The 72,089-nt window shown below is 43.7% G+C and overlaps 1 protein-coding gene across 1 annotated transcript; it reads left to right on the forward strand.

Annotated features, from left to right (window-relative positions):
- The first annotated feature begins 21,619 nt into the window (after positions 1-21,619).
- PSMB2 (proteasome 20S subunit beta 2) lies at positions 21,620-57,779 on the forward strand. The gene is made up of 6 exons (XM_077481726.1): positions 21,620-21,839; positions 29,224-29,346; positions 37,627-37,697; positions 50,782-50,944; positions 55,922-55,971; positions 57,493-57,779. Exons 1-6 carry the CDS (start codon positions 21,749-21,751, stop codon positions 57,592-57,594), a joined length of 600 nt encoding a protein of 199 aa, XP_077337852.1. The 5' UTR covers positions 21,620-21,748; the 3' UTR covers positions 57,595-57,779.
- Positions 57,780-72,089: the final 14,310 nt, after the last annotated feature.

The following is a 72,089-nucleotide window of genomic DNA, read 5'->3' on the forward strand; positions in this document are numbered from 1 at the left end:
ATGAGCCATGGTGAACCAGTGAGGCTGAACGTAGCCGGCTGTTCAGAATTAAAACTTACAGGAAGAGAATAGGGCAGGAACCAAGTAAACCTTTTCTCTGCAAGAGGCCTTTCCCATCTCTATAGCAAATTTAAGGAAATATATAGTCTTTTCAGTTTCGTTTAGATGCTTGTAAAAGAGATCTACTCAAAGTAGATCTTCACTCTCTCAATCAACATTGACTATTTTTAGTCCTTATGCTGCATTAGTAGATAGATAGAAAAGTATATCATATTTACTTGTTTTGAACTTTTTTTTTTTTTTTTACATTTCTTCAGTTGTTTCCTGGTTTCTTGCCTAGGCAAATTATACCATACATCCCAAGAATCTTAAGGTAGGGTTTTTTTCTCGTGCCCTCCTGCCTGCATGCCTGAGCTAAAGGCATATGGATCCCAGGAAGTAAATTCTACATGAATCATCTGCCCTTACTCAAGATGGCCTCAGCCAGAAATGCTAGGAGGTGGTTTTTCAAATGAATTTCTCAGCAAAATAAAGCATGGACATATGGATGAATGTGGGAGATTGAATATTAAAAATTTATTAAAATTAATTAAATAGTGTATTTGGTTTGTGGTGCTCGGATGCAGTATAGTTGCGCTTTAATGTAAATGATTATACCAATATGTGTTTGTGTTTTTCCATAATTAGGGGTGGCAACATTGGCTTATGACATATACAGTACATATTCTGCTTCTTGTTCTGCAGTTCTATACAATTGTTGATTTCCTAAGAGCTCCCTCTAATGGATGATCAAAAAATATCTTTATTTAAATAAATAACAAAAACATGGAAGACCAAGCTTGTCTAAAGGTCACATAAAATTACTTTAAGGTCAATTTGTGCTTTGTCCATTTAGGGTGAAGCCAATTATTCACTCTACAGATGCACCTTTCTTTCATTCCCCTGTCAATCAGTTCAGATGCCAAAAGTAAAAGCTATGCCATATACTCCTCTATAATAGCACTGATTGGTAGATTGCTATCACATGATGTGATTTGCACATAAGTACCAGGTGCTCTCTTTTTCTCGAAGTGCTAAAGAGAGCAATAAAGGAGAAAAGAAATGATGGTAGTCATACTGTATACGGGGGGGGGGGGGTGATGGAGTTTAAAGCTAATTTGTCATATTGTCCTGAATAGGCAATAACATTAAATATGTATCTAAAAGAGAAGTTTGGGATTTAAAAAAAAAAAGAATTATACTCACCTAGGTTGTTGCAGCATCAATCCAATGCTGCCTCTGTCTCCCACCACCTTTCCAGTGGGAACTGAGCGATCAAACACTGCTGATTGCTCAGGTCTCCCCCTACGCTCTGAGCAGAGAGCCATGACTTTAAGTCAGCGGCTCTCTGCTCTCCTCTCCAGCGCTCATTGGAGAGATGGGCTGTGGAGTGGGTGGGAGGGAGTGGCTCCAGCTCTCATTAGATCACTAAGAAGCTGAGCCAGGTGCCAGGGTGCCAAGCCTGGGTGAATCCTGGCCGTATGGTGGGGATCTTTCCCCGAACCTGGACCTAAGTGACGTCAGCCGACAGCGGGCTCTAGCCTGCTGTCTGCTGAAAACCTGTCACAGGAGTGAAAAAGGAACTGTATTCCTGTGATCCATAGAAGTATGGCCAAAAAAGTTTTGGTCATACTTCTGTTTTAAGGTTTAGACATTTTTCAAAAACATTTTTCTGAAAGTTTCCCTACCTATTATGCCATCTGAGACTGAGCTGATCTAATTATAGAACCCTTTCAACAATTGTAAAAGAAAAAAATGGGAAAAATAAAATAATAAAAATAAAAACTACTGACACCATCCACTAGTCTACTGACACACGTCTTTGCCCTCATGACAATATCCGCTGTTTTACTGACATCGTCAGTATACTGTATATACACATGCACACACATATGTGTTTGAGCTTTGGGGTGCACACCCTAATGCAATAAGCTGTGCACACCTATGCATTTGGTTATTAAGTTATGTGCAGCCTGCGTCCCCATGTGTATCAGAAAAGCACACTAGTAGTTTTTCATTATGATTCCCATTCCAATACATTCCCAATGTATTTGCTACAACTTTTTTTTTTTTTTACTCTAAGTCACCTTAATTAGTGTGAATTAAAGCCCTGCTTATAGTGTTTAGATTTGCATTGTTATTATGAGTACAGACCCTATTGGGAATTTGCAAAGGCATGGCCAATTCACTCCAGGACGCACTGCATCGCAACACAACACATGCATTTTTATGTGTTGAGGCACATTACATTAGGAATCCCATTCAAACTGAATGGGCTGTAACACACAAAAAATTAGGTCCCGTTGTACTTTTTTTGCAGCTCAGTGCGCTTCAAAACACATCATTGAATGGCATCTCAAAGCAATAGTGTGTGAACAGCGCGCTAGTGTGCACTGCAGTAATGCAGGGTTACTACAACAGAAGTAGTGTGAGCAAGCCTTCAAATCAGTTACGCTAAGGCAATCCAAAAGTAGACAAATAGTTAAATTATATACAGTAGATAAAAAGGTAATAACAGGTAGTAACAGGGCTTACCTGTCCTTGAGAAAATGTGGCTCCAAATTCCCTTAAGTGCTGATTATATACTTCCCCATAAGATCCCGGGTGAAGAAGAAGATCAGATTGGATGATGCCACCTTCTATCAGATATCCCTCCATATGTTGAGTGAAAAATGCCCCCTGGGAGCAATAGGTATTTTATTTGTGCAAATCTGCTAATAAATGACCAAAGTATAAATTCCAGCTGATGACCAAATTTGTCATTAAATGTGGTCAAGGTATGACATTCTGTTTCCTTCCTTCAATTAAAATGTTTATCAGCATCAATTGACAAATACTAGTCCACCTAAACATAGGTTCTAGCAGAAAGATTTTCTGGCCAATCTTACACAGTGCCATATGGTAAGACCTGATTACTACTACTAACAGCACAGATCCCACTGCTGTACACATAACATGATATACAACTGGGGTCTCCAAACTGCAACTTGCGGGCCAGATGTGGCCCTTTGCTTGACTTCACCTGGCTCTTGAAGCACTATTCCTTCCACTGATACCAGCGATGGGGAACTAATTCTCCCACTGACACCAATGATGAGGCACTATTCCTACTTCCGTCTACGAGGTCCCATATAATCGCATACAAATAGGGAGAACATACAATATAACTTTCAAAATGTTCTAATACCTTCTATTTAGTGTGGATATCTCCATTGGTCACGGCCTCACTGTTCTGGCCTCAGGCTACTATTGCACTTCAAAATCCCTGCACACACTTTTTCTGCATGCTAACCAATGACGGCCCATCCTCACGAGCGCAGGGGCGCCACCCCCCTAATCCATGTGTCCGGCCCCCTAATCTACATGCGGGGCACCATAAGTGGGTTTTTTTTTTTAGAAGCATGTTATTAGAGCCAGTGGCTCCAATAGGCTTCAAAAGGGGGTGGACTCAGGGTGCAGAGCATTGCGCCCTGAGCCCACCCAGTTGTGTGACAATAGCAAATTAATATTTGCTATTGTCTTCCTGATTCTCCTCCCAGCCAATCAGGAAGCCCAATTGGCCAAAAGGAGAAGTGATCCTATTGGCCGCCCAGGAGGAGGGAGGAGATGCAGGGGAAGCCACTGTGAAGCACCAGCAGGAGGAGACGCAGGGTGAAGCCACCGCTCAGGGGAAGTGATGCCTGCAACCTAGATGGGGTAAGTGCGGGACTGGTGACCGACTGATGGACTGATGAACCCGACCGGTTGGCATTAGGTGGATTGTTCACCCCCCCAAAAAAATATACCACCTGCCACCACTGATGCTAACCTTACATAATAGAGTGTTATTTTAAAGAAAAAGCAACTGGGTCTCTCATGGTTCCTGTGTAGTCCACTTCTTCCTGCTCATCTCCCTACTAGTCTATTTGTCTACACCCTACTTCTTATTATAAGAGATATAAAGTCTGTGAACACAACACTCTACAAGTGGGTACATTAAACGTTTCTGTGTAGCTATGTCTTAAACATAGTGGCGGATATTATTAAAACTCAAACAAGATGGTAATAATCAATCAGGAGTTTACTGAATTTCATAAACATACTTGACTTTTAGTCTTTAGAACTTTTTGTGGTTAACTCCTCACAGTATCCTCAAAATTTACAGTATTATCAATTATGATTTTGTTTTTATTTGTACACATTTACTTTCACAATATAACTATAGAAAGAGGTATTGCAAATTAGAATTACAGTCCTCGAAAAAACTTTTCTTTCTTTGGAACTCTGTTTTCCTCTGAAAGTAGAACTGAAGGCCAAACTTTTTTTTCTTCTTTTTTTTAATAAGTAAGGGAGGGTATAAATCCCTGTGAGGGGTATCTGTGTACCATCAATGAGAATTCCCTTCACTTCCTACCCTGTAGCGACAACAGGAAGTGAGTGAAAATCTATCCCAAATGAGGAAAATTTCTTACGGCCGAGTCCCGCTGTGTGTCAATGGACGCAGCTAGGGTGCAAGCATGCACGAGTCATGCACTGGACAGAGGAGAGGAGCCAGGAACGATGGTGGGGGGACCCGAAAAGAGGAGGTTCGTGGCTACTCAGTGCAATTCCATTGCAGGTAAGTATAGATATGTTTGCTTTTTTTATTATTACTTTAAAGCCCCGTACACACGAGCGGACTTTTCAACATCCAAAGTCCGTCAGACCGAGTCCGTCAGACTATCGTGTGTGGGCTGCAACGGACTTTAGCTCCGCAAAAGTCTGACGGACTTTAGAAATGAAGCATGCTTCAAATTTTCCCGACGGAACTCCGCCGGACCCGGTCCCCTTCGAAAACTCCGCTCGTGTGTATGCTACTCCGACGGACTAAAACCGACGCTAGGGCAGCTATTGGCTACTGGCTATGAACTTCCTTATTCGAGTCGGGTCGTACGTCATCACGTTCGAATCCGTCGGAGTTTAGTGTGATCGTGTGTGGCCAAGTCCGTTCGGCCGAAAAGTCTGTCAGAACTCCGGCGGAACTCCGGCGGAACTCCTTTGGAAGTCTGTCGGACATAAGTCCTCTCGTGTGTACCTTTTGGAAGATTTCCCCTCCATTCCTGTTCTGGGGACCACTAAAAATGTTGGATTTTTTTTCACTTTCATATTCGGTGATCATGGTCACAAGGACATATAGAGAGGGTGAATCTCATAAGGGACACAGACAGCAATATAAAATTAACAATTGAATTTAGAGCTGCTTATTGAAAGGTAGTCACTAGAAGGCAGTGTCTCGCAATAGATTATTCTAATACAAAGACACGCTAATGATATCATTTATAAAGACTCTTGTCTTTATTTGGAACCTGTACAAGCATCAGATAATATTACTATGTCATCCAGGTATCACTATACTCAACCATATCACTATTTAGGGCAATGGCCAAATCTCAGTTAATCAAGAGAACTGTTGGTCAATACAGCAAAGTCAATTACTAGTAAAGCAGAATTGCAACCAAAAAAATAATAAGATAAGAACAAATATCCCCAAAAAAGATAAAAATAACAAACTAGATTTTTCTACAATTTTCACCTTCAGTCCAGAGATTTCTGCATAGTACTCTTTTCTGAAAATTAGTGTCCTCAGCCTTATAGCCAGCATCATTCAACCCACTTTCTCTGGACACATCTCAGCTTGTGAAAGGAGAAGCAGCATTGAGAAGAAACCTTCTCTCTGTCACTATGAAATCAACACTTTTCCAAATGGCTGATCCAAAGGACCAGGGCGGTCGTACTACATACTGTGATGACATTGTTAATCTGAAGCTTTGCTGACCATTTATGTATTTATATACTGAGTCATTTATTATCATGTACTCTTTCTTCACTAGGAACCAACAGTTGACCAGAAGCATTTAAGAGATGAGATGAACATTTCAATTTACAGCTTTGAGTACAAGACGGGACATAACATTGCAAACCATTTTTCTTCAGAGTCCTTATCTACACACCTGGGAATTTTTGGAAATTGTAATTGTAATTTTAATTCTTGAGATTGTGGGCAGAGCTAATCATGGTGTAACATGCTGAATTATTGGTAAAGCCAAATGGCACATTAAAAATGTGAAGGGCTTTCTATCTCACTAGTAAGGTCTACAGACTGGTGGAGGTACTGTGGGGTGAATTTACTAAAGGAAAATAGACTGTGCACTTTACAAAGTGCAGTTGCACTCTGCAAGTTCAGTTGCTCCAGAGCTTAGTAAATGAGCAGAAGCCCTCCTGACTTCTATCATCCAATCATGTGCAAGCAAAATTTCTGTTTTTTACATTTTCCTTGCATGTGATTTGATACTCTTTGCAAAGTGAAGATTTACCTAATTTAATAAGCTCTGGAGCAACTGAACTTGCAAAGGGCACTGTCTATTTGCTTTTAGTAAATCAAGCACCTGATTGTCACCTGTGTTGCCAACCTACCAGACTGCTACACCTCCACCAGACCCGTCCTCCACCAGTGCTTCAACACACTGTAGCAGACACTTGGATGGTTACGGCCAGCTCCTGACTGGAACTGTGCATGTGCAGTTCTGAGCCGAGCGTCACAGCCATATTTTTAACTGGCAAACTTTTCCTTTCGCTGGCATTTAATGGCAAGAGAAAAGTGCCCAGTTTCTACTTGCTGCCAGTAAAAATACTGACAGCTGGCAACACTAGCTGCCACTGGCACACCATTCCAGTGAGACTGATGATCCACCTGGTTCCCACTTGTCCACCATTAGAGTGACACTGGTAGTGCACCAGGCTGTCACCTACTGTACATACCATTCAAGTGACACTGAGGGGGTTGATTTAATAAAGGCAAATAGACTGCTCACTCTGCAAGTGCAGTTGCTCCAGAACTTAGTAAATTAGTAGAAGTTCTGCTGACTTCCATCATCCAATACTGTGCAAACCAAAATGCTGTTTTTTCATTTTCCTTGCATGTGATCGGGTGTTCTTTGCAAAGTGAAGCTTTATCTAATATACTAAGCTCTGGAGTGGCTGCAGTTTGCAAAGTGCACAGTCTATTTGCCTTTAGTAAATCAACCCCGACAGTGTTATGCGTGGGTGGCAACCAGGTGCAATGTTATGCCGCGTACACACAACTGGACTTTCCAGCAGAAAAGGTCCGGCGGTCTTCCTGACGGACTTTCGATGGACTGGACCTCCAAACGAATGGACTTGCCCACACACAAATGGACTAAAGTCCGTTCGTTTTGAACGTGATGACGTACAACGGGACTAGAAAAGGAAGTTCAATAGCCAGCAGTCAATATGTTCTATTTCTAGGCCCGTCTGAATTTTTAAAAGAAAATCGATCGGATTATCCCAGACACAATCAAAAATTATTCCGTCTGACCTATTCTGCCGGAAAGTCCTGTCATGTGTACGCGGCATATGTGTCACTGCAATGGTGGATAGGTGGTCACACCATTCCAGTAGCAACTGACTGACACCTACCTAGCCCCCAGAGGTAAGTGACCCTTACCATACTTGCACAATACAATTACCCACTGGGCTACTGCAGCCCTCCCTCACCTGCTGAGCTCTCACCTTGCTTCTGTCTGTGCCCCTGCTCACCCCAATGTGAAGGGTTTGCTCCAAGAAACCTCAGGTTGCTCAGTCCTCTACAAAACTCCTCCACAATGCTCACCTCTCTCCTTCTAATCAGCCAGTGAGTGCAGAGTACAGCTATGTGACTCGCACGATTGGCGCCATACAAGCTGCCTGTATGTTACAAACATTACAGGCAGGGGTCAAGTCCTGGGGAAAAAAGTGTGGGAACTCCCACCCAAGATTCCCACCAAAAAAAATTAAAATTATACGCTTATATGCACGAACACTTCAAAAGTGGTATTTTTCATCCAATTTTTGTATTGTGTCTATGAAGCTTAACTGTTAGTACATAAAAAAAAAAACAATCCTCAATAAACATAAATACGGTAATTCTCTGAATAATCAGCATTCATTCAATTGTGCTTCCATGCAAATGTGAACATGTTCTGATCTTTATTGGGGAATGTTATTTTGTATATAGAGTGTTTATGTGGTGAGTTTACACTTTTCATTGAACAGAGTTTGGATAACACAGGGTTAAACTAAAAGGTCATAAATGAACTGCACATTATCTGGACAGAATGCCTGGGGAGATAGTGATGTGTTCCTGCTTAGGAGATGTATGTTAGCTTGGGGGGCTTCAAACTCTGCAGGGCTCCAACACACACTCGCTGTTATTCCAACCCTTCACATATTTCCACATAAACTTCCCTCCTGGCATTAAACTTTGCCAGGTATTGTACTCAGCTTACCACCCCAAACTGATGTTCCTCCCTCAGCTCACCTCTCTCCCTGCATGTCCTGTGAGCAGAATAGCTGTGCTCCTCCTCTGGGTTCTCTCATCATATGGCATTGAAGATAGAGGAGGGGGGATTCAGCAGGACACAGAGAGCAAGTATGCAGGAGACTGGGGGGGGGGGATGAGGAGACAGAAAATCAGGAGGGGCCGGCGGGGAGGAGCGCATCACAAGTGGTCTGACTAAATACAATCTCTTAGCAGCAGAGACCTGATCTACTCATCAGCTAGCTGTGATTGACAGGTAGATCGAAGAAGAAGCTTTCATGGGGCCCCCTACTGGCAATGCCTGAATGGTCAGTCCACCCCTGGCGTGCGGCACTTACTATTGCGAGCTGTGTCGGCGACTGCTGGTGTAGCACCTGCCACACACCTCGCATACTTCAAAGTCTTGCAGGACACGGCTGCTAATGGGAACTGTGTTCCTGTTGTTGAAAAAGTACAGGAACTCCGTTCCCATGCGTTCCCGCAGGACTTGAGCCCTGATTACAGGGCTCTGGAGAAATTGTTGATCCTGGTAATGACTCGGCAATCATTTCAAAACTCAAGTCATTACCAGTAAGTCCCGAGGTATGATTATCCATCCTTAAAATATATCTAAAGCCATTTTTTTTTAAATATGGTTAGCGACTGACAAGTGCTAAAATTGATGTCAGGTTTGTAATACCGCTGGGAAGATTCATCCTCTCTGTTTGACCTGGTGACCACTGTCAAAGAGACAAAAGGTAAAAGGAAATCTAATGCAATTATCACTAGAGCACAATTTTTTTTTCCTTTAAAGGACAATGCATATCTTTCAGGGCACACACGCTGCTAAAACACATTTTCTAATGCAAGATGAAAGTTATTACAGCTGTTGCCTTAAAGTGTTAAGATGTAAAAATAGGACTATAGTATTTGATCACTAGTTCATTTAAAATGTATTTTAGAGTGATGCAAACTACTGCTCCTGAAACTGCAAAAAAAAAGGCCATAATACTCAGAAAATGTCAATTTAGTAGAAAAGACATACCGGTACTTCATCTCTGGGAGCTGCTTCCACATGTTGGCCAATGGTATCTACATATATGTGTGGCATGTACCATGTGCTGTGACCTTCACAATACTGGAAGAGGAGATCTTCTGCTGCAGGGCCCATACTGTCACCAAAATGTCTCTGTCTCAATCATTTTAGGCTTACTGACAGTGGACAGAGAATTGTGCTGGAAAGGGATGCGCTGAAAAGAAAAAATCTGTCATAAGGAATATGCTTCAAGTCTGCACTTCGGTGCCCATACTGGGTCATCTCTACCACCTGACACCCACACTCATCTAAGTATTCTACACAGGGCTTTACATTATATCAAATATGCATTCTCTAAATTCTCTAAATTCTCTCTGGGTCAATATGCAAACACCGCCAAAATATTATATAGGTAATCGGACTGTAACCTGAAGTTTTTTAAGCAGGTGCAAAGTTAAACGCAATAATGCAACACAGGTTCAGGATGATACAAACCACTACATACACTGCAGAGTCTGAATATGAAAGCTGCACAAAACATGGAACTATGCAGAAACATGGACTCTTGAAAGCAATGTCACTGTGACTCAGTTAGAATAATATGGCTGCATAGCATAGGGGGTTATTTACGAAAGGCAAATCCACTTTGCACTACAAGTACACTTGGAAGTTCAGTCGCTGTAGATCTGAGGGGGGCATGCAAGGAGAACAAAAAACAGCATTTTAGCTTGCACATGATTGGATGATAAAATCAGCAGAGCTTCCACTTATTTCAGATCTTCCCCTCAGGTCTACAGCCACTGCACTTCCAAATGCACTCATAGTGCAAAGTGGATTTGCCTTTCGTAAATAACCCCCATAGTCTCTTTAAGATTTGATTCTAACAGAAAATCAAGCCGAGAATCACAACTTCAGTTCAGCACACAGATACTTACAATTATCCTAATAAACAATGTCCCTTACAGGGAAGTCTATGGCAGCAGTAGCAGGGTCTTTTGGAAAAGCTACACGCTATTAGACTGTAACTTGCCTGTCCATGCCAGTTCGCACAGTGGAGGGCCTCTCACCTGGCTGCAGTTTACTTCCCCAGCTACCTCTCTGATATGCTGAGGGAGGAAAGCTGAATAATTAATACTCCCTGGGCTTGTCCAGAAACCCAGGGAATTTGGGGAAATTGTTAAAGGGGCCCTTTGCCAGCGTCTGACCTTGGTGAGATATATATATATATATATATATATACAGTGGGGCAAAAAAGTATTTAGTCAGCCACCAATTGTGCGAGTTCTCCCACTCTCCCACTTAAAAAGATGAGAGAGGCCTGTAATTGTCATCATAGGTATACCTCAACTATGAGTGACAAAATGTGGAAACAAATCCAGACAATCACATTGTCTGAATTTTGAAAGAATTTATTTGCAAATTATGGTGGAAAATAAGTATTTGGTCACCTACAAACAAGCAAGATTTCTGGCTCTCTCAGACCTGTATCTTCTTCTTTAACCACTTGGGTACCGCGCTATTGCCGAATGACGGCATTAGCGCGGACCTAGATTTCCGGGACTACGTCTATTGACGTAGTCCCGGTTACGAGCGGCCTGCGCGCCCCCTGAGGGGCGCGCGCGGCGCGCTCTGTGATCGGCGAGTCCGTGAGACTCGCCTGATCACCGATCCGTGTAAGGGGTCGATCCCAACCCCTTATCACGTGATCAGCTGTCAGCCAATGACAGCTGATCATGTGATAGAACGGAGCCGGTAATCGGCTATTATTCCTCCTCGCGCTGACAGCGCGAGGAGAAAAAAAAAAAGCCGATCACCGGCGGCCGTGATCGGGACATCAGTCCCGATCACGGCCAGCAATGCAAGGCACCACATGCCACCTGCCAGTGCCCACCTGCCTCCCGCAGTGCCATCCTGAAGAATAACTAAAAGTAAAAGTAAGTGCCCCCCGTCTGTGCCCATAGTGCCCACAGTGCCACCCACAGTGCCACCCACAGTGCCACCCCACAGTGCCACCCACAGTGCCACCCACAGTGCCACCCACAGTGCCACCCAATCTGCCTCAAAGGTGCTGCACCCCAGTGCCGCCCATCAGTGCCCAGCAGTGCCGCCCATCAGTGCCCAGCAGTGCCGCCCATCAGTGCCCAGCAGTGCCACCTATCAGAGCCACCTATCAGTGCCACCTATCAGTGCCCATCAGTCCCATCTATCTGTGGTACCTATCAGTGCCCATCCGTGCCACCCATCCGTGCCACTTATCCGTGCCACCCATCCGTGCCATCTTATCTGTGCCCATCTTTTCCCATCAGTGCCGCCTTATCTGTGCCCATCGGTGCCGCCTTATCTGTGCCTATTAGTGCCGCCTTAACTATGCCTATCAGTGCCCACCAGTGCAGCCTATCAGTGCCCACCAATGCAGCCCATCAGTGCCCACCAATGCAGCCCATCAGTGCCCACCAATGCAGCCTATCAGTGCCGCCTTATCAGCGCACTTCAATGAAGGAGAAAAATGACCCGTTTGCAAAATTTTATAACAAACTATTAAAACATGATTTTTTTTTATTTTTTTTTTGCATCTTTTTTTGTTTGTTTAGCAAAAAATAAAACTCCGAGCTGTAACTAAATACCACCAAAAGAAAGCTCTATTTGTGGGAAAAAAATGATAAAAATTTCATTTGGGTACAGTGTTGTATGCCCGCGCAATTGTCATTCAAAGTGCATCAGCGCTGAAAGCTGAAAATTGGTCTGGGACTGAGGGGGGTTTAAGTGCCCAGTAAGCAAGTGGTTAAGAGGCTCCTCTGTCCTCCACTCATTACCTATGTTAATGGCACCAGTTTGAACTTGTTATCGGTATAAAAGACACCTGTCCACAACCTCAAACAGTCACACTCCAAACTCCACTATGGTGAAGACCAAAGAGCTGTCGAAGGACACCAGAAACAAAATTGTAGATGTGCCCCAGGCTGGGAAGACCGAATCTGCAATAGGCAAGCAGCTTGGTGTGAAGAAATCAAGTTTGGGAGCAATAATTAGAAAATGGAAGACATACAAGACCACTGATAATCTTCCTCAATCTGGGGCTCCATGCAAGATCTCACCTCGTGGGGTAAAAATTATCACAAAAACAGTGAGCAAAAATCCCAGAACCACACAGGGGTACCTAGTGAATGACCTGCAGAGAGCTGGGACCAACGTAACAAAGGATAACATCAGTAACACACTACGTCGCCAGGGACTCAGATCCTGCGGTGTCTCTCATAGTTGAGGTATACCTATGATGACAATTACAGGCCTCTCTCATCTTTTTAAGTGGGAAAACTTGCACAATTGGTGGCTGACTAAATACTTTTTTACCAAACTGTATATATATATATATATATATATATATATATATATATATATATATATATATATATATATATATATATATATATATGGCTTTTTTTCAGTGGAAATGTGAGGGAACGTGGGTGTACATGCAGGTAAGTAGCTTTAGTGCAGAAGAGACAAAGAATGGCTCTTTTGCATTAAAAATCCTGCCTGTCCATCCATTTTTATTTTGGTGTCTAAAGTTCCATTTTAAACTGACAGCAGGTCCCTGCATGAAACACCAGGGCAGCAGCTCTCCTGGCTTAATCTGCAGGCCTTTGGTCCTTGTGTGTGTGTGTGTATACAGTATATGTGTTTGAGAGATGCCTGAAATTGTGAAAGAATACAATTTTACTGGCCTTGGGCTTGCTGTGCCTTTTTTTTAATGTTGGTGGGTATGTTCTATAAATCTGTTGTGGTGCCAACTGTGTACCACATGTAACCACCCTGCCAAAAGCAGAGGCAACAAGATAAATTTAGTTTGGGTGGTGATCTGTCCATGCTAATTTGCAGCATCTTTCGTGGCTTTCCCCTAAACTCAGTGTTGCTACTATTCCTGGCTGCTGTCAATAGGTGTCACTGGCACCATTGACAATAGACAGGTGAGCTGCAGCAATGCCGAGTTATGAATATTCATGTCCCCAACCAGCCACTAGGAAGTTTATGTTGAAGTGGTACATGCTGGGGAAGGCTATAAATATTTGGGAGTGGCTTGGTGAATCCTCTTTCTTGCCAGGCTGTGACCTCAGATCCTGAGGCTCTCCTACCTGGTTGAGGAGGATACAGCACCCAAGGTAGAGAAAAAGAGGAAAAAGTCTTACTGGAGGGGGAATGAGTCTGACCCTAAGGGGATTCTAGTACTCCTTTGGAGGCTTTATGAAGGGGCTTGGCTGTCTGAAGACAGTACTGCCAGTGCTTGCCTGATAAGTCTTATTTTTGCAATACAATGATGTCCAGGTTCTCTTTATGCAGCAGGAGTGTGGTCGAAGTCTGAAAAATATGTTGCTGGAGATATCTGAAGCCCTAACCCTCTTTCCCTGTGAGTATAGACATGTGGAAAAGACAAAAAATCACTGGCGCCCAATGTTTGTTTCATTCCTCTACTGTGGCCATGGCTTCACCCTGGGGTTATGTCAGCCTGCCCAGCGATGGGGGTTTTCTATGTCACCTGAGGGTCACTGCAAAAAATGGGGTTGGTTTACTAAAACTGGAGGAGTGAAAAGTCTGGTATAGATGTGAATGGTAGCCGATCAGATTCTAACTTCAGCTTGTTCAATTAGGCTTTGACAATGAGCCTAGGTTCAAACTGAGCTGCGAGAATGAAGCCATGAGAGTTCAGCTGAACAATTTGACTCCCGCAGGTTTCTGCACAGATGTCAATGTAAATTGCAGCCCGAAATGGCAAAAATCGCAAAAAGTCGTACAGAAACTACTTTTTGACTACTTAGGACGGTGCCATTGACGGCAATTGCCGCCGATTTGATATATGTCAAAACGTTCCAGTGTGAACCAGGGCTAAAACCTGGAAGTTGTTTGGTTTCTATGCAGAGTTGCACCAAATTGTGCACTCTCTAGTTTTTAGTAAATAAACCTCAATATGTCAAACAAAGATTTTTACAACTTATTTGTGACCTTATACAGAATTGCACATGTAATTAAAAAAAAAAAAAAAAAGATACCAAAAAATAAAACATAAAGATACCCTTGTCTACTAAAGTAACAAAAAGCCTTAATATGCCCTTACAAGCTGCCAAATATGTATAATGTGAGTCTTTTGAATGCATTCACTTTTACTGTGCACCAATAGGCTGTTATGCTCTTCATGTGTGTCTTGAGGCCTACACATTCCATATAAACATTTTGTGGTACACAGCTGTCAATGAAGATTGTGAAATGAGAGCACCTCTTAGCCCATAATACCATTTTCACCTCAGGATATCTATTATATTGTCTTATTGATCTGTTAACACCAGTCATCTTGCATTCCAGTTGCCCCATTGAGTAGTATTATTCCAAAGAAAATATTATAGATTAGTGCATAAACCTGTACTTCAACCGCAAGTGTGCATTTTACTTGATGACTGTTAAGTGCATATGCTGAAAATCTTCAAAAAGCATCTAGACTTTCACAGGTTTCATATGTGGGACCAACCGTCTTTTTCAGTTTGTCCAGAGAATAGGTGAAAAGACTATCTATGATAACCACAACAATACACCTTCACAGCTGATTTGCCAGTCATAGCACATTGTCAATATCGACTACCAACCATCCCCACCTACCCTGTCATGTTTGTAATTTTTCAACCCAAAAGACTCTTTGATATCCCCTAATAATAGCGCTGTCTGACATTATTCTGTATGCCTATATTGTTCACATTAGGGCCAGCTGGTGATATTAGTACAAGCTATGCTATTTTAACAGAATAGGTATTCATCCAAATTATCAAGCAGGGAGTAATTTTAACTGTAAGCTGTGTTAAACAAGTGCAAAGACAGAAGCAATATTGCAAAACAGAATAATACAAAAAAAAAAAACTATATATGTATATATATATATATATATATATATATATATATATATATACATACAGTGCCTTGCGAAAGTATTCGGCCCCCTTGAACTTTTCAATCTTTTGCCACATTTCAGGCTTCAAACATAAAGATATAAAAAAAAAAATTTTGTGAAGAATCACCAACAAGTGGGACACAATTGTGAAGTGGAACGAAATCTATTGGATTTTTGAAACTTTTTTAACTAATAAAAAAATTAAAAGTGGGGCGTGCAAAATTATTTGCCCCCCTTGCGTTAATACTTTGTAGAGCCACCTTTTGCTGCGATTACAGCTGCAAGTCACTTGGGGTATGTCTCTATCAGTTTTGCACATCGAGAGACTGAAATTCTTGCCCATTCTTCCTTGCAAAACAGCTCGAGCTCAGTGAGGTTGGATGGAGAGCGTTTGTGAACAGCAGTTTTCAGCTCTTTCCACAGATTCTCGATTGGATTCAGGTCTGGACTTTGACTTGGCCATTCTAACACCTGGATACGTTTATTTGTGAACCATTCCTTTGTAGATTTTGCTGTATGTTTGGGATCATTGTCTTGTTGGAAGATAAATCTCCGTCCCAGTTTCAGGTCTTTTGCAGACTCCAACAGGATTTCATCCAGAATGGTCCTGTATTTGGCTGCATCCATCTTCCCCTCAATTTTAACCATCTTCCCTGTCCCTGCTGAAGAAAAGCAGGCCCAAACCATGATGCTGTCACCACCATGTTTGACAGTGGGGATGGTGTGTTGAGGGTGATGAGCTGTGTTGCTTTTACGCCAAACATATCGTTTTTCATTGTGGGCAAAAAGTTCGATTTTGGTTTCATCTGACCAGAGCACCTTCTTCCACATGTTTGGTGTGTCTCCCAGGTGGCTTGTGGCAAACTTTAGACAAGACTTTTTATGGATATCTTTGAGAAATGGCTTTCTTCTTGCCACTCTTCCATAAAGGCCAGATTTGTGCAGTGTACGACTGATTGTTGTCCTATGGACAGACTCTCCCACCTCAGCTGTAGTTCTCTGCAGTTCATCCAGAGTGATCATGGGCCTCTTCGCTGCATCTCTGATCAGTCTTCTCCTTGTCTAAGCTGAAAGTTTAGAGGGACGGCCAGGTCTTGGTAGATTTGCAGTGGTCTGATACTCCTTCCATTTCAAAATGATCGCTTGCACAGTGCTCCTTGGGATGTTTAAAGCTTTGGAAATCTTTTTGGATCCAAATCCGGCTTTAAACTTCTCCACAACAGTATTACGGACCTGCCTGGTGTGTTCCTTGGTCTTCATGATGCTCTCTGCGCTTTCAACAGAACCCTGAGACTATCACAGAGCAGGTGCATTTATACAGAGACTTGATTACACACAGGTGGATTCTATTTATCACCATCAGTCATTTAGGACAACATTGGATCATTCAGAGATCCTCGCTGAACTTCTGGAGTGAGTTTTCTGCACTGAAAGTAAAGGGGCCGAATAATTTAGCATGCACCACTTTTCAGTTTTTAATTTGCTAAAAAAGTTTAAAATATCCAATAGATTTCGTTCCACTTCACAATTGTGTCCCACTTGTTGTTAATTCTTCACAAAAAATTTAAATTTTATATCTTTATGTTTGAAGATTGAAATGTGGCAAAAGGTTCAAAAGTTCAAGGGGGCCGAATACTTTCGCAAGGCACTGTATATATATATATATATATATATATATATACATTTTAAAAAACAACAGACAGTCAGATTGAGAACCACTGCTTAATAAAACAGTTCAGAAGACAAGCAGCTACTTGCACTTATCCTCATAAACAGCACAACAGAGTGAAAAACAGGATAGCTCTGGTTACATAGGCAAACAGCTGGAGGGATCCAAGGCCAAAGGACATATGGAGGCACCCCACTTGAGCTAGAGGACTCTAGCCACAGTAGCTAGGCCTTCCAGAGAAGCTGTATGCTATTAACCATTACCTCGCTAGGGTAATTTTTCAATTTTTCTCACGTATGTTAAAATCTGCAGTTTTGGCTGTTTTAAGCCCCATACACACTATCGGATTTTCTTCTGATTTTTTCCTTCAGATTTACCAAAACCATATAAATATGAGGTAAAACCCCAGGAGTTTCAATGTGTATGCAATCAGGCAGACCCTTGTACTACATGGTTTTGGTAACTCTGAAGACAAAAATCAGCAGAAAATCTGATAGTGTGTATGGTGCTTAAGACTGCTTAAAATCCCAAGAAAATTATATAATTTCTGAATGTAGAGGCCCTATAGAATAAAGCGGTGGTAGTTCTAAAAGGATTTTTATTTCACGAAAGCACAATTTAATCCCCAAAATAAAAGATAAGGTAGGGTAAATGAGGGCACTTATGATTATTGCTCAAAGTTCAACATTTGCGGCAATATATAAACGTGTGGTAAAATCATTGATTAAGTACATATAGTAATGTTTTATTATTACGGTATAAATTTTTAATATTTTTACATTTTTTGTAGCATTTAAAAAACAAAATAAAAATTACAAGGGATATAGCTTTCAGGACCAGCTCACTCCAGATGCAGTTCTGTGCGCTTTTTTTCTGCACTAAAAATGCATGCACAGTGTTTTCCATGTATTCCAATGGCTCTAATTCACACCAGTGCAGTCAGTTCCAGTCAGTTTCCAGTGCAGAATCTGACCAGAAACTGACCAGAAACTGACTGGAACAGACTGAATTGGTGTGAACTAGAGCCATTGGAATACATGGAAAACACTGTGCATGCATAAGTGCAGAAAAAAGCGCACGGAACTGCATCTGCTGTGAACTAGCCACAATTCTGAGATCGTAAATTGGCATTCCCCTACACAATTAGTGCTGCCCAAGTGGCAGAATCTTGGTAAGGCTACTTTCACACTGAAGCGCTTTACAGGCGCTGGAGCACCTGCAAATCGCCTGTAGATCGCTTCTCTTGTCACACCAGTGTGAAAGTCAGAGGGCTTTCACACTGGAGTGGATGCGCTGGCAGGACGCTAAAAAAGTCCTGCAAGCAGCATCTTTGACGTGCTTTAGGACTTTAGGAGCCGTATATACACCGCTCCTAAAGAGCCCCTGCCCATTGAAATCAATGGGCAGCGCCGCCGCAGCACTTGCAAAGCACCGCTTTTAACGCCTTTTTGGCTGTTAAGGGGGTTAAAAGTTCCCCGCTAATAGCCGCAAAGTGCAGCAAAAATGAGGGTACAGTGCCACTTAAAATAGTGGCGATTTACTGACAACGCCTGCTCACCCCAGTGTGAAAGTTCCCTTAACTTTCCCTTATAGACTGTCCATTTGTAATACTGGCTTTCTAAGAATATTTTCTACTCCAAAAAAAAAAATCTATTAACATTCATTTGGGGATTTAAATCAGCAGACTGAAAAAGCTTGCATAAAACCTACCTTCCAAATTAATTACAAAAGAGCCTGGAAGACAGCCAAGACACTTTTAATCACTTTTTACGTTGTTGTTAATGCTGCACATTAAAGGAAATCTGTCAGGAAGGCTCATACCTGCAAGAGCCAAGATTCCTAACCCATGCTGGAGACTGCTATTGCCCAACTCCTGGAAGCAATGCCAGCTGAAGTGCAGAATCATTTCTGGCAGTCAGGGAACTGAACGTACAGTGTACCATGGAACAGCTGTCCTGATGCATCCACTGTTAAATGCCCCCCAACTTTCTGAGATGGGAAAAAGGGACACCCCGTAGAACAAAATATTAGGTAAAAGGCCACACCTCTTTCACATGTTTAATAATTCAGACCATAACGGGCAAATAATAACAAATATTATCACCTAAACCCACTTATATTTTCACCACTGTTTCCTTTATGCTAAAGCTGTATCCTAAAAATATGTTGTAAAAGCTAAAGGTTTTCTACTTGAATGCATTTTCTGCATTAAGTTAAAAAACCTTCCATGATCAGCTCCCCCTAGCATCACCCCCCCCCCCTCCCCAATACTTACCTGAATCCTATCTTGATCCAACGCTGTGCTCGGGAGCTGCAGGGTTGGTTATCTCTCCCTCCCCGGGACTCAGAGTTAGCAGTGGGAGCCATTGGTTCCTGCTGCTGTCAATCAAATCCTGTAAGGAGAGAGCAGGGGGTGGGGCCATGCTGCACTGTGTGTGTCTATAGATGCTCAAAGCCCAGCTCGGGATCAAGCCTGCACAAGTGAGCCCATAGCAAGCAGCTTGCTATGGGGGCACTCAGATGTGAGGAGCCAAAAGAGCCAGCACGGGACCCCAGAAGAGGATGTCTAGGAATGCTCGGTGCAGGTAAGTATAACATCTTTATTATTTTAAGGAAAAAAAAATGAACCTTTACAACCACTGTGCCGTGGCCAGAAATTTGAAGCCAGCAGCCTCTTATCACCAAACAATCTGGGATTCTATCTTCTCCTGCTCTCCCTCTAGATCCGGTGATGTCAGCTGGGACTCCGGCCTCGACGATGATAATCTCCCACTGGATGACGAACTGGTAATTGGCGACATTCATTGTGATTGATGTTGGATCTATGCAAGGGGACAATTTTTTTTTTTTTAATAAAGAACTTGTCAAAAACCATTGTTGCATTTTACCTCTTTTTAACACTTTTTTTGGTGAATAAGTAGGGGTACTATGTACTACTACTCATTCACATGGGGCGGATCTGGGGGCCAGGGTTGTGGGGAAGAGGCCCTTGTCGCTTTGGGAGGAAGCCACCCCCTGAAGCACCCCCCCATGTTGAGGACACGTGGCCTGTTATAGTTGAGGAAGCGGGAGGTGCTCACTCCCCCCCTTTCCTGGCCTACATGCTCACATAAGGATCTGCTATAGATTTTGGGGGGGACCCCACGCCATTTTTCTATGTGATGTTTAATGCTGGCAATTCTTTTCTTTACATTCAGCTGTCAGTGGGGAAATCTGCTGACAGCTGATGACTCATCGGTTGCTAAGGATGCTGTGGTCGCCTCCTCCTTAACTACCATGTTTGCTTCTTTACTTAAAGGGGTTGTAAAGGTACATTTATTTATTTAAATAACAAACATGTTATACTTATCTCCCCTGTGCAAGGGTTTTGCACAGAGTAGCCCCAATCCTCCTCTTCTGGGGTCCCTCAGCGATGCTCCTGGCTCCTCCATTTCTCAAGTGAAACCCAATTTCCATGGGGGCACTCATGCGGGTGTGCGCCTGAGTCCTGCTACTGCATCCATTGGCACAGAGAGCATGACCTCGGCCCTGCCCCTTGGCTCCTGTGTCAATGTATTTAATTGACATCAGCGGAAGCTATCAATCTGTTGAATGAAGATGGAGACAGTGGCTGGAGCTGTTATGCTCATCCCCATCGATGGAACGATCGGGCTCAGGTAGGTAAAAGGGGGGCTGGGGGGGGGGTTCACTATAGAAGGTTTTATTTATTCTATGCATTAATGGGAGAAACCTTCAGGGTTTACAACCCCTTTAAAATGTTGAAGTTTTTTTGTGTGGGGGGTACAAGTGCTTAGTGCACAAAATAGTCTAGCAGCAGCCCTGCACCTATGACAGAAATGTTTCTAATGAAGTGCTTGATCATATGTGAGGTTGGGGGGTGGTAACTTCCCTGCTTCACGATTGAGCCCTGCTTTTATCACCCCCCCCCCTCCCCAACCGCTACCCCCTTTTTTAGCTGGGGGGGGGGGGGTGAACACATGCTACGGCCATGGTGCTTTGAGTTAGGAAGTATACCCCCTGTCGCTTTTGGCTGACTGAGACCTGTTAAAGTGAAGGGGGTCACTCTGCACATTCACTGCAACCACATGCTCGCTAGTTCAGGATTCAAGGGGTTAAAGTAGGCTGTAAGGAGGTGATAGAATGCCTGCCAAATGCTCTCTGAACAGCGATTTGAATGCAGATTGCTATTCAGAGAGGCACACTAGTATGAATGAGTCCTAAGGCTGGCCATACATTTGCAATTTTCTTTTCGATTTACCAAAACCATATAACATGAGGTCAGACCTAAACACTTTCAGGTTGTATACAATCAGGCAGCCCCTCGTACTGCATAGTTGAAAGTAAATCAAAATGGAATTGAACAAGAAAATAGTATAATGTATGGCCAGCTTAAGAGGCAGTCTGATTCGTCAATAATTTGCTTGACAGATGTCCCCCAATGTAAGTACACAACCACGTCAGGACAAATTAGAACTAAAAGAATTACTGATTAAACAATTTTTAGCCCTTCTTTTGCTTTACACAAATACAGTAATACACTTTTGACATTATTTTGACTAAAATCCTCAAACAGAGAAGGATTGAGGAGGAAAGAGGCAAGTCATTGGCGCTCTCCACTACAATCCCCAGCATCCCTTGCGAGCGGCGCCGCTCGTGACGTCAGAGGAGTGCGCCAGGATCCCGGCCTGAGCTGAATTGCTGTGTAACGTCCTGAGCCCAGGGAGCTGATTTACAAGAAAGGAAGAACACAGTCCAGCTATGGAGTATCTGATCGGGATCCAGGGGTCGGACTACGTGATGGTGGCCGCCGATACCGTGTGTGCTAACAGTATCATCAAGATGAAGCACGGTGAGTGCACACCGCACCTGACTGCCATTATCACCATCCTGACCCGCCATGCCACATGATGAGTTCTTATGTCTTATATACACATGGAACTGTGCCACCCACTCCATGATCGTTAACAATTATATCACCTTCTAGTGTAATTAGAGTGACACCTAAGATCCTATTCAAGTCTGCATCCTTAAAGTAATTTGTTATAAGCAGATCTAGATTTGCATTTAGGATAGAGTAAGGGAGGGTTAAAACACATGTAAGGTTTATTTTCACCATCTGTGTCCCATTGGGGAGATTTCCCCTGACTTCCTGTCCTGTAGACAAACAGGAAGTGAGAGGAAATCCCTGCAAATTATAGGAATCCCTGCTTGTCGCCAGAACTAGTGCCCCTAATAGAAGGTTTCCCCTCCATTACTTTTCTGGGGACAGCCTAACAGTTGGCATTTTCTCTTACTTTCACTTTCAATGATACTGGTAAACAGAACACACAGAGAAGCGAATCTCACTAATGGGGGCACAGACAGCAATAAAAGCTAATATTATTCATAAAGTGGAATTTAAAGAGGAGGTCCAGCCCCCTCATGACGTAAATTAAAAGTCATCAGCTACAAATAGTGCAGCTGCTGACTCTTAATGACTCTGATGAGTTTACTTCCTCTTTCATTCCCTGCAAAGGCAAAGCATAATGGACTACTATGCATCGCATAGTAGTCCATTATGTGTCACTTACCTGACACAGGAGCCAGCGAAGTCGCCGCTGTCCCATGTAGTCCGCCGCATCCATCTTCTTGGTGGGGTCTCGCAGTTCCGCCGCTGTCATTCGGCGAAGCCGCGATGACGTCACTCCCGCGCATGCGCACGGGAGCCGACACGCGCGGCAGCTCCGTCTCTGAGAATGCCGCGCTCAGTGCGCCTGCATGCCGCTGTCTACGGCGCATGCGCCATAGACAGCGGTGCCTGTTTTCGGGCAAATATCTCCTAAACGGTGTAGGTTTAGGAGATATTTCTTGGACCTACAGGTAAGCCTTAATCTAGGCTTACCTGTAGGTCAAAGTGGTTTGTAAGGGTTTACAACCACTTTAAGCCCCGTACACACGATCTGAACATCGTACGAAAAATGCTGGTTTCAAATCGATCGTATGTTAATCGGATCGTTAGTACAGAACTTTCGAGAGCCGATCAGAACAGTCCATCCGATATGATTATATCAGACATGCATGGAAACTTTTTTTTGTACGATTTTCATTTAATCAGTACAGCTGTCATCCGAAAATGCAATACAAATGCATTACAACACTTGACATCACTTCCAATTTTTTTTTTTTTTTCTGTCGTACGAGAATTTTTGTGACTTTAGTAAACTCATCAGATTCGATCTGAGATTAGCATGCAAAAAAAAAACGGACGATCATTTGTACGATAATTGGATTGTGTGTACAGGGTAAGGATGAGCTCAGGCGTGTTCGTATACTCTACGAGCTGAGGCCGCCAGGAAATCGGTGCAGCGCTGCGCTAATCACAGTCAGTGAGATATTGCCCGATCTCTGCAGCCGTGCATTGGGGCAATGTCTCGCTGCCTGTGATTAGCGCAGTGATGCGCTGACTTCGTGGTGGGCTCTGCACATGGAGTATGCAAACACGCCTGAGCTCATCCTTAGTACCGGGCATTAATATTAAGACACTTACCTGTCCAGGAAGCCTGCAATGTCGGCACTGTAGCCGATCTTTGGATCTTTTTTTTTTCCTATAGTTCCCCCTGTTATGTAACAGTAAGCTCTGCAATGCACGTCATTTCTAAAAATATGCAGTATAATAGCTTGCTTCAGAGTGCCAATCGGCGCTCAGCTGACTGCCCGCCAGTCTCCTGTCCTGATAGCTGCAAAGTGAGGTTCTGGGAAACCCCTGCTGACATCAGACCAGGGGAGGAGACTGGCGGGCAGTCACATAAACGGCTCTCTGAAGTAAGCTATTATACCGAATATTTTTAGAAATGACATGCACTGGGGGGCTTACTATTCTATACCAGAGGGAACTATGGACAATAAAAAATGTTTTTTTCTAGAGCAGGAGTTGAGGATGGGGAGCTGTCAGGCTGAGTGGGAAAGGGGGAGAGCACACAGGAGACACAGAGCAGGCTGCAGATGACAGAGACGCGTACGCTGACTACAGTGTCAGAGTTCTGCAGCCTTGATATATCGGGGTCAGTACAGAGAGGGGAGGGTAGAAACTGTCAGGATCAGTCATGTATTTTAGGTGATATGAGAGGGGCAAATGACACAGCACAAGCACTGTTGTATAACATGCTTTAAGGGAACAGGATTTAATAATAGTTTTTTTGGGGTTAACAAACATTTTAAGGACCTGCTATTGCTCTCAACCTCCTCCCCTAAATTTTTTTTTTTCTGCTGTGAATTGACTTCCTGTTAGAGGGTGGCTACTATCATTCTCCATCGTCTCACTGTATGTAGGAATGTAGCTACTCTCTCGCTCGCTAATGAGTTGACCTATAGTGTGCTTAGAGAAGTACAATTGACTTGACCACAACTAGTATGCACTGCTCACTCCAAACAAACTGAAGTTAAGGGAAAAAAGAGAGGTTTGGGAACTCGCTGAGGACATCAGAGGCAGAAAAATTCAGTAAGAAACAGTTTATGAAAAATAGATTACAGGAACAATAAAGTGGATGTAAACCTCAGACATGAAATATGAACAAAGCATATCCTACTATAGTGGGTACTTCAATCCAGAGTGCTGTGGGGAGGGGGTGTCCCTTTCTTCCAATCAGCTCTCCGAGTTCTCCTCACTGATGTAACTTCAGCTCTCCACCCCCTGCTTTTCAGAGCTGAAAGATCCTGCACTTTGAATGGCTATAGGGTAAAGACAGCTACAGATAAACAGATACAACTTATGTAGTAGGATTTGCTTCATCTGTGTATCGCCTGAGGCCAGTCACTTCACTGGCTATATATAAGGGTTTACAACTACTTTAAGTAGTGGATTATTTTTGAAGAATAAGAATGTTTAGTGTCACTCCTGTGTGTTTACTGGGTATCCATGTACTGTGGCCCCATAAGAAAATTTTGGACACATGGGCTGATTTACTAAAACTGGAAAGTGCAAAATCTGGTGCAGCTCTGCACTGAAACCAATCAGCTTGCGGGTTTTATTGTCAAAACTTAATCACCTCAATACTGGGCACTTACACCCCCTTCCTGCCCAGGCGATTTTTCAGCTTTCAGCACTGTCACACTTTGAACGGCAATTGCATGGTCATGCAACACTGTAATCGTGAAGTTTTTATAATTTTCTTAACACAAATAGAGCTAATTTAAACAGATAAGTTGACTTTGTGTACCTGTTTTACGCTAGTTTTCCTTTGTTACTAAGGCCTGGCCTCTGGACCCCACTAACTGCCTTTTTCTTGAGCTGCAAGCATCTTCATTGGTTTCTTGACATTCTTTCACTGAATTTAATGTTGTAAGTTTGCAAGGCTTTGGTTAGCCATACATTATGCAATTTTCTATCCTTCAACCGTGGAAAGAAAAATGGATTTACCCATCAACACATTCAGTGTTAATGGGGGAATCCATCTAACTGCGCTATTGTGTTCTGACAGTGGGAGATTTCCCTGTTGTCAGAATGTGATTACTTCTACTTGTTATATCTGGCGACAGTAATTGTACAAAAAAAAGATGACCAGTTGGTTGTATTGAAGCTAATTGATCAACAACTAGCCTGCCCATAGAGGGATCAAGATTTCGATCTGTCTATGGCTAGTCTTAGCCATGAAGCCAAGGTAATATAGGCCTCAAGTAACAAAATGAAAGTTCTCTGGTAAAGCTGAACTCCGGAGAATTATGTTTTTTGCATACTTGCATTGGTCCAGAATCCAGATTGGCTTGATGTAAGGCCCCTTTCACACGTGCGGACCGTTCAGATCATCCTGTCAGTTTTTTAGGCGGATCTCAACGGTTGCTCCATACAGCTCTATGGAGCGATGGATGTCAGCAGTGACATGTCTGCTGACAGCGGATCCAGCTCGATCTGCAAAATCCAGACGGATTGAAACCCTATTGTCGTTCGGATTGGATGAAAATGGACAGGCGGTCCATAATCATCCGATCCCCCCCCCCCATAGGAGAGAGAGGACTCTCTGACAGGTCTGTCCCTGCACAGTGCAGAGACGGACTTGTCATCTGCCGGATCAACAGTGATCCCCGCTGAGCAATCGGATGCTAAATACGGACAACCCTGTGCGAAAGGGGCCTAAGTATTTATATCTGATATTTGGAGGACCTCTGGGGGATGCTGAAAATCACTGTAGTAGCCCTTGCTAGAAAGAGTGAAGGCCATGATTTTCCAGATTCCGTGTAAGCCAGTGGTCATCAACCCTGTCCTCAGGGCCCACTAACAGGCCAGGTTTTATGTATTCCCTTGGGGAGATGCAGACTAGAATACTGCAATCACTGAGCAGCAAATGATCACCTGTGATGTATTTCAGTTATCTTGCAAACCTGGCCTGTTAGTGGGCTCCGAGGACAGGGTTGATGACCACTGATGTAAGCAGCTTCTCCTCACACCGACTATGTGGGGTCACTCACTCAGCACCTCCATTATTCATAGAATGTCTTTTTTCAACAAATAGGAGATATTTTGTGATTGGACGAGAAATTGGGGTGGTGGATTCACTGTCCCCACCTCATCCAATCAGAGATCGCCTTGTATTAATTGAAAAAAAAATGACTTCTATGAAATAATTTTATGAATAGTGGCAGTGTCAAGCAAGCAAATACCCCCCCTATCCCAATCACCCATGTTCATTGTACAGAGGGGCAGTCTGTGGAGAAGCACCAAGAATCTCAGACTACTACAGTGACTTTTAATGGCCCTCTGGATATCACATATGTATATTTACATTGAGCCAAGCTAGATCTGAGTTTGCAGAAAATAGAATTCCTGGCGTTTAAACTTTAAATAATGTATTTGCATTATCCCTATGCCAGATGTATGAGCCTGACAATGAAACACAGGGAAGAGTTGAAAGAAGCAGTGTTTAAAAATGTGTTTATTGAGGAGCTGTATTAAGATGGGAGGCGGTGAACAAAGGGAATGTTAGCGTGTGCGGGCTGCTTTGAGAGCTGCGAGTCCTTGTAGAAATCTGTCACATCATGGTGTTGGTGTGAGTTGCTGGAAGTGAAAGTGAAAGAATCTGCAGCTCCTCGCAGCTTCCTGCTTTTCTGCATATCCGTTCTCAGCAAAAACCCCAAACTTTTATTACCACCTATTCTCATACTCTTCATAAACATGTTCCTTTATATCTGAGACTGGAATTTTCACTTTCATCCTAATGTTTGTATTTCTTTACCAATATGTTCAAATAAAGGCATATATAAGCCAGGGCCCCACAAAGTCCAGGCACTGTGGCGACAAGAAATTGCATCCTGACGCCTGGGATGCCACCCGAATGCTCTATGCACCCCATGTGTGCCCCCCACTATGTGTCACGGGCTCTGCTTGCCCATCTGCAGGCCTAGCATAGCAGGTGCCACCGGGTAGAGGGGACACACATCCGCTCTCCTCCCCTTTTTGTTGCTGACCTGAAAGTGCCGTGCCTGATCCCCATTGACTGTTTCCCCGGCCATCAAAGCCGGGAAAGAATTTATTCACTGCGATGTGCATTGCATTACATTCAGTGGAGCACAGGGGAGACATGCATGTCTCATTAAAGAGAACCTGTCGCCTAAAAAAAAATCATCACATTGGGGACTTTTTGTCCCCTATGTGACTTGGGAGGTGGGGGGATAAAGTTTAAAAAAGTCTCTTTTTGTTTAACTGCTTCAGCCCCAGAACATTTTACCCCCTTCCTGACCAGAGCACTTTTTTGCGATTCGGTACTGCACTGCTTTAACAATTGCATGGTCGTGCGACGTTGCACCCAAACAAAATTGGCGTCCTTTTTTTCTCAATAAAAAATAGATCTTTCTTTTGGTGGTATTTGACCACCTCTGCGACACTTTTTTTTTTAAAATTTTTTTGCACTGTAAACAAAAAAGAGCGACAATTTTGAAAAAAATGCTATATTTTTTACTTTTTGCTATAATAAATATGCCCCACAATATATAAAAAAATGTATTCTTCTACTCTATTGTGATTTTTGGTAAAAAAAAATCACAATAAGCCTATATTGATTGGTTTGCACAAAAGTTATAGTGCCTATCAAAATAGGGGATAGTTTTATGGCATTTTATTTATTTTTATTTTATTTTTTATTAGTAATGGTGGCGATCTGCCATTTTTTTTATTTTATTTTTATTGTGACTGTGACATTATGATGCACACATCGGACGCTTTTGACACATTTTTGGGACCATTGTCATTTATACAGCTATCAGTGCTATAAAAAAACTGATTACTGTGTAAATGACACTGGCAAGGAAGGAGATAACCACTAGGGCGTGATGAAGTGGTTAAGTGTGTCCTGGAGCGTGATTCTAACTGTGGGAGGATGGGCTTCAACTCACATGACAGCGATCACTGCTCCCGATGACAGGGCGCAGCAATCTCTGTCATGACACAAGGGAGAACGGGGAAATCGTTTCCCCGAACACTTCCCCGTTCTGCGGCTCCGTCACACGATCGCCGGGAGACTGGCGAACATAGAGTCCGCCGGTCCCGCAGGCACAGTCATGCTGTACGCGGTGGCACGTGTTTAAAGGGGACGCCCATTTGCCCACCACTGCCATTGTGCCGACGTATATCGGTGTGCAGTGGTTGGCAAGTGGTTAATTTGTAAAAAATAAAGTTACACCCAAGCACATAAAATGCCCCCCCACATATACTAATGTACAAACATAAACGCACGTAGCGGGGTGCCTATGCCTGAAAGTGTTGGTTGCTATACATATTCCTGTGTACACCGGAATGAGAGCAATAATTCTAGAACCGGTTCTCCTTTATGCTAAATTGATGACCCAAAGGGGGTTTTTAAAGCGTCGCCTATAGAGAATATAGGGTACTGAAGTTTGTCACCATTTCATGGGCGCACGCAAATTTAAGGTTTGACATCTCGGATATCTATTTACTCGGTGCAACCTCCGCTTTTATATTTTACCAAAAAATTGTGTAATTTATTGTGTTTTTGTGCCCCCAAAAAATGAACTTTTAATGTGTGTTTTTTTTGTTTGTTTGTTTTTTTACTAAGATTTTACATTAATATTGAGTGACATAAAAAATTGGAGCTACCACTGTTTTCTTCTCTAGGGTTTCTGCTTTCAGAAAATAAATATTTTGGGGGTTTTATGCAATCTTCAGGCCTAAAATTTTTAAACGTGTGCAAAAGATGCAAAATCCGCTTATATTATTTATAAATATGCCACTGTGCTTTTTACTACAGATGCGGACAAAATGTTCAAGATGAGTGAGAAGATCCTTCTTTTGTGTGTGGGAGAGGCTGGAGATACGGTGCAGTTTGCAGAGTACATTCAGAAGAATGTGCAGTTGTACAAAATGAGAAATGGTGAGTTCAGGAATCGTTTCTATTGTAATTTTTTGGTTTAAAAAATTAGTTTTAGGCCTCATTCAGATGAGGCAGATCCGCTTGCACGGAATCTCTCCGTTGATCTCCGCTGAGCCGGCGGATGACAGGTCCCTCTCTGCTCACTGAGCAGGGAGGGGCTTGTCGAGCACCTCTGGATTCTATGGAGATATCAGATGAAAAGGGATAGCATGTCCGTTTTCATCAGATCTCACCCGATCTGCCAGCGACAGTTCCGAACGTAGGGGCCATCCATCTGCTTTTGGCGGATCGGACCGGGTCAGATGCCAGCGGACATGTCACCGCTGACATCCGTCGCTCCATAGACCAGCATGGGGTGCCCGTTCAGGTCCACGGACAAAACTGACAGGAGGACCTGAATGGTCTGACAGTGTGAAAGGGGTCTTTACTGATTATCTCAGCTTCTGTCAAATCTGGTCCTCACATGGTAGAAACGAGGTGGAAACAGCCCTCTACTCCCCCTGATTGGTCAAATTTTTTTTGATTCCTTAAGGATCCACTCAGAAGCCTGGACCGACAGCTGGCTCAGCCTCCAGTGAACGGTGGAGTGGAGGAGCAGAGAGCTGGCAACTGACAGTTGCCAGCTCTCTGCAGGCTGAAAGCAAGAGCTGGGCAATCGGCAGTGTTTGATCACTCAGTTTTCGGTCTTGGAGGCAGCAAGGGACAACTGGATCCGAGATCAGTGCTGCAGCCATCTAGGCAAGTATGATTATTTTTTTCCCAGTCCATTACTTCTGTTTTAAATGCACAGGCACACGCAACACTGGTTAGCTTATGCAATTAAAAGGAAACCCAAACTTAAGCTGCCATTGTTCACTTCCGCTAGAAGCCTGTCTTTAATACCAGTGGGTTTGGGTTTCTTTTTCTTTCGCTGACTTGGTATAAGTACATAAAGTTACATATGCCCCTTTAGAAGGCCTGACTTTCTGATTTCACCTGCTGTAATGCTTGTTTGGGGTAAGTGACGCAAAGTATTAAAATCTGAGACTGCCAAATAAGTAGAATTTTCCGCAGGAGGACAGAGCCGAGAGTCTATATGTTTCTCTTAGTGCTAGTGTTCATTGAAGTGCCTTTGGTGCAAGTTTTTCTTAGTGTCTTGAAAAAGTATTCATAGCCATTGAAAATTTCCAAATTTTGTCATGTTATAACCAAAAACGTAAATATGTATTTTATTAGGATTTTATGTGATAGACTAAATGGTTTTCAACATTTTTTACAAATCAATATCTGAAAGGTGTGGCGTGCATTTGTATTCAGCCCCCTTTAATTTGATACCCCTAACTAAAATCTAGTGAAATCAATAGCCTTCAGAAGTCACCTTATTTAATAAATGGAGTCCACCTGTGTGTAATTTAATTTCAGTATAAATACAGCTGTTCTGTGAAGCCCTCAGAGGTTTGTTAGAGGACCTTGGTGAACAAACAGCATCATAAAGGCCAAGGAACACACTAGACAGGTCAGAGTTAAAGTTGTGGAGAAGTTTAAAGCAGGGTTAGGTTATAAAAAAATAAAAATAAATACCCCAAGCTTTGAACTATCTCACGGAGCACTGTTCAATCCATCATCCGAACATGGAAAGAGTATGGCACAACTGCAAATCTACCAAGACATGGCTGTCCACCTAAACTGACAGGCCTGGCGAGGAGAGCATTAATCAGAGAAGCAGCCAAGAGGCCTATGGTAACTCTGGAGGAGCTGTGGAGTCCCACAGCTCAGGTGGGAGAATCTGTCCACCAGACAAATATTAGTCATGCACTCCACAAATCTGGCCTTTATGGAAGAGTGGCAAGAAGAAAGCCAAAAGAAGTCCTGTATGCAGTTTTTTTGCGAGAAGCCATGTGGGAGACACAACAAACATGTAGAAGAAGGTGCTCTGGTCAGATGAGACCAAATTTGAACTTTCTCATATCGTCTTCCAGGACAGCCTTTGAGATATAGGGCTCCTCCCTCCGGGACAGGAAACACGTCAAGCCAATTAAATAAAAGGTGTGGTCCTCCAGGCCCTCCTCAGTTTTTGTGTTTCCTGCCGGACGGGAAGGAGCACGTTTGGAACTGGTAAGGGGAGCTCCTTCTCAGGGGTTTTGCCTGGGGAGAGCACCTTGATGGACCTGACCCTTAGCACCCCTCGGTCCGTACGAAGGGAGGAGAGGGTAGCTTTCAGTCCCCGCTGCCATTTAAAACGTTCGGAGAGAATGGGACCCCGATGCGCGGCAATCTCCCCCCTCGGAGCGCTAACCGCTCGTACCTGTCGGTCGGATGGCGGCGGGAGACGTTCGTTCCACCGACCGGCGTCCGGGTACTGTGAGCGGTGCGTTCGTAAGGAACGCTCGGCGTCGGGGTGGAGTCTTTGCGCTCTGGCGTACGGAAGTGGGAGAGATGCACTTCCACCGGATTCGCGTCATCAGGGGGCGCCGCAGGATCTGTTCCAGTCCTTTGGGCGCGGCGGTGTGACTACAGGGTTGCCTGGAGCGGTGTGAAGGCTCAGAGAGACTGAGTGAGACACAGGAACCATGGAGAGTGCAGTTGTGCAGGTGGACTCCGGTTCAACAGGCTCCAGTACCTCTCAGGTAAGCTTGGTGAGGGCAGACCAGGACTTACACTGGGGGGTGGGGGGTCACTCTGACCCGTAGTACCTTCCCGGGGTGGAGAACCTGCTGGTGAAGGGGGGCACTTCCTAGACAGACCCTAGAAGCACAGTGGTGTGGTCAGGGGTGGTATTTTAATGGGACCCTGTTTTTCTTTGTTTTTAGGTTAAACAGGACAGAGCCCAGATACCTTTGCCCAGAAGGAAATGTGCCGTGTGTGGGGCTAAGTTAGGCACCGGTTGGGAGAAGCCGCTTTGCCCGGATTGTGTCAGTAGCCTGGTGAAAGAGGACTCGGTGGCAGCTTGTCACAATGTTTTAACATCCGTAAAGGATGAGATTGCATCCACCTTCCAATCTTTCAAAAACATGATGGATAGGATGCAGGGTCCCTCTGTCCCTTTACCCAGGGCCGTGAGTATGCCTTCCTTATCCGAACCAAGTCAGGAGGAGGAGGTGGATAGGGAGAGGTTACCCAGGTCATTAGCCTCCTCTAGGACAGAGTCTACTTCTGAATCTGAGGGGGAGGAAGAGGCCATTAGATCAGCCAGATACAAGCTGTCTTTGGATGATGTGGGTGACCTCCTCAAGGCTATATATGACACTTTGGAGATCAGGGAAGAACAGGTCCAGCTTTCAAAACACGACATGATGTATCAAGGGTCTAGTGTGATGAAAGACAGGGTATTCCCCGTCCATAAGTCGCTAGTGGAGGCGATTCTGCTGGAGTGGGAACAACCGGAAAAAAGGCAATTTTTTTCAGGTAGCCTTAGAAGGAGGTTCCCTTTTGAGTCGGATGCGGTGCATCCCTGGAACAAGGTTCCCAAATTAGATGCTCCCTTGGCTAAAGTCTCTAAGAGGACAGATTTGGCCTTTGATGATATGGGTTCACTCAGGGACCCTATGGATAAGAGGGGAGATGTGCTGCTTAAGAGAGCCTGGGATGCCTCTTCCATCGGGCTTAAACCGGCCCTAGCAGCTACCTGTGTGGCCAGAAACTTGGAGTGTTGGCTTACACAGTTACAATCGCATATTTCTGCGGGTACTTCTAGGCAACAGCTGTTGAAGTCCTTTCCGCTACTGTTCAAGGCTGTGGGCTTTTTAGCTGATGTCTCTGCAGAATCAGTCAAACTGGCTGCTAGATCTGCAGCACTAGTGAACGCTGCCAGAAGGGCCGTTTGGCTTAAAACCTGGCCAGGAGACACAGCTTCAAAATTGAAGTTATGTGGATTACCCTTTTCAGGGGATCATTTGTTCGGGCCCGGCCTGCAAGAGGCGTTAGAGCGCACGCAGGATAGGAAGAAAGCTTTCCCAGAAAGGAAAAAGAGACCTGAAGGGAAGCGCCTTTTTCGAAGCCCCAGGTAGCAGAACCTGCAGGAAAGGGAGGTTCGCCCCAAAAAGCATTGGACAGGTCACAAGGGAAGAGGCAGAGGAGGAATCTTATTCAATCCTCCTCAACCCTCCCCTAAAACCCAGTGACTCCTGCGTCCCGGTGGGAGGAAGACTGGGGAAGTTCCTCCCACAGTGGGAAGCTTCAACCGAAAGTCCGTTCATTCGAGATGTAATAAGGAACGGCTACAGGTTGGAGTTTGGTTCAGTTCCCCTCCCAAATTTTCAAGTAACAAGGTTACCAAGGGACCAAGAGAAAGCTCTTCTTCTGGGGGATCTGGTGGACCAAGAAGTAATGGTGCAGGTGCCTCAGGAGGAGCGAGGCTTGGGGGTTTACTCCCACGTATTCGTGGTAAAGAAACCTTCGGGGAAGTTCAGGTTAATACTGAATCTCCACCCCCTGAACAGATTTATAAAATACAAGCGGTTCCGGATGGAGTCAATCTTCTCGGTAACCAAGTTCCTGTTTCAGGGCTGTCACATGGCCACAGTGGATCTCAGGGATGCATATTTGCATATCCCGATTCATCTGGAATCTCAGAGGTTTCTCAGGTTGGCGGTGAGGTTGAACACTGGTGTGTTACACCTCCAGTTTCGAGCTCTCCCCTTCGGGCTCTCAGCCTCACCAAGAATCTTTACAAAGGTTCTGGCAGAGGCACTGGCCCCATTAAGGCTCAAGGCTATAACAGTGATCCCATATCTGGACGATCTACTGTTCATAGCCCAGTCGGCCCAACAACTGCAGAGGGACATACAGGAGGCCTTGGTTTTCCTGCGCTCACTGGGGTGGCTGATAAACCAGGAAAAATCCCAGCTGACCCCCTCACAGGAGGTCCTGTATTTAGGATACAGGATTTCTTCGGTGGAAATGAGGGTATTTCTTCTGGAGGAGAAGATCTGCAAGCTAGAGCAGGCGGTAGCCCAGCTTCAATCTGGTCGGGAAGCCCAGGTCAGGGAGGTTATGAGAGTCCTGGGGTTGATGACATCATGCTTTCCAACGGTGGCCTGGGCAAGGCATCATCAGCGTCCTTTACAGAGACTCATGCTCCGTTATTGGGATGGCAGGCAGGAGAGCCTGGATCAGGTTATGCCCCTATCCTCGGCAGTCAGGAGGTCTCTTTGGTGGTGGCGGGCCCAGGTCAACCTAGACAGGGGTCTTCCCTGGTCCCCACAAGCTACGGTGGTGGTCACGACCGATGCCAGTGCGCTAGGTTGGGGTGCCCACCTAGAGGGAACCTTAGCCCAGGGTTCCTGGTCGGACCTAGAGACAGGTCGTTCCTCAAACCAGAAGGAACTTCTGGCAGTTTGGAAGGCTATAGAAACCTTCCAGTCCCAGTTACATGGCAGGGATCTGCAGGTTCGCTCAGACAATGTGGCAGCAGTAGCCTACCTGAACAAGCAAGGGGGAACCAGAAGCCCTGCACTCCAGGTAATTGCGGACAGAATCTTCTGCTGGGCAGAGAAGAACTTGTCCTCAATATCAGCCATTCACCTAAAGGGAACGCATAATTTACTGGCCGACTTTCTCAGTCGCCAGAAGATAGGTCAGGACGAGTGGTCCCTCAACAAGGAAGTGTTCGAGGAGATTGTGTCATGCTGGGGAAGGCCAGAAATAGACCTATTTGCAACAGAAGGCAACAGGAAGGTGACGCAATTTTTTTCGGTTCACCCACAGGATCGGGCCAGGGGGATAGACGCCCTTGCCAATCCATGGCTGTTCGGCCTGTGTTATGCCTTTCCTCCCGTAAGGATGGTGGCGGAGGTCCTGCAGAAGTTCCGTTCGGAGACTACGGACCTCATTTTAGTAGCTCCTTTTTGGCCAAGGAGACCCTGGTTTGCCAGCATAAAGAAATTGGCCGTCCATCCTCCGCTGTTTCTGCCAGTCAGGGAGGACTTACTTTCCCAGGGGCCGATCCTGTACCCTCAGATAGAGAGGCTCAAGCTTGCGGCCTGGTATCTGAGGAACAAATCTTAAGGTCACAGGGTTTCTCAGAAAGAGTGATTAAGACCTTGTTAGAATGCCGTAAACCAGTTACTAGGGCAATTTACGCCAAGGTAGGAAAGAGGTTTAATTCCTGGTTGCGAGAACAGGGAATTGCAAGCCCCGGGGTCCCGGCAGTCCTGGACTTTCTACAAGCAGGGGTAGAGCTGGGCCTATCTATCAGCACTCTAAAGGTACAGGTGGCGGCCTTAAGCGTTTTCCTTCAGTCCTCCCTTCAGCAGAATCCATTTGTCAGGAACTTCTTCAAGGCTCTATCTAGATCCAGGCCTGTGAGAATGAAGTCCTGTCCTACTTGGGATTTGGCCTTGGTTCTTAGGGCTTTGACCCAAGATCCATTTGAACCATTAGAGGGAGCATCACTTAAGTGGATGGTACTAAAGACTGTGTTTTTGATAGCGATCACGTCAGCTAGAAGGGTCAGTGATCTGCAGGCGCTCTCGGTCAGAGAGCCATTTCTGTTAATCTTAGAAGACAGGGTAGTACTTAAGACTGACCTTAGTTTTCTTCCTAAAGTGGTGTCCACTTTTCGTAGGACACAGGATATTATTTTGCCAACTTTTTTCTCAACCTCAGACGAGGATGAGGCGAGATCTTTAAGTTTGTTAGACGTCAGGAGAAGTCTATTAATTTTTTTAGAAGCCACTAGGGTCTTCAGGAAGTCAGACTCACTTTTTGTTAATTTTTCGGGCGCCCGCAAGGGCTGCAAGGCGTCCAAAGCGTCTATCGCCAGGTGGATACGAATGGCGATAGTTAAAGCCTATGAGTTAGAGGGGAAGCAGGCACCCTTAGTTAAGGCACACTCTACAAGGGCGGTTTCTGCATCATGGGCAGAGAGGGCTGGAGCCTCTCCGGAGGAGATCTGCAAAGCAGCAACGTGGTCCAGCTACTCAACGTTCGCAAGACATTACCGTCTGGATTTATGGTCTGATAAAGAGCAGACTTTTGGACGTAAGGTCCTCCAGGCAGTGATCCCGCCCTGACAAGGTGAGCTCCTTGCTTATCATCTCAAAGGCTGTCCTGGAAGACGATATGAGAAAACCGGAGTTAGACTTACCGGTAACTCTTTTTCTAGGAGTCTTCCAGGACAGCCTGGCTTCCCACCCAAAGTTGTTTAAATTGGACTAAGTGGTGAGGATGTGTATTAACGTGATTGTTAGTGTGTTATGTCTTTCAGAGCCTCCCGGCGGTTCTTGGAGTAAAACTGAGGAGGGCCTGGAGGACCACACCTTTTATTTAATTGGCTTGACGTGTTTCCTGTCCCGGAGGGAGGAGCCCTATATCTCAAAGGCTGTCCTGGAAGACTCCTAGAAAAAGAGTTACCGGTAAGTCTAACTCCGGTTTTTTGGCCTAAAAGCAAAACGCTACTTGTGGAGGAAAACTAACACTGTACATCACCCTGAATACACCATCCCCTCTGAAACATGGCGATGGCAGCAGCATGTTGTAGAGATGCTTTTCTTAATCGGGGACAGGGAAGCTGGTCAGAGTTGTTGGGAAGATGGATGGAGCCAAATACAGGGCAATCTTAGAGGAAAACCTGTTAGTCTGCAAAAGACTTGAGACTAGGGCGGAGGTTCATCTTCCAGCAGGACAATGACCCTAACCATGCAGCCAAAGCTACAATGGAATGGCTTAGATGAAAGCATATTCATGTGTTAGAATGGCCCAGTCAAAGTCCAGACCCAAATCCAATTGAGAATCTGGAAAGACTAGAAAGTTGCTGTTCAGACGCTCTCCATCCAATCTGACAAAACTTGAGCTATTTTGCAAAGAAGAATGGGCAAAAAATGTCACTCTCTATATGTGCAAAGTTGGTAGAAACATCCCCAAAAAGACTTACAGCTGTAATTGCAGGGAAAGGTGGTTCTACAAAGTATTGATTCAGGGCGGTTGAATACAAATGCAAGCCATACTTTTCACATATTTATTTGTAAAAACATTTTGAAAACCATTTCGAATTTTCCTTGCACTTCACTATTATGTGCCACTTTGTGTTGGTCTATCACATAAACCCCCAATAAAATACATTTATATTTTTGGTTGTAACGTGACAAAATGTGGAAAATTTCCAGGGGTGTGAATACTTTTTCAAGGCACTGTATGTAATGGATTGGTATTGAATAACACGCTTATCTTTTAGAAGAAAATATACTTGGAGTGAATTGATCCTTTTTATTTTTTTTCTTTGTGCCAACAGTGACATGATCCTCATTAAAAGAACATATTTTCAGACCTGCTAAGATCTCGTTCATTTTTATTTATTTTTAGGGTATGAGCTGTCTCCCAGTGCAGCTGCAAACTTTACACGCAGAAACTTGGCTGACTATCTTAGAAGCAGGGTGAGTTCATTATGATATGTAAACATTTTAATGTTTCCTACTGACATCAATGATCCCACAGACAGCTGGCAAGCCTGCTGTCTCTGCCAGGCAACTGGCATTATCAGAAACGGTCCTCAAGTTTCTCCCATCTTTCTTTCTTGTCAGGTTTATCTAAATAAACATGGGAGGCACCCTACATGTTCCGTTCTCATGTATTGCCTCTCCTGGTGGGAACCATCAAATAAACATTTATCTTTATCATATGTTGTGTCCAATTTAATTTTAGCTTTTGTAATTGCATCCTAATAAACGTCAGGGCATATTTTCTGGACTTTTAATTATATCGTTGGTAAATACAGCTGTTTGCCGTTTTGTGGTTTGAGCGTTGTTCTTCTTTCCAGTAAAGTATTGTTTATGGGAGAATGTTGACAGCAGCAAAAATCCTCTCATCTGTATGACAAGCTGCTGCTTTGGAAGGAAGCAGCAGGAACCTTGTGAGCTCCTCTCCCCATTTAACATCTAGCTACAGTTTAATATTCGGGTGCTTGCATAACCCTCTGAAACAGATGGTGCAGGTAAAGCTGTTATTTTTAAGTATCCTGTCTCCCAAGTGCTGAAATCCATTTGCTATACACGCCGAAAGTTAATGCCGCTAACGAGGGTAATTGAACACGCTTTTTGGCAGACACATTTAGCAGGATGTGACATGGTGCCACACTTGGTCCTGACTCCTTTATTCCGTGAGTGCCAGCTCTTTTCCTCCCTCCGATAGAGGTCCTGCATCACCCCTTCCATTCTCCTGTGTGCCTGGATTCTCTGCACCTGTTCCAGATGGGTAACTCAGTGGGGGGACACTGGCAGAGGCAGATGTGTTTTGCATGCCGGAGATGTAGCGCTGTGCTACAGATGGTGATGTCTAAGAGGGAGTGGGGTGTGTAAAACTATTGTTAAACATCACAGTGTTCAGAGCCCCTGCTGTTACCACTGTACAGCCTCTGAAATGTAGCAATTGGTACAGATTGCCCCTTCTTTTTGGTGACCTATTGCTAACAGCTAGAATCCAAGTAAGTTTTTAAAACATGATATGAGTTTCAAATTGATCTTTTTCCACATGACATAATGTATGATTTTGAATTTAATTTTGATATTTAGGGGTAGCAGCTGAAGTGCCATTTCTGTATTATTATTATTAATAATAATAATAATAATAATAATAATAATAATATTTTTATTTTTTTTGCTGTCTAGTAATGTGGCAGTAGACTCTTGCCATGACTCTTGTAACTTGTAACACTCTCTTGGCATAGGTAAAATTGAGTTTTCAGGTATGATTACAGGTACAGATTTTTGGCATGTACAGTATTTTAGTAGGTGTCAAAGGCAGGTAGCAGGACCTCCTATCTGGTACAGCAGAATCGCAGACCTCTAAAGCCCCATACACACTATCAGATTTTCTGCAGATTTTTTTCCTTCAGATTTACAAAAAAAACATATAATATGAAGTGAAACCTTAGGAGTTTCAATTTGTATGCAATCAGGCAGGCCCTTGAACTACATGATTTTGGTAAATCTGAAAACAAAAAATAGGCAGAAAATCTGATGTGCGTATGTGGCTTAAGGTGAAATTCACACTGCTGGACAGCATCAACCATGGTAGACCGCTCTAGGTAGCAGTTCTAAAAGCTGCCTGCATATACCGTGAGCGAACAGCTGCAGCTGTCTGATTGGTACTCCTATATATCAGTGATTCTCAACCAGGGTTCCTCCGGAGGTTACTAGGGGTTCAGCATTGGGCAATTTCTGCCTCTCAGATAAGTTCCCACTGACACTATTGATCTTTTTAGCTATCTGTAAGGAGGTAATTCTTCCCAATGACCACAAGTGTAAGGACCATACTTCCCACTGACCATCACACTATTGTATCATGAATAGTAGGTTTCTAATTTTTAGCAGGGGTTCCCCCGAGACCGGAGAACTATTTCAAGGGTTCCTCTGTGTTGAAAAGGTTGAGAAAGACTGCTATATATCAATGGCATGATGCCACCACTGTTCACATGTAACTAGTGGTCAGGGTGAATAGAGGCTCTTACCAACCAATATGCATCCAAGGTGGATGTTTCTGCAGAGTTTTGGCTGCACACAAACTGACTGTGGCTAACTGGCCAGTTTGTAGGTGGCCATAGCAGTGTTGCTTTGTCCAGAGGCAGTATGTAGCCACCTCTGAATGCAGAAAAATATCCTCACCCCCTTTGCCTATGTGACTGTAGCCTAACCTGTCAAATAACAAGGCAGTATGTATATAATCATAAATATGGATAAAAAGAGAACTTCACACATTGTGACATAAACTGAAGGTCATGTTTCATCTCTTGGAACTGGCAAAAAAATCAAGGGCATTTGTAAGACACTTTTTCCTTTAACTTGTCCTCTGTGGAATGAAGGTTGCGCAAGACTAAAGAGAGCCACTCCCCCCCAGCACCTGTCATTTGCAGGACAACCTGCCACCTCGAGGGACCACTGCCACCTCCAAAACAATATGGTTTGGAGAGAGAGTGCAGAGAAGGCCTTTGCCACCAAATGAGTGGTGGAGAAGAAAAAGACCAGCATAAGATGCAGATTGGAAACTTTAAGTAAAACCACCCATAGTCAAAGCTCCTTGTACATCTTCCTGCCCAGGGACTGAAAACCACTGAAGGTTAGAGAGATTGTTTAACATTTGTGATTGTCTCACAAAAAGACAAGAAACAATGATTTAATTCTGGTAGTTTTATTATATTTTAAAGGATATTAGAAGTTACGTTTTGGGAGTTTCATTAACATCAACATCTTTCATCTACATAATTGATGTTCTGATCTTTCAATGTTCTAACTCAGTGATGCAGAAATTGTTTCTTTATGCCAGCTTTATTACTTTATAGGCAATACAAGTTTGTTTTTATGTTATAAGTTTCAGTATTAAACTTAAAAACATATTTTGCTTTTTTTTTTTTTAATAAACAAGCATCATGATTTGGGACTGAGTACACAGGTTTCTACACTTGTTAAACAAGAAGCCTGTTGCTATGTCACTTAGCCTGGTTCCTACACTTTGTGTAATAAGGTATGTGTTTGTCTTTACTCTGCTGATACAGATACAGCATCACAGGTGTAAATTCCCTAGCCCTTATACAAGTCTCTCTGGGGGATCTGAAACTGAGACAGCGTTGTTATCTCACTCCTGAAGAGAGAACGTAGACGTGCTAAGCAGCAAGTGCCTGCTGAGAGCTGGTAACTCGCCGGCTCAGCAAAAGAAGCTTTTCCGTGCTCTGAATTGTAAGAAAGGTGTTCAAGTCACTTTGAGAACATTTAAATAACCCAGGAATCCTATGAAAATATTGCGGTGAACGCAGGAATTAAAGTTCAGAATGTATTTTTCTAAACTAGTAAGCTCATTTTAGGCACGTAAGTACTTATGCTTCATTAAAGCTAAACATCTATATACAGTGTTAAAAGCGTTTTCCTGCCAAAAGATTTGTAATTCTGTTCAGCCACTCGTGCGATTCACACACCAATATTATACTGCAAAGATTCCACTAAAAAGTGAGAGCCAGCGCTCACTGACATAAAATGGTAGCTGTATATAATATATATTGAAATAATACAATAAATAAAAATAATGCGGACTATTAAATACAGAAAATTAAAAGTAATAGACAATGATTCAAGTCCAACTAGTCAATGAATAGGTAAGAACCACAGTATGACTCGGATCAATGGGAAAAAAGGCAGCAGTCGGTGACTGGACAGAATACATACAAGCCAGCAGCTCCTTATTAAGGTTTGGGATTCCCTCAGAAACTGATAAAAAGGAGAAAAACAGGGCACCAGTTCAGTGTAAGTAAAACCAACAATACTTTATTCCAATATCCGCTTACATCTAAGAAGCTTGCACACTTCATTTAGAAGTGCTGTAGTATCATGTGCGATGATCCAGGACACTAGACAAGATGGACTGGAGGGCTCCTGTAAGTATCCGGACTCGCTCTTGCGTGGCTCTAGGAGCTGCCCCCTCTACACCTTGAGTGTTCTGTGGTTGCTGCAGCTCCTAGAGGTGCATGAGAGCTGGTGACACTTCTGGTCTTCTGCTCTCCTATGCGGCAGGTCCCGGCTAGTGTGGGCAGTGGTTCCTTCATTGGTGTGTCCACCTTTTGGCTTTTCGGTGGTGGGAGTCTTGACGTTTGTCAGAAGATCACCACTAGCTGTCAGATCAGGGAATTGGCTGGGGCTGGTCCGTTCGTTACATGTTACTCCCTGAGTATGGGTGTAAAAAGTTATGAAAGGTAAACTTATCCTTTAATTCTGCAGCATCTACCGGTTTTGAGTAGAGTTCAGTTAGACTAAAACTAACTTAGTAGAAAGCGTTGGACGGTGGACCACATACGTTTTCCTGACATCCAGCTCTTCCCCTTGACAATGTAGATCTAGGATCATTCCTATCGGCGACCTCATTTGACCTCATGATGTCATACATGCTGAGAGAGGGAGTTAATGTAAACAGAGGGCAGGAGGACACCTCTGTGTTGTCGACCTACCCTCAGGGCGGCCTTCTCCTACTGGGGGTATGTGTCAAATGACTTCCAAAGGAATTAATATATATAGTTTGTCTGTCATGTGCCGTATGTGTTAGTAGGGGTAGTATTATAGAGAGTGTAATACATTTTTTTTTTTCCCCAAGTTCTCTAGAAACTAAACGCAATCAAGAATTTTTTTTGTTTTTTTTTTTCTTTTAATTGTACGTAGGGCATGAAATTCCGGCATTTGATCATATTTAACGCATAATAAAACATTGTATCTTCTAGCATTGCTTTAATAAATGATTGAGAGGTGTCAGCTAGTGACCCAAGGTACTAATTGTGTTCTGACATTGCGCCCTGCATGTACATGTCACTTTCCGTGGGTGCAATTCATGCTGTGCTGGATTCTTTTTCCTCTCTCCCCACCTCTGTTACTGTTACTTCACCTTCCGCCAGATGTCTCACCACCGCCGATAACCACCCGTGTGCAGTCTCACCGTTCGGTCGGTCTTGGTGTCTGTTGTCACCACAGCTCCCCTGGAGGTGAGAAGTCAGTGGAATTTTCACAAGCTGCTAAATCAGAAAAGTATTCCAACAATCCTAAAACATTACATTGTAAAACATTGCCCACTGTTGGTGTATACATTAAAATGTCATACTACCTGAAGTAAAGAGTAATCCAAGCTGTGTATTTAGTTTATTTGATTATAAATATGTCACGTATAACACATGGGACATGTTTCTTCTAGGAAGGTCATTGCAATGGTAATTGATCTTGTTTAAAGGACTCTAGTAGAAGTGAATCTGAAGAGAGGGGGATGAGAATGTGCAAGCCATTTCACTTGCCTTCACATAACTACCTTTTGGGGAGCAGGGATACACATAATGTAATCCAATGCTGATGCTTTTAAAACAGTGGTCATCAACCCTGTCCTCTGGTCTCACTAACAGGCCAGGTTTGCAAGATAACTTAAATACATCACAGGTGATATCATTTGCTGCTCAGTGATTGCAGTATTCTAGTCTGCATCTCTCCAAGGTAATACATAAAACTTGGCCTGTTAGTGGGCCCTGAGGACAAGGTTGATGATCACTGCTTTAAAGTGATTGATTGTAAAGGCTCGTTTAAAAAAAAACAAAAAAAAAAACATGTATACTATACTTGCTCTGTGCAGTTGGTTTTGCACAGAGCAGTTTGGATCCTCCTCTTCTCAGTTCCCTCTTCTGGCCTTCCCTCCTATTGAGTGCCCCCCACAGTCAGCAGCTTCTTATGGGGGCACTGGAGCCGAGTCATAGCTCCATTTGTCCATTCAGACAGAGCCTCAACTCGACCCAGCCCCCTCTCTCACCTGATTGACTGAATTTGACACTTTTCTGGAGGGCAAGAACTTCCCTCTCAAGTGAACTACACACACAAGGATTTTGGCAAAAAAACAGAAGGTGGAAGCTCCGCACACCGGAGCCCAGCCACTATATGGAAAGATGAAGATGCAGCTTTAGTCTAAGCTTCTCCTAACCTCTTGAGTTTTGCCCCATCCATGTGGTCTAATCATAGGTAGCTTCACTGCTTACTTGCTTCTGTTCTGCAGATATTGATGTAGGTCTTACCAGCAATTTCTTTAGCTGTCTCCTAAGTGGTAAGATCTGCTTTCACTAGAAAACATTTGCTCAGGCTTAGTGCTGCTGCTCCTGTATCCCTTTTATATCTGGCGTGTCGTTGAAGTTACTGTAACACATGAGTGTTGAAACTCTTATTTTAGGTCATGTCTGTATTGTACTGACTTCAAGCAGTGTGCCATCACTTGACCTGAGGAAGGAACCCTTAAGGGCTCATTCACGGGGCAGACTCCGCTAACGGATTCATGTGCTCAGCGGGCAATCTGTCTGCTGATCCCCGCTGAGCAGGCAGATGACAGGTCTATGTCTGCGCCTCTTATGCAGCGCAGACATGGCCCACTGTTTTCTATGGGTGGTCAGATGAAAATGGACCGACTGCCGTTCAATCTAATCCGATGGATAAGAAACGGATCCCCCATCCATCCTGTTTTTGGCGGGTTGGATCGAATGTCTGCAGGTTTCAATGGACACATGTCCGCTGACACCCGCTGCTCCATGGAGGACAATGGATGGTGCAATTTGGGTCCACCTAACAAACTAACCTCAGACCCATTTAGTCCAATGCGTGAAAAGGGCCTAATTTTTTTGTATACAGATGGTTGCTGCCATATGTTATAAGAAAGAGAAGATTGGTAGATTGAGAAAATATGCTGGATTGAAAGGCTGGGTTCACGCTGGTACGACAAACGCTCCGACATTGGGACCACGTTGCATGACGTGTATAAATCAATGGTTCCCTATGAGAGCTGTCTTAACTGATCCGACTTTGAAAAAGGTTCCTGCACTACTCTGGTCCTACTTTGGTCCAACGTCAGCACGTTGTATATCATTGAAGTCGGATCCCTGTCCTAACCTTCTGACTTGTGGCATCCGACATGGTGGTGATTACAGCAGCAGTAAAAGGAATTTGTCACGCTGGGATTGATTTGATTGCTCAAAGGGCAAGTCAGACTATCTCAAAGTTGAAGCAAATCTTCTCTTGTTCATTCAAGTCGAATGGAAGTAGGACCGATGTAGCAGGGCAAACTAGGATGACAGTTGTACAACAAGCGTGACGTACCAGTGTGAACCCGGCCTTAAGGTTGGGTTCACACTGATACAACACGACAGTCATACCACTGTCATCCTACTTTGCTCTGCGACATCAGTCCTACATCCATCCAACTTGAATAAACAGGATACTACTTTGATCTGACTTTGTGATAGTAGTCTTGTCCTTTGACCAATCAAAACAATCCCAGTGTGACATCAATTTACTTTTACTGCTGCTGTAATCGCCATGTCAGATGTCACAAGTCGGATGGTTAGGAAAAGGATCTTAATTTGATCAGCCCATTGAATATCACTGAAGTTGGAAGTAGGACCAAAGTAGTGCAGAGAGCATTTTTAAAGTCTGACCGACTTGTATCGGACCAGTTAAGACGGCTTTCATAGGGAAACATTGATTTTCACATGTCATGCGACATGAGCTCCCAGTGTCGGAGCGTTTGTCGTACAAGTGTGAATCCAGGCTTAAGTAAGTACTCCTAATCTCAGCTTATTACCTGTATAAAAGACACCTGTCCACAGAATCAATCGGATTACAATCTCTCCACCATGGCCAAGACCAAAGAGTTATCCAAGGATGTCGGGGACAAGATTGTCGACCTACACAAGGCTGAAATGGGCTACAAGACCATCGCCAAGCAGCTTGGTGAGAGGGTGACAACAACAGTTGGTGCGATTATTCGCAAATGGAAGAATCACAATACAACTGTCAATCTTCCTCAGTCTTGGACTCCCTGCAAGATCTCATTTTATGGAGTTTCAATAATCGTGAGCACGGTGAGAAATCAGCTCAGAACTACATGGGAGAATCTTGTCAATGATCTCAAGGCAGGTGGGACTATAGTCACCAAGAAAACAATTTGGTAACACTATGCTGTGAAGGACTGAAATCCTGCAGCAGTCGCAAGGTCCCCCTGCTCAAGAAAGCACATGTACAGGCCCTGAAGTTTGCTAATGAACATCTGATTCAGAGGAGAACTGGGTGAAAGTGATGTGCTCAGATGAGACCAAAATCAAGGTATTTGGTATCAACTCAGCTCGATGGATGGAGCCATGTACCGTCAAATCTTGGGTGAGAACCTCCTTCCCTCAGCCAGGGCATTGAAAATGGGTCGTGGATGGTTATTCCAGCATGACAATAACTCAAAACACATGGCCAAGGCAACAAAGGAGTGGCTCAAGAGAAGCACATTGGGGTCCTGGAGTAGCTTAGCCAGTCTCCAGACCTTAATCTCATAGAAATGTGAAGGGAGCTGAAGGTTCGAGTTACCAAACGTCAGCCTCGAAAACCCTAATCACCTGGAGAGGATCTGCGAAGAGGAGTGGGACAGAATTCCTTCTGAAATGTTTGCAAACCTGGTGGCCAACTACAAGAAACGTCTGACCTCTGTGATTGCCAACAAGGGTTTTGCCACAAAGTACTCCACCAAGTTCATTTTAATTACTAATCACAAAGTACTTAACTCCTTTTAAATTAAAAATCAATTCATAACTTTTTTTGAAATTCGGTTTTGTGGATATTCTTGTTATTCCTTCTCTCACTGTTAAAATCGACCATTAAAATTTATAGACTGACCATTTCTTTGTCAGTGGGAAAATAAACAAAATCAGCAGGGGATTAAATCCTCACTATATATAAATGTTTTTTTTTTTTTTTTTTTTTTATGGAGGTGGACACGGAAGCAGCAAAACTCCTACACTAACGCCCAGTAATTTTTAAAGCATAGCTGTGCATAGGAAAATAGATATCATAAAATATGTAGTCATTGTTTAGGACGCTAAACTTTTGCCTCTAGAAATAGGATCATAATACTGTCCTCTTTTAAACAAGCTAATTGGGAACATAGAAATCTGTCATTTACACACAGCACCAGTAGTTTGTGCCTAGTTCTTTTAAGTACCAGTGAATGTACAATACATTTTGCCTATGAAGGGAGAACTTCATGGAATGTGGGGTTTCCATCTGAAAATGCTAGTAGCCTGGCAGTTACTGCCCTAGAAGAAGCATATAAAAAGCGAAATCAGATCTCTTAACATGTCCTGGGCATTGACCCAAAGCACGGACCATCACTGGATCGTTATGACAGCCTGATAAGTAGCATTTTCAGAAGGTCTACAAATGCAGCTTTAAAATTTCTCTTAGCTTAGCTTTTCTTACAAAAAATCCTAGATTAAGAAATTCTTTCACGCTGCCTTCATTCTAGCAATATTCAGGTATGCGTTACACTACCCCATCTAATGACCTTATGAGTGATACGAAGGGGTCAGCCTGTAAAAGAAGAGGTCCCTAAGATTGCACTGCAGTTTTCAGCCTTGAATGGGTGAAAATTAGATGGCTCACCCCTTTTGCCCGAGCCGTGTCAAGAGGAAGTCTGACATGGTAACTGGCACAGATGTATTGGCTTAATTAAAACTGCCTCACACCCTTTTATTTATGCCTGAGCATCTCACACATGCAGAAAGCTGGCATCTCGAGAGTCGCACAAACCTTTGGCGAGACATCTCCTGCACCGCTCTTTAAACACTGAGAGAACCCCCCCCCCCAAATCCTCCTCTTGTTAATTGTGCCTGCGTCTCGGATGTGTAGGCATAAATAAATGTTAGAACGGCTAATTAAATTAAAGTATCTAGGAAACAGTGGCTAAAACTGCAACATCTTTTCTGTCCATTGCACATGACCCTGCGCTGCCATGTTCTTATAAACGGGCTCATTATTTATGCTGTATGGTCATTCTAAGTATTAACTGCACATACCTAAACTGGTAGTAACATGTAAATATACAGTGAAATGGGCAGATTACACAGTGGTTATTTAGTGCAGTAATGTCTTTCTGTCTAGCATTTAAGGAATTACTTTGTAGCTTTCTATGTAAGGGGTCAATATCTGCAGATGACATTAAATAAGGTGTCAGTGTAGGCGCAATTGGTCAAATACACAGTTGACGTGCATATGTACTGTAGTAGACACTAGGACACTTAGTGATAGATGAACTCAATATATTGATACGGGTTAGAATAAATGGGTTGAAAATAAATGAGCACACAACAGGTAAATTCAGACACAGTCTGCTAGACAGAGCGATAGCTATGCTGAATTAACTTGGAGTCAGACACTTAGGGCACTTTCACACTGAGCTGTGTCAGTGGAAAAGTGCCCCTTTTTAGAGGCGCTTTTCAGCCGCTAGCGTGGCGTTTTTAGCCCCTGCTAGCAGCCAAAAAAGCGTTAAAAGCGCAGTTTCGGCAGCACTGCCTATTGATTTTAATGGGTAGGGGGCGCTTTAGGAGCAGTGGTATACACCGCTCCTAAAGCGCCTCGAAGAAGCTGCTTGCAGGACTTTCATACTGGAGTGACAGGAGAGGTGGTTTGCATGCACATTTTTTTGGCGATATAACGCCTGTAAAGTGCCTCAGTGTGACAGTGGCCTAAACTGACGTCAACAGAATCGGCAAATATAGCAATTAACTGCATAAAAATGTTAGAATATGTAAACCCAAGAGTTTAGATTCCTGATATGGACCTACTGTACCATATTCTTGCATTAAAAAGTATCCTGTTCTCTTTTTGTATTGTTTCCTTCGTGTGTAATCCATGGTGTTCCTGCCAGTCCCTCTGCTTTCCCTAAACAAAACTGACCACACTAATCAGGAGAACACATCGTGGTCAGTTCTCCTGGCTATGCTGGGAACTCAGTGTAATATCCTTCAATGATCAGATTTGTCCTGACCCCCCCACCAGGGTGGAATTGATTTAAATCGCTAGTAAAAAGGCATGATTTAAATCGACTCGCTTTTGGTCATAATTTTTAAGGAGCAGCAAGGGAGGCTCCTCCTCTGACCCGCTGTTGACTCACCAACAGTCCCATTCACTTTAATGGGACAGCTGGTGATGCGGCAGTGGCGCAAAAAGGTAAGGGATGTTGCAGCAGCAGGTGAGTGGATGCCCGCTAGCAGGTGCTACCATGATGGATATGAAATGACAGGTGCTCTTTAAATGTAAGGACTTATTCTTGCTGGTATTTAGAATCTTTTAATATTTGCAAACAAAATGGAGGTTTCCTATTTAGAATAATAAGCTGTTAGGTTAGTAAAACAGCGATATCTGAACCATACAGTTTGTAGTGTACATAGATTTGCAAAACGATGGGATAAAGGAATATTCTTGAGGGTTTATCTCATGGTTAATGTGAAATTGTGTGAATGCAAATGCAGTTATCTCAGCTTGCAGAGCTTTGGATTTGTTTAATGAGTTTACAAAAAATGTAAATATTGCAGAATATATAGGCTCATGCTACATAACTAAGCTCCATTTTATGCTGACTAAACAAAATTGTTGTAGCTTAAATAGAAAACTTTCTTTTTAGATGGATTTTTTTTCTCCAAAAGCATTTTATTAAAATAAATGTGATAAAAATCCAAAAAATCTAATTTTTTTTGTTTTGTTTTTTTATAATTTATATCTGTCCTCACTCTTTGGCCGGCTAGCGTTGGGGTCCAATAACACCGTTGGTTTGCATGAAAATAATCAATAAGGCTTGCAGGCAGTAATAAAGTTGTTGCATAGTTAATAAATTTAGGGGTTCAGTCACTAATGGTAGCAACAAGTGATGGCCACAAGGTACTTTCACCAGACCCAGTGACACCGCAGCAGTGATCCCTCTGGTTCGGTTGCCTGGAGCAACTCCGATCTGTAGCACAGCAAAGTTTGTTTCCTGGCAGTGGCTCCTTCCCTCTACACTCAGGCTAACAGCGCTATACTCTGGTTCCCTACACAGCAATTACTTTTCTGTGGCTCTGTCTTTTTCTCTGGAAAGGTCCCCACGACTCAGTCCTCTTACTCTCTCTTCCCATACTGCACTGACACCTCCGGTTAGATTTCGCCTGGGAAAACACAGTTGCCTTCTCCTCCTCCTCCTCTGGCATGCCCTGGAAACCTGGGTAATGAAGTTGAAGCTCCATCCATTTGCACTGGGCAGCACCCCTTTAAAACTACAAATACCAGGTTCCACTGCGGCTTCATCGTCATCCCACAGTGCTTCCTCCCTGTGTCTAAATGGCTCAGGACATTTTTGGCAAGAGGGATGGGGGGGGGGGGGGGGCCATGGGCAAGGGATCTCCACACAGCTCTCACAGCTATGCCTCTCTGCTGTCTGAAGTGGCTGGGAAGGAGTGAGCAGAGGATCTGACACAGCCCACTCCTCCAGCTAAAGCAGCAACCGGCTACAGTATGAACTGTCATACCTGACAAAAGAAAAACCTTTTATTCTTTACACCTATCTTTCTAATCTGGGCACACAGATTTAATGCCCTCTTACATAGTGGAGTAAAATGCACAACTCTCTCTCACAGAAATTGTACTTGTAGAACAACCCAAACCTGGCTTTAGTCTGTGTATATTTGCCTGTGTTAAGAATATATAGGCCAGTATGGTTTGCCATATATGGAAAAAGTGGATAAGTCTAAATAAGGTTTTTGAACCTTAAAGCGGAAGTAAACCCATCCATAAAACAGCTTTGTGCCGGAAATGTAACACTCCCATTGGTTGTGCTCTCAACCAAACTGTCAAGCCATCCAATGGCTGGTGTCTAAACTGATCACATGTGCAACATCATGGCAGTTGTAGATTAAACAGAGGCAAAGATGGCAGCTTCCTTGGCTGAAAATGATAGGGGGGTTTACTTGCACTTTAAGGTGACTATATTGAATTTGTTATTTTGTCTTATGCCTTTTGTAGTTAGTTTAGTCACACTATGAATAGCATATCTGAATGTTTTGCAGTTTTATTCAAGGACATGTATTTCGGGGTTTCAATTTTTTGCATTCTATTCTACCGGTAAGCTGTTGGGTGTTGCATAGCTGTGGTTAAATATGACTCTTTATGTTCACAGACTCCTTACCATGTTAACTTGCTGCTGGCTGGTTATGATGATCACGACGGTCCTTCCCTCTATTACATGGATTACCTGGCAGCTCTGGCAAAAGCACCATTTGCAGCTCATGGCTATGGGGCCCTCCTCACTCTTAGCATCCTTGACCGCTACTACAAGCCAGGTATGACCTGCCGTATGCATTTCAGTTCATTGTGTCAATAAAAAAAGATATTTATCAAGATTAATTCTTTTGAACTTTATTTGTTAAAAAATAAAAATCGGAATGTAGATTCTTATACTGCCATTAGTCATATGGTTAATTTCTCATCTCCTAGACACCCGAAGTAAGGTTTATGTGAAGAAGTAGATAAATTGCAATTTGCCAACTTATGTTTAGCATTGGAGGAAAAGACTAAAAACTTAAAACCCACAACTTGCCCTGTAACAAAGTGAGAGTACTATCATGAGTAATATATACAATATCTAAAATGAGGTGTCTTTCACTGGGATTATTAGACGGGACAAGCTGTGTTTTCAGCAAAATATCACTACAATAACTTTTTTTTCAGGTGGTCTAAGAGAATTTCTCACTGTGGAGAAGGACAAACTGCTTTAGCTATAAAATGCAGGTGCCCACAGGCAACAGCCTATTATACCTGCTGCAGCCCAGTACCAGGCCACTTTGGTAGGCAAGGCTCCACACTTTTGGGAGTATCAGGACATTCCCCTAATCTATACTACTACCATTCCTATTGTGCCACCTCAATGATGAACTGGCCACTGGTTTATCATTAGAAAAACAAACCATTTTCATTCTGAAAAAGCTCATTGCAAGACTGTCATGCTGATTCTCTGCTTTTGTTACTGTAGAGCACTAACCTGGAACGAATATATTCGGATGTTTGGGATCATTGGCTAGAAAGTGTTTTAAACCAGTGGGTCAGCACAACAGCCAGGCAACTTAAAGATCAACAATGACTGACTGCCCCAAATGTTCTTTCATCACACATTTACTTTAAAGGAAGCCTTCACCCAAAACTGCTATATGGTTTTGGAAATCTAGTTGTACCACATGCTGGTAGCATTATTCTTATATTATTCCAATCTCCTCCCACCACCTTAATGATACCGAATAAATGTAATATAGAGTAATGCTCCATACACACAGTCGGATTTTCCGACGGAAAATGTGTGATTGGATCATGTTGTCGGAAAATCCGACTGTGTGTGGGCTCCACAGGACTTTTTCCCATCGGATTTTCCGACTCAGAGTTTGAGAGCAGGATCTAAAATTTTCCGACAACAAAATCCGATTGCATAAATTCCGATCGTGTGTAGACAATTCTGACGGACAAAGTGCCACGCATGCTCAGAATAAACTAAGAGACGAAAGCTATTGGCTACTGGCCCGTTTTGTAGTCCCGACGTATGTGTTGTACGTCGCCTCGTTCAGAACGATCGGAAATTCCGACAACTTTGTGTGACCATGTGTATGCAAGACAAGTTTGGGCCAAAATCCATAGGAAAAAATCTGACTGATTTTGTGGTCGGAATGTCCGACCGTGTGTATGGGGCATAAGACTGTGACATAAATGGCATATAGCTGTGTGTAGCTTGAAACCTAATAGCTTTGCTATTAGATTGCAGAAAATGTAGCCACTTTCCTTTATAGAAGACCAATAATCTACTGCAACTAAGTTTTCATCAAATTAGATTTAACTGTTAAAACATTCTTCTGTACTTAAAGGGGTTGTAAAGGTTCGTGTTTTTTTCATCTTAATGCATCCTATGCATAAAGGTGAAAAAACGCCTGGCAGTCACCGCCCGCCCCCCCCCCCCCCCCATTTTACTTACCTGAACCCATTCAGTCGGAGGGGATGCTCGCTCTCGCTCTCTCTCGCTCTCTCGGCTGGATAGATTGATAGCAGCACAGCCATTGGCTCCCACTGCTGTCAATCAATCCAATGATGCGGGGTCTAAAGGACGCAAATGCTGGACTCGGGAGCGCACCCACAAGGTAACCCCCTCGAAAAAGTGCTTCTCCTAGGGCAGTGATGGCGAACCTTGGCACCCCAGATGTTTTGGAACTACATTTCCCATGATGCTCATGCACTCTGCAGTGTAGTAGAGCATCATGGGAAATGTAGTTCCAAAACATCTGGGGTGCCAAGGTTCGCCATCGCTGTCCTAGGGGATTATCAGATGTGGGGAGGAGCCGCCTGGGGGACCCCAGAAGATGAGGTTCGGGGCCACTCTGTGCAAAACGAGCTGCACAGTGGAGGTAAGTATGATATGTATGTTTGTTTGTTTGTTTTTTTGTTTTGTTTTTTAAAGCCTTTACAGTCTCTTTTAAATTCTAAACATTTTTCTTATGTATCTTAAATACAAGTGCAAATGCCATATCTTCTTTCCTCCCAACATTCCAGTGTGTAAAGTGCATTCAGTTCATTGCTCTTGCCTGGAGCACATCAGCAGTTTTCAGACTCTTCCTGTGCTGTTGTGACATGCAAGCAGCCACAGAACTACATGTCACATGACCACTGGCATTGAGAGATGATTAGAAGGCACATTGTGTAGTCCATTCATGGATATCACACAGTGGGTTTAGAATGCTGCGCACTATATCAGTGAAGCCATGTCGGCGTTGTCCGTCCATAAAATAAAGTTGGGTATGGCTTGTATTTCTAGCAGGATCACCAGGTATGCTTTACTGTGAATATGAATTCTGGCAAATACCAGCGGATGTACATGCTTGGTCAGGCTCTTATCTATATAGAGTTTTGGTTTTATGACCATACAAACACAACACTGTTTGATCATGTTTTGAAGGATTGAAATGGCAAAACATCCCCTTTCTGTAGTGTGAGTTAGTATTACTGCATTTCAGTGGCCTTTGTGATTTGCCTGGAGGCTGGAAAAGCACAATGCATTCAAAAAGTAGTTTATGGAGCTATGCAGGTTAATGCAACATGTTTGTGATTTGTTTTTTTCAATTAGGGTGAGATATTTTCTCAAAGGGAAGTTTTTATTATGGAGCCTATTTTTGACATGGGGGTCTGTAAACACTGCACAATATTGTTTCCATCATCCTATTTAAGAGCAGAGAATGAGGTCTGAAAGCAGCAGCAATAATTAGTAGCCTAGAAATGGTTATAGTTATTTTTTTTCTTTTTAATGGTTTATTACTCAGGGGCAGAGAGGCTGTGGCATAGTGTCAGTTCAGAGAGTCTGCTTTGAGATGCAGCCCTCCAAACATGTTATACCAGTGCTGATAAGTTAGTGTGATAACACCCTCACCTTGCTGGGGCGCAGATCACAGAGTACCCCCTGGTGGGTCTTCGGTATCACCAACACCTTCCTTCTATAGTCCCTCGGGTCCCTTTCTAAGCAGTTATGTCAATCAATCATTGCTTATCTTCTGCACCCTTTCATTGCTGAAATTGACAGTCATTTGCAAACCACTACTGGTTCAGTATCACCAAAGCATCTAAATCAGGGCTCCCACACGAACAATAAGGATGGCAGTATACATGCAGATTTCTTACAGGGGGTGATTGTCATGAGGTTGAAGGAAGCAGTAAAACTACGGCTCAGCTGCCTGTTTTTACCATCCCTAGACCACCTGTCTAGAAGAGCCCTTTTTCAGGAGCAATTGTACCTATTATTCCAGGCGCAAGGTGTTTGTTTTTTTTACATGTGTTTGTACTTGCGGACCTTTCCAGATCCAAAATTATTATTGAGTAGAATTAAGTTTGGCCTTTCACAACAGTCTCAGTTTCTCATGTGGCCCTTTGGAAAATCAATTGCTAACTTCTGCTATAAATATGACACCTATAAACCTACCTTCTACTTTAACCTAAGAAATGGATATATTTCACATTCTGTATTTGGGGAAAGGATAAAAATACTTAATGCTGGCTAGCATTGATATAAAAAATTTCTAATGATAAGTCTGTCGTATTAGGTCCCATGCACACTTTTGCCCAGCTCTACTTAACCCCTGGTTAGATTTAGACAAGCGTCTAAATACCCATTACTCTGAAGTTTGATCTGTGTTTGGATCGTGCTTCAAAGCATACTGGCGGGGGTGAGGAACCATTTTTGCTGACAAATGCACTGCTGCAACCATGTGTATTGCATGGCATTTGCGCCACTTTCACATTTGCTAAAGTATGTAGATTAATGTAGAGGTCCACCCTAAAATAAAAAAATGACATTAATATTCTCAAAAAAAAGTGAAAAAAAAAAATGTTTTACTTGCCAGAAACCCCTTCCTAATCTGCTTCTTCCTATTCCGCAGTGCTGTTCCTTCGCTTCCTCCTCTTCGGCGATCTGCCCCGTTGTCTTCTGGGACGTGTGTGACCCACAAATCAACAGGGCCATTCACAAAGCGCAGCGCAACTGGCACATGCGCAGTAGAAAATGCAGCTCCACTGCCTTTTTCCTTTCGCTAAGATGGCGGCGTCTGCACCCGGTCCGATGGAGTTAAACAACGCATCAATTATTTTAACTTAAACTTCATGCAGTATATAACTCTAAGGCAGCCCATAGATGGTACAAATTGCTTTCCTACAACCACGGGTTACATTAAGAAATTTGCACGATTTCTCCCATCAATACAGACAGTGCTGACGGGGAAATAACTCCTCCCATGCAATTGTCTGCTCCCGGCAGGGGAAGCATCTCCGTTAGGGGATACTAGTGGTTATAGCAGCCACCAGGGAGAATTGCAAATGAATCTGGCAGGCTGGTTATACCCAAGTTGATTGACCACATACATTTCAAATCTCATCCGAACTGTCTATGGCTGGCTTTAGTGAATTGACCTCACAGTCTACTGTGTTGGGAGCAACTGCTTTTGGAATCTTGAAGCACTGTTCTCTTCTCTCAGCCCACTGTTAGTCCAAGACAATGTGGTAATTGTGCATCTCCTAGAAGGCCAGACTCTTTGGATCAGATGCCTCTTGCCAGTTCTTAATAGGCTAACAAGTAAATGTTTAAAGGGTGTATACAGTAGCCTAAAATGTGGCTAGCAGCTTTAAGTAAAACAAAGGAGAGACATTGAATTTGTTACATTACCAGGCCTATATCTGTCCACTTTTTTTTATATAGATATCCTCTGCATTTTTTAATGATGAAGATAATATTTGTGTTGCAGATCTCACACGAGAAGAGGCAGTAGAACTTCTTAAGAGATGTATTACAGAGGTAAGCACATGAAAAACCATTGATACATGATAACCATCTATGTTCTGGCCTTATGTTTTCTTCATTTCATTAGTATGCTTACCAGTTTTAAGCATTTCTGTCTAATTATCACATATTATAAAGACCAGCATGTCAGGAAACTGTCTTTCATGCCTATGGGTTCCTGAGAATCCGCTCACATGCACGCAATGGAATTTAGATTTGTGTTGAAAGATAAGTTCACCTTTGGAACATGTTGCATGTTCCTCCCTATAATTGGGTATAATATTAATATGTAACATGTTCCAGCTCCTGCGCCTTTTCCCTCGACCCCCCCCCCCCCCTCCCTGTGACAGCAGGTAAGGGTTCCTCTCAATGTACCTGCTGTCACTTTTTAAAAGTAGTGCAGCTGTGCAGGGCTTTGCCCACACAGCTGCTTCATTCATTCAGTTTCCTGTGAATGAATATACTACAAGTACCATCAGCCACCACGACTGATGTACTTGTAGTTTGAATGTGTATGTGCTGATCAGCACACCTGTAGTTCATTTACACTGCCTAGAGCTCTGCAATGACTGACTGTGCGTACAGAGGTACAGGCAACTGAGCTTTAGGGCCAGTTCACACCAGATGCAGTTCAGTGTGCTTTTTTTCTGCGCTAAAAATGCATGCACAGTGTTTTCCATGTATTCCGATGGCTCTAGTTCACACCATGCGGTCAGTTTCCGGCGCAGAAAATGGCCCGGAACCTGCATGGTGTGAACTAGAGCTAAAAAAAAAAAAAATGCATGGGACTGTGTCTGGTGTGAACTAGCCATTTGTACAGGAGCCTGGCACTGCACTTACAATCTGCTGATCACAGATGCAATGCTTTCCAGGCTCCTATTTTAAGAAGTAATAAATGCACGTTTCTTCACCTGCAAAAAGATATGCATTGTTTTTGATGCAAAGATGAACTTGGCATTCGATTTGACACCATACAGATGTTAGAGTAGGGGTTAGAAGACCAGTGGCCAGACTTTTTTTATTTTTTATTTTTTTGCAGGATCTGTCAAGTTTTTATTTCTTACTATCTACAGAATAAATGGTACATTAATTGCACATTACTTGGTCTTCATGATCGGTTTCCAACTTTGTGGAGATATTCGGCCGCTAGCGGGCCGAAAAAGGGTTAAACCCACCCACAAAGCGCTGCTTGATTTCAATGGGCGGGAACGGTATACACACGGCTCCAAAGATGCTGCTAGCAGGATTTTTTTTTTTTTTACCATCCTGCCAGCACACCGCTCCAGTGTGAAAGCCCTCTTATAGTTGCTATTTTTTTTTTCTTTTGACATTGTTTTCAGTATCATCATTACACCTTAAGAATTCAACTTTGTAAGCTAGTCAAAATATTTGCATGTTTACCTGCATAATTGAATACCAACAGGCAGCTAGCTTTTTAGCCTTCTAAGCTTTATTCCCTACCTTGCATTAATTTATGCCGACACCTTTTACCAGGAGAAAATTGTTCACACACCTCTTTGTCTCTGTTTCTTACAGCTTCAGAAGAGGTTTATCTTGAGCCTTCCCTCATTCACTGTGCGGGTCATCGATAAGGATGGAATCCACGATCTGGAAAACATTCCGGCATCAAGTGTATAATCTTCCCCTACCTGACAGTCTTTATTTTTTACATTGATTTCTACTGCTTTTGGAAATTAGGCTCAATAAATTCTCCCAGAATGGTGGAGCTTGGGATATGTGAAATACCTGTCTGACTTCTGTGCTTGCTAAAGACCCATTCGTTCACTTTTCTGTCCAAGTCTAATTTTACATTCTTTATGAAATAGTTTCTGTGTGTTTTGTTGGGTATGTATAGGGGAGGAGATCAAGTAGAAAAATGTGCCAGTGGAGGATGTCATCCGTATAGTACATATATTGCAACAAAAGGTAGGTAGTGGGATTTTTAATACCCCTCCAGTGATCACACGAGTACACTTATGTAAGAATATATATTGTACATTTTATTTTAAACAATAAAATATTTAAAAAACGTAAAAAATTGTCATGGCTTGCATACCGATGCCAGCAAACAATATCCACTACAAACATGTATAGCTGTTTGGCGAAATGAGGAACTAGGGTCAATATGTTTCATGGAAATGACTGCTTCTTCAGGACCTGAGCAGCAATACTCATACTACCACACCATGTGGAAACTCTGGGGCCTTTCTGTATAAACTGCTCCACTTTGGGGATATCTCCCATGACCCGGCGAGATTATACCTCACTAGATATTCCACAACTATGTCTCTGTATACTGTGTGGTTTAGTTACAAGATGCATGAAAAATATATAAACTGAAATCTTCCAAAAACAAAATCTACTTTTGTGATCATGTACATTTAAGAGGTCCTGAAGAAAGCGGTCATTTCCGCAAAACATGTTGACCATATTTCCTAATTTCTACAAACAGCCATACATGTTTGTAGTGGTAATGTTTTGCTGATATCAGTATGCAAGCCATGACAATTTTATACGTGTTAAATATTTTATTGTTTAAAATAAAGATCTTGTACATATTTTTTTCTTACATAAGTGTACTTGTGTGATCACTGGAGGGGTGTTTAAAATCCCACTACCTACCTTTTTGTTGCAATATATTTAACATTATATAGTTTTGTTTTTTTTTCCTCTAGGTACATGAGCATTTTAATCTTCTGTACTTTATTTCCACATGGGGGACCCATAAAAGATCCCACTATTTTTGGGGGTTATAGGTTTTTTCCAATGTTGCATTTTTTTTAATTCGGGGCTTAAAAGCCATGCATTAAAGGAGAAGTAAAGCTGCAGTTCTGTACTCCTGTGACCTGTTTTCAGCCCGCTGACATCACAGAGCCAATCCAGGCTGGGGAAAGATTGCAACAATACAGTCGGGATCTGCCCAGGAGCCTGTACTGGCACCTGGCTCGGCCTCTCAATGAGTGAGGGGGTCGCATGGCAGAGAGTAGTGACTGACAGTCACCAGCACTCTGCTCAGGGAGTTCTGAGAACCGAGCGATCAATGGTGTTTGCTCGTTTCTCAGCCTTAGAGCTGGCAGGAGACGTGCAGCATCGGACTGGTGCTGCATCTACCTAGGTAAGTATGATTCTAAAAAAACAAATAAAAAGAAAATAGCCATCTTTCTATTTTAATTTTTTTAGTTTTTTTGGTTATTGTATTCTGACAGTGGGTAGACTTCCTCACTGTCAGAATGCACTGATCAGTGCTGTCAGCTATAGCCAGCGGCACTGATCATTCAAGGAACAAACAGTCAGGCTGGTTGCACAGAAGTCGATCGGCCGATTGACTTTTGTACAACCCACCTGCTCATATATGGATCAAAATTCGTCCGATTCCTGCTGAATCAGCTGGATTTTGATTTACGTATGTATGGCCAACTTATCTCATGAATCTCAGTGCCTTCCTATTCACGTTAATAGACTAGTTGAGAGGAATTTGTTGTTATGAAACTAAATACAGGTCTCAGAAACTTCTTATGGCAGCAGATGTTATGTAGTTTTCAAAGGCTGGATACTAGCTCTGGGGCAATGAAGCGCTACCTGTCACCATCACTGCAAGCAATATGGCTACTTCTGAATTACTATGTGTCTGAATAGACAAAGTGCAGTGGCTTCTCTCGGCAGCATCAGCTAAGACCAGTGTTCAGCTTTGTCACAGACTGAGGTTGATTTACTAAAGACAAATAGACTGTGCACTTTGCTAATGCTGTTGCACTCATTTTCCCCAGAGCTTAGCGAACGTGGTGAAGCTTCACTTTGTAAAGTATACCCAAACGGGTACAAGGGGGAAAAAAACAAAAAACTTTTTTGCTTGCACATGGTTGGATGATGGAAATCGGCAGAGCTTTACCATATTCACTCACTGGGGAAAGTGAGTACAGCTGCACTTACTTTAGTAAATTCATCCCATTGCCTTTAACTTGATAACCAGTTAATTTTTTAGTACTGAAACATATAACACAAAAAGTATCTACATCACTGACCATATCACTGATTACCGGCTCCACTGATGAAGCCTGCCAGTTTCAACTATTGGTGCCATTTTATAATGGAAGGCACGCAAATAATTTTTTCTTTCTTGTTCATTGGGGACATGGTGGTAATTCTGAGATGAGGGTTATACTGCTGCCTACAAGTAATTGAACATTGGAAAACAAAGCTGCTGGTCAATCGGATATAACGCCTCCACTCCTCTCATGCTGCAGTTTTATGCTAGTGAGAATAGACGTCTTCTCTCTGCGAGAGAAAACCCCTTTTAATATACTTTTTCCTGCTTTTATCAAGATCTCTTTTTTTTTTTTTTTTTTTTTTTTTTTTATTCATTCATTCAAGCTTAATGCAGAGCCAGAGAATTATCCTAGGTTCACACTGACTGCGGGTTAGAAATTGTGCAAATACAGCTGAACTCACACGATTTCATATCCTCGCGTCAGTCCGACTTCGGGAGCAATTTCAGAGACATCTGTGTGGGTTCATGCACAGATGTCTATAAAAATCACCCCCCGAAGTCGCCAAAAGTGGTACAGGAATTACTTTTGGGAATCTGTGCCGCATCGATTCGGATGATGCTATTGCAGACAATAGCTGCTGATTTGGAATGCAATTTGACATGTCAAATAGCATGCCAAATTGCCCCGATGTGAACGTGGGCTAATTATCTTTGTTTTACAGACTGACTAATTCTTGCCCTTGCTTTAGAGGTTGTACTCACACCACACCATGCAGAAGATGTGGGGTTGACCTTTAATGTGGCCCTTACTGGGGTGCACAGGGTCCAGACACCCAGTCTACTGCGCAAGTCAGCTGCAGAGCACTTTACAGGTCCAGGGCTGCGGTATGTTCTCTTGTGAAACCCTGTCAATGAAGATTCCTTGGTTAGTATGCTCACCGAAATGTGAAGAATGTCTGGCAAGTTCCCTGGGTCCTGCTCTAGCATTCTCCAGCTCTGGAGGCAGCAGGGACCTTCTGGACTGCTACTGAGGTAAGTCGCAGGGCCTTGCCCTTTTAAAGCCTGTTGTGTGCTTATTGTGTTACTGCCCCCAGCTGCACCACTGCAGGGGTTGATGCCCAGAGCTCTGGCTGCGACTCACCATGTGTTGAAGGGTGTGGTTGGGAAGCAGGCACTGCCCAACTTTTGAATTTGACACCTCTTGTCTGCTTTATGGAACACGTGTGGCTCCTTTGTGTCGTTTTTACTGTGCATGCTCTGTGCCACCTCCTATTCGGCATGCTTTTTACAACCTTTCTTCCCCTGCACCACCTCTAACACACTTTTCTGCACAGACAAGCCACTGGCTCCCTGCTGTCTTACAGTGACTAGGTCACAGACGGTCATATAACCTCCCCTGCTCCTGAAGCTAATTGTGGGTATCCCTCGTGTGAACTACACTCTTAAACAATTGTAGTATGATGGATTATAGGTACAGAGGGAGCCGTTCTGCAGGCTTTCCCATCTCCCTATCAACCAACAGCTCTGGGGTAGCTTGCGGATCCCTGGCTCAAAGGCCTTACTACCTGGACAAGGGATGCAAAAATGTTTCTTCTCCTTCAGAGTGTCCCTGATTTGCCTATAGTTGCATCTGCCTCCTGTATGATTTGACTGAGGAGGAGGGCCACAACCTATCCTTTTTGTCTATGGAGCCTCGGTCTGCTGACATGCCTAGGCTTAAATTCTAACTCCACTGTTGTGGAAAAAAAAATATAACGAATAAAAAAAATTATGTATATGTCATACAATTCCTGCACAAACCATATTGTAATTTAATATTACAAAAAAATGACACTTTTTCAAACTGCAGTACTGTCTTCTGTAAAATGTAATGCATTATGGCAACCTAGAGGCATTCTGTACACAGTTTGTACTAAAATTCAAGTCAGGTTATAGGCATCCACTGCAACCAAATGTAATTTTTCGTGAGATAGTCCCTAAGCCCCAGTTCACATCGGTGCAATTTGACAGGCCATATTGCATATAAAATCGCAGCCTATTGCTGGCAATAGGAGCATCCCAAATGGTGCAGCGCCTCAAAGTCCTTCCTCCACTACTTTTGGCGACTTTGGGGGGTGATTTCAATAGACATCTGTGCATTAACCACACTCAATGTTTTTCAAGTCGGACTGAAATGTGGCTTTGAAATCAGATAAACTCGCACGATTTCAAAGCCGTGTTCATGAGGGCTTAAGATTGATCACTTCTAAAGGAATGCAGATAATGCTACATTTCTTGTCAAAATCCTGGAAGTGTAAGTAAAATGAATTGGTCACTCCCATTCAGGATCAGTATCCATAGGCCAAATAACTTTTTCTTCAGAGCCGAAACTGGTAGGAATCTGCAATAATATCCTTGCAATTTACATTTCCCAACGAGTTTTTTTCCTCAACAAAAAATTAGGTACTCTTCTTTTAAAAAGAGAAAAAAAAAAAAACATCCCATTTCAGTTGTCTTTCTACCAGAACTTTCCCGGTGCACTCGCTACTAAAACCTACTTTGTATGGTAACTGACCTAATGTGGATGTACGCTCCTCCCAAGCAATTTGCCCAGCAATATTCAATTAAGGAGGAGCTCCTTCAGAAGAGGTTCGATCCTGTTGTGCATCCAGCCATTTTAAAAAGACTGTTCCTGTTGAGGACATTCCATTTTTTTAAAGACCCTGTGGATAAAGGCCCTTTTCTCTTTCGTTCATTGATGGGCACAGCATCTGCATCTTGACCTTAGGGTTATATCTCCGCCTTCAGGAGAGGACCAGGCAGAACATGTCAAAACAGTAAAACTGCCCAGTACCGCCCAGGGGGTGGTCCTACTGGCTATAACCCCTTACACTGCATTCAGCAGCTCAGTTTGTTTTCTGCTTAGTGTAGGAGAAGGACCTGGCTCCCGGTGGAGACCATTGGTCTTGGGAATTTTTTTCTGCATTTTTGAATCCTGTGATCTACAATCAACAGCTGGGCTAGGTGACAAGCTGGATAATATAGATCCTGGTAGTCTCCCCAGCTTGGCCATCGAGCGTGAGCAGACCTTAGCTATGCACTGGGTTGGCCACTACATGCCCCGTCTGATCCAGGGGTGGCCAGTTAGCTATATGCTCCGGTGGGAACACATATGACCGGGCTACTGCTGGCCGTGTCACAGTGCGCCGTGGCCGACAGTTACCCCGTACTGCTTGGGTGATGGGTCTGTCTGTGGAATGCGCCCAGCAGTCCCTGCAGGAGGGGAAAGTATGGTTCCACCTGTCTCGGCAGGATGGGGCAGCTGGGCATTCCCTGGGAGGCCGACTAGGTGGTCTCTCACCCTCCCTTTCTTCTCCCTGTCCCTTTTCCTCTTCCCCATGCTATGGGACACTATGTGACTGGGCATATGGGGGTATGGTGCACGTACCTGGCCCGGGGGGGGGGGGGCTGCGCTGGGTGTTGGGGGTCCGCTCGTCCTCTTCCCTGTTTCTTGGGCCATAGTGGGGTGTTTCCGTATATACGCCATTTGGGGAGGCCCCCGTGCAGACCGTGGCAATTTTCCTGAGTCCGGTGGTCATTTTTCTGTAGCCATAGCCAGTTTTTCCCCTTTCGCCCATTTGCTGGAAGTCCGGTGGCCATTTTCCTGGCACCCTCACGTTTTTTGCTGAGGCGGCCATTTTCTAGTAGCCTCCGCTTGTTTTGCCTCTAGCGCTAGGTGACTGTTTCCTTCTAGAACAGCACGCTTTTTACACAGAATACCTTATGGCTGGCAAAGGGGAGAGTGCACAGCACCCGGGACAGGGTGGTGAGTCCTGCGGGGGGCCCCCTCAGTCTGGGGCAGCTAGGAGGGTGGTGACAGGTGAGTGGGTCAGCATGGTGTCAGAAGCTGGCGCTTCTTACCCAGACATCCCTGTTATGGCAACCGGTTCTCCTGTACCTGCGGTGTCTATGGACGCTCTGTCGGCCCCAGATTGGCCTCAACGTCCTTGGTACTCTGACATAGTATGAATGGTGGCAGATGTTCCTTGGCAGCTGCCGATGCGAGCGGACCTTCTGTCGCAAGGTCCAATACTTCATCTACAATCGCTGGCTTTAACAGCAGGGCTGTTGATAGCCAGGTGCTAAGGGACAGAGGTCTGTCAGATTCAGTAATTTCCACTATGCTGAGGGCACGAAAGTCATTTTCTCTGAAGATTTATCATCGTACGTGGAAGGCCTCCATCTCCATGTGTGAGGAGATGGGGTGGCGTCCGCGTACATATTCAGTTTCCAGGATCCTGCTGTTTTTGCAGGGAGGAGTGGATCAGGAACATGCTTTAAGCACCATTAACTGGCAGGTGTCAGCTTTGGCTGTCTTGTCATTCATTGGTGAGTACGTTTGTTCAGGGGGTTTGATATATGGCCCTTCTGGTTTCACCACTGCTGCCTCTGTGGGATTTGAATCTGGTGCTCTCGGTGCTTCAGAAACCACTGTTTGAAAACCGGCAGATCCCCTAATTGACACTCTCTCAGAAAGTAGTCTTTCTAGTGGCTATTACATCTGCCAGGAGGGTTTCTGAGTTGGCAGCCTTGTCATGCAAGTCTCCCTACTTGATCCTCCACAAGGATAAGGCAGTGCTGTGCCCACAGCCTTCGTTTCTTCCAAAGGTGGTTTCGGCCTTTCATCTAAATGAGGACATTGTGCTTCCGTCCTTATGCCCTCGGCCATCACACCCCAAAGAGGTTGCGTTGCATTCCTTGGATGTGGTCTGGGCTCTGTCTGCTACGGCTCCTTTTCGGAGGTCAGACTCGCTGTTTGTATCTGTGGCTGGTCCAAAGAAGGGCCTGGTGGTCTCGCCAGCCACCATTTCTCGGTGGATCAGACAGATCGTGGTTTAGGCTTATGCCTTAAGGGGGCAGGCGCCCCCCTTTCCTGTTACGGCACATTTGACCAAGGCAATTGGTGCCTCCTGGGCTTTCCGACATAAAGTGTCCGTTTCCCAGGTGTGTAAGGCAGCGACCTGGTCGTCCGTTCACACTTTCACAAAATTTGATGTGAGCGCATCTTTGGATGCTTGCTTTGGCCGCAAGGTTTTGCAGGAGGCTGTTTAAGGTTGCAACTCCTCCGTTGAGGAGCTCTGGTTGTTATGGGTGGAGTTATTTTCTTGATGTTCCCATGCCTCGTTTTTTTGACTGCTTGGGAACGTCCCTAAGGTCAAGCTGAAGATGCTGTGTCCGTCAAAGAACGAAAGAGAAAATAGGATTTTTGTACTTGTTGTAAAATCCTTTTTTTTTTCTCTGAAGTTCATTGATGGATACAGAACTCACCCCTCCTATGTATGTTTTGTACTGCTTTTTGACGAACTGAGCTGCTGGATGCAGGGTGAGGAGTTATAGCCAGTAGGACCACCCCCAGGGTGGTACTGGGCAGTTTTACTGTTTTGAACTGGTCTGCCTAGTCCGTTCCTGAAGGTGGCGATATAACCCTAAGGTCAAGATGAAGATGCTGTGTCCATCGATGAACTTCAGAGAAAAGGATTTTACGGTGAGTACAAAAATCCTATTTTCTCCCTAGCAGGCCCCGCCCTATCAGTTATTGCTTTCAAATCTAGCTGCCAGGCCTTGGATGTATGGTCTAAGGACAGGACCAGAGATCCTGTTCAGTTTTTACTGATCATTTTGGTTCTTCAACAATTGGGACTTACATCTCATGCCCTGCATTACTTTGTTGATGGGCTTGCGGATATTGCATGTCTGATATCTAAAATGGGCTTCCTGCTTGTTCGTATTTAGCTGCCCTAGTACAGTGCACATTCACACACAACTTAAAGTGGTTGTAAACTCTCTCCCACAACTTTATCCCATGTAAATCAGCATAAAAAAACCCTAATGAACACTGCTTGTAAATATCGCCTTACTTGCTTAGTATTATCCTTTTTGTTCTTTAGAATGACATCACTCGAGCATGCCCATATCATCCCAGATTTACGGTACCTTCTGTGTGCTTGTCTGTCTATTATCAGGACTTCGTACAGTTCAACACTGAAATCCCATGAGACTGCATAAGCACTCAGAGCTTCCTACTACACCCCATGTGATGTTACATGGAGTATAAACCTGGGCATCGCACAGCATTACTGCAGTCTTATCAGGTGAAGCTGGTAATACTGACATAGGCAAACGCTAGATAATCGACAAAAGTAAGTAAATACTATGAAATAAAACAAGTCGGCTATGAGCAGGGTTGCCATAGAAACGTTGGATTGGTTAACAGTACAGTAAGTGCTCAATGTAAGGGCGGAAATACACTCTACTGCGGTCTCAGAAAACAATACTTGAGGTGGCACTGCCTTACCCCTGGAAACAAGTTTTTTTAAAGTTTCTTTAAATGGTAAGTAATATACAATTTGGCTGGATTACAGTGGCTATAGTTTTAATAATTACTTATTATAATGGACTAAATGAAAAGAAGCATCAGAGTGGAAGAGTTTACTTCCTGTTTAATGGGCCCTAACTAATCTAACTCCAGTGCATTGAAGCTCGGGGGCATATTTATATACCTGTAAATGTGCCCTTCTCTAAAAATGTATGGGTGGTGAATCATTCATTGTACATTACGCACATTCACCAGAAAGAGTCACCTGCTCTTTAGTGAACGTCACATTCACTGCTTGGTTGGTATGGGTTACTGCACTTTGCACATTATAGTTGCGCTGCCTCACTGAATAAGCTTGCAATGATGACCAGATGAAGGAATGTAGACTTGGGTATGTGCTGTGTCTAATATATTTCTGTTATTACCATTTAAATTGGAGTTTAGGAGATGGTCAATTCATTTTAGTAATCGTAACAAATTTTACTAAGCCAGCACTTAGAAAAAAATTAAGCTGCTGACACTGCAATAGAACTGATTACATAAGTGAATGTAAATTAACTAGATGCTGACCGCCGACCGTCAATTGACGGCCAGGCGGCGCACCTATTGTGGCGGGAGGCCGTCATATGACGGCCTCCTGTTTAAACAGGGAATGCGCGCGATCGTGTGCGCGCATCCCTGTTTCTTCGGTGGCGGCGTGTCACGGAGACACCGCTCGCCACCGAAGGGGGTGAACAGCCATTCGTTATGGCTGTTTACCACGTGATCGGCCGTGATGAAGTCACGGCCGATCACAGATGGTCACACCCCGAACGTGCACGGCGCATGAGCGCGCTGCGCGTGCACGTCGGTGGCGGCGTGTTCCCCGGGAACACTGCTCGTCACCGACGCTGGTAAACAGCCATTGGCCGGCTGTTTACCCACGTGATCGGCTGTGATCCTTTCACAGCCGATCACTAAAATGTAAACAAACCGCGGTAACGGGATGTTACCGGGTTCTCCTCCTCACACACCGATCGTGTGTGAGGAGGAGATTGCGGTAACATCTCGTTACCGCCTACAGTGTACACCAATCACACTGATTGCCCCCCCCCAATAAAGAGGACCTGTCACCACCCCTCATAGTACCTGTCAATCACAGTCCATCAGAGTACCTGTCACAGTCCATCAGAGTATTTGAGTACCTGTCCTAGCCCATCAGAGTACCCGAGTACCTGTCCCAGCCCATCAAAGTACCCGAGTACCTGTCCCGGCCCATCAGAGTACCCGAGTACCTGTCCCGGCCCATCAGAGTACCCGAGTACCTGTCCCGGCCCATCAGAGTACCCGAGTACCTGTCCCGGCCCATCAGAGTACCCGAGTACCTGTCCCGGCCCATCAGAGTACCCGAGTACCTGTCCCGGCCCATCAGAGTACCCGAGTACCTGTCCCGGCCCATCAGAGTACCCGAGTACCTGTCCCGGCCCATCAGAGTACCCGAGTACCTGTCCCGGCCCATCAGGTTACCCGAGTACCTGTCCCGGCCCATCTCAGTACCCGAGTACCTGTACCAGCCCATCAGAGTACCCGAGTACCTGTCCCGGCCCATCAGAGTACCCGAGTACCTGTCCCGGCCCATCAGAGTACCCGAGTACTTGTCCCGGCCCATCAGAGTACCCGAGTACCTGTCCCAGCCCATCAGAGTACCCGAGTACCTGTTACGGCCCATCAGAGTACCCGAGTACCTGTCCCATCAGAGTACCTGTCCCATCAGAGTACCCGAGTACCTGTCCCGGCCCATCAGAGTACCTGTCCCGGCCCATCAGAGTACCCAAGTACCTGTCCCGGCCCATCAGAGTACCCGAGTACCTGTCACGGCACATCAGAGTACCCGAGTACCTGTCACGGCACATCAGAGTACCCGAGTACCTGTCACGGCCCATCAGAGTACCCGAGTACCTGTCACGGCCCATCAGAGTACCCGAGTACCTGTCACGGCCCATCAGGGTACCCGAGTACCTGTCAAGGCCCATCAGGGTACCCGAGTACCTGTCATGGCCCATCAGGTTACCCGAGTACCTGTCACGGCCCATCAGGGTACCCGAGTACCTGTCACAGTCCATTAGAGTACCGAGTACCTGTCACAGTCCATTAGAGTACCGAGTACCTGTCACAGTCCATTAGAGTACAGAGTACCTGTCACAGTCCATCAGAGTACCCGAGTACCTGTCACCAGGCCATCAGAGTACCCGAGTACCTGTCACCAGGCCATCAGTGTACCCGAGTACCTGTCACCAGGCCATCAGTGTACCCGAGTACCTGTCACCAGGCCATCAGTGTACCCGAGTACCTGTCACCAGGCCATCAGAGTACCCGAGTACCTGTCACCAGGCCATCAAAGTACCCGAGTACCTGTCACCAGGCCATCAGAGTACCCGAGTACCTGTCACCAGGCCATCAGAGTACCCGAGTACCTGTCACCAGGCCATCAGAGTACCCGAGTACCTATCTCCAGCCCATCAGAGTACCCGAGTACCTATTTGCAGCCCATGTCTCATAGAATATACGTTGGGGTGTTTGCTTTCCAAAATGGGGTCATTTTGTGGGTAATTTCACTGTCCTGGTGGTCCAGGACCTTCAAAAGTGTGATGGGTAGGAATGAAATGAGATGTGTCATTTATGCTCCTAGAACGCCTGAACGTACTACTTCAATGTTCGGCCTCTCTATGTGGCCAGGCTGTGTAAAAGTCCTACACATGTGGTATCGCCGTACTCGGGAAGAGTAGCAGAATGTATTTTGGGGTGTCATTTTTGCTATATACATGCTATGTGTTAGAAATATCTTATAAATTGACAATTTTGTGTAAAAAAAAAATGCGTTTTAATTTTTTTCCACATATTCCAAAAACTTCTGGAAAAAATGAACCGTTCAAAAGACTCATTATGCCTCACAGATTATACGTTGGGGTGTTTGCTTTCCAAAATGGGGTAATTTTATGGGAAATTCCATTGTCCTGGTACTCCAGGGCCTTCAAAAGTGTAATAGGTGGTTGAGAAACGAGATGCGTAATTTTTGCTCGTAGAACGTCTGAAGGTACTACATCAATGTTGGTGCTCTGTATGTGGCCAGGCTGTGTAAAAGTCTCACACATGTGGTATCGCCGTACTCGGGAAGAGTAGCAGAATGTATTTTGGGGTGTAATTTGTTGTATACATATGCTGTGTGTGAGAAATAACCTGATAATATGACAATTTAGTAAAAAAAAATAAAAAATCTTCATTTTGCAAAGAATTGTGGGAAAAAATGACAACTTAAAAAAACTCACCATGCTACTTACTTAATACCTTGGGATGTCTACTTTGTAAAAAGGGGTCATTTGGGGGGTATTTGTACTTTCCTGACTTGTTAGTGTCTCAAGAAATGAGATACACCTGATGTACTGAAGGCCTGATCAGAAGTGATCAATTTTCAGTGATTGGCACCATAGTTTGTAGACTCTATAACTTTCACAAAGACCAAATAATATATACTAATGTGGGTTATTTTTACCAAAGATATGTAGCAGTATAAATTTTGGCCAAAATTTATGAAGAAAAATTACTAATTAGCAAAAATTTATGACAGAAACGAAGAAAAAGGCATTTTTTTCACAAAATTTACGTTTTATTTTATTTATAGCACAAAAAATAAAAAACCCACTAGTGATTAAATACCACTAAAAGAAAGCTCTATTTGTGTGGAAAAAAGGACGCAAGTTTCATATGGATACAGTGTTGGATGACTGAGTAATTGTCATTCAAACTGTGAGAGCGCTGAAAGCTGAAAATTGGTCTGGTCAGGAAGGGGGTGTAACTGCACTGTACTGAGGTGGATAAAGTGCAGTGCTAAGGAATGCAAACAAATGAAAGTGCCAAAAATTGAAACAATTAACACTGATAAAAGTGTAGAACATCCAAACATAATACTGATAATATGTATATATGTATTTATCAATAAATTCTAATGTCCATGTAAAAATGCACATGAGGAAACATATGGATCCCAAGGGAGGAAGTGGGTGACTGAAGTGGAAAAACAGTTCAATATAAACTCAAACTTCTGCTTCTGGGCAGAAGTTCTACATGCTCTTGTGAAAAGGACCACAAGGCGTGAAAATTAACATTGAATGTGCAGCCGCCACCAGATAAAATGATCAGGTACTCTTACCAGATCCAGTGGGCCATTTGCCATCAGCAAGGAGCCAAATGCGCAGAGAAATCAAAGGAGATTGGACTCCACAGGAACCAGCATACGTGGAACCAACACAAAGGGAATGCAGCCACTCCAACTCAGCGTCCATAAAATCCAAGACTGAACCAGGCATATAGAGATTGAAGAAGGAAAAATGTCAACATAGCATAAAAACCTTAGCCAGGTATGTTTTTTTTTTTTTTTTTTTTTTTTTAATTGAGTTTTTCATTGGCATACAAACTTGCCCACGCAGGGGCCAAACATTACCCACACAGGGGCAAATCTTCTGATGTGGCAACAGGCCACAGAAGGACACATCACATAGTACACAGTCTGCCTCTGAGGCAGCAACAGACCGCAACAGGGCAGATCAACACAAACATAACCTTATCTATCTATACCCCAATGTGGGGGGAGGCTATTTCAGGAGATTGTGTGCTCAGTGTTATAATGACAGGATAATGTGACATAGGAGTATTTGGGTCAATCTATAATCATACTATAGCCATAATGTTGAACTATGAGTTATTTACTACATCCGTTGCCGTAGTGTTATCGTCCAACCAGCAGGTCTTAGCCAGATATGTTTATTGAATAAGTAATGCACTTACATCTGGTTAAGGATTTTATGTTATGTTGGCATTTTTGGTGACGGAACTTGCTAGTGAACAAAAGGCATGGACAGTCGTTTCTTCACAGCGCATGCGCCGATGATGGCGCAAGTGTATATGGTATATATTAGATATTTACAGTACCTACAGGTAAGCCTTATTATAGGCTTCCCTGTAGGTACAAGTGGTGTAACTAGGTTTACAACCACTTTCAGCTTGTATACGAGCAGTGTGAACAGCACGCTTTAGCAAAACATTTGCAGAGCTTTCAGCAAGCTTTGTTGAAGCTTTGAAAGTACCATTCAGCTCCAATTTGGAAATGCTGAACACAGATCCTAATGGGGGGTGTTGATTGCCACTTTAACCACTTAAGGACCAGTCCTCTTTTTCAGACTTGGTGTTTACATGTTTAAAACAGTTTTATTTTGCTAGAAAATTACTTAGAACCCCCAAACATTTTATATTGTTTTTTTTCTAACACCCTAGAGAATAAAATGGCGGTCATTGAAATACTTTTTTTCACACCGTATTTGCGCAGGGGTCTTAGAAGCACACTTTTTTTGGAAAAAAATTCGCTTTTTTGAATAAAAAAATAAGACAACAGTAAAATTAGCCCAATTTTTTTTTATATTGTGAAAGATAATGGTACGCCGAGTAAATTGATACCCAACATGTCACGCTTCAAAATTGCGCCCGCTCATGGAATGGCGTCAAACTTTTAGCCTCAAAAATCTCCATAAGCGACATTTAAAAAATTCTACAGGTTGCATTTTTTGTGTTACAGAGGATTTTTTTTTAATTTTTTTTTTTTCTTATTTATTTTAATTGATTTTATTTATTTTTACACTGTTTAAAAAAAAAAAATGGATCACTTTTATTCCTATTACAAGGAATGTAAACATCCCTTGTAATAGAAAAAAGCATGACAGGTCCTCTTAAATATGAGATCTGGGGTCAAAAAGTCCTCAG

Source organism: Lithobates pipiens, unplaced genomic scaffold (genome assembly GCF_037356315.1).
Source record: "Lithobates pipiens isolate NorthernLeopardFrog02 unplaced genomic scaffold, aLitPip1_a1.2 Scaffold_16, whole genome shotgun sequence".
NCBI classification, from domain to species: domain Eukaryota; kingdom Metazoa; phylum Chordata; class Amphibia; order Anura; family Ranidae; genus Lithobates; species Lithobates pipiens.

Excerpts from the sequence above, each read along its gene's own strand:
- PSMB2 (XM_077481726.1), top strand. The coding sequence starts at position 21,749 with ATGGAGTATCTGATCGGGATCCAGGGGTCGGACTACGTGATGGTGGCC. Across the intron at positions 21,840-29,223 it reads TATCATCAAGATGAAGCACG|ATGCGGACAAAATGTTCAAG; the intron begins GTGAGTGCACAC and ends TTTTTACTACAG. Across the intron at positions 37,698-50,781 it reads CTGACTATCTTAGAAGCAGG|ACTCCTTACCATGTTAACTT; the intron begins GTGAGTTCATTA and ends TTATGTTCACAG.